The sequence below is a fragment of the Rhinoderma darwinii genome, chromosome 3 (genome assembly GCF_050947455.1).
Source record: "Rhinoderma darwinii isolate aRhiDar2 chromosome 3, aRhiDar2.hap1, whole genome shotgun sequence".
In the NCBI taxonomy this organism is placed as follows: domain Eukaryota; kingdom Metazoa; phylum Chordata; class Amphibia; order Anura; family Rhinodermatidae; genus Rhinoderma; species Rhinoderma darwinii.
Genome location: NC_134689.1, coordinates 350,818,609 through 350,890,697, shown reverse-complemented (window position 1 = coordinate 350,890,697; position 72,089 = coordinate 350,818,609). Strand labels below are relative to the sequence as shown.

At 40.4% G+C, this 72,089-nt stretch overlaps 1 protein-coding gene across 1 annotated transcript; it reads left to right on the top strand.

Annotated features, from left to right (window-relative positions):
* The first annotated feature begins 12,121 nt into the window (after positions 1-12,121).
* Positions 12,122-67,774, top strand: TGFA (transforming growth factor alpha). Its single transcript, XM_075858514.1, has 6 exons — positions 12,122-12,802; positions 39,119-39,178; positions 55,760-55,877; positions 57,682-57,831; positions 58,608-58,717; positions 61,457-67,774. The coding sequence occupies exons 1-6, from the start codon at positions 12,760-12,762 to the stop codon at positions 61,462-61,464; spliced, it is 489 nt and encodes a 162-aa protein (XP_075714629.1). The 5' UTR covers positions 12,122-12,759; the 3' UTR covers positions 61,465-67,774.
* The last annotated feature ends 4,315 nt before the right edge of the window (positions 67,775-72,089 follow it).

The following is a 72,089-nucleotide window of genomic DNA, read 5'->3' as shown; positions in this document are numbered from 1 at the left end:
CCATAACTTGAGGTACATTATTCTTCCTGGTGTGAGACCTTCTAACGCAAATCATGATATTAAAGGGAATGTGTCGCTAGAATTTTTTAATTTTTTAAACAATTAGTATTGAGTGATATAAAATTGTTTTATTTTTTTTATTTTTTTCACAAGTCAGGAAATATTATAAATTAGATTCTAATTTATAACATTTCCATGTGCTGGTCACTAGAGGGAGCAGTTCCCAAAATTGCAGCATGGTCACTGTGGTAAAGTATCCTCATTGATTTATGCTGCAAATTTGGCTAGTGCCAGGAGAAGGAGGGGTTTGAAGGTCTTCAAACCTCCTACACTGTGTGCCGCCATTTTCTGAGCGACTGCACAGTGTAGGAGGATTAGATACACGGCTCAGCAGACAGTATCACACGTACATACACGAACATACACGAACATAATACACACATCACATACACAAACATAAATTACCTGCTCCTGCCGCCGCCTCAGCTGGTCTAAGCTCCTTGCGCCTTCGCTTCATTGAACATATGTCCGGAAGCCGCAGCCGGAAGTCGTCATCTTACTGTCCGGCAGCGGCTTCCGGTCCACATGAAAATTGCGCCGGATTTGGCTCTACAAACGAGCTTCGTTTTGGTCTGTGTGGGAGCCGCGCATGCGCCATTCCCACACAGACGGCGTACGCTTCTGTGAATGGAACGGCTTCCATTCGCATTCTCTATGGGGTTGTATGTGCAAAAAAATGGCAGCCCACATAGAGAAGTAAAAGTAAGAACACAGTAAAAAGTTTAAAGTCACAACACTAATAAATAAAATTTTTGTTTAGATTTTATTAAAAGCAATATAATAATAATAATTAAAAAAAATCATGACACCTTCTCTTTAAAGTACCCTGTAAGGCTAGAAATACAAATGTTTCTACTCAGCTTGTAAAAAGAAGGAGGATGCAAACTTTATTTAATAATTTGCAATTTCTGGAATTGAAAAATGTACTCACAATGCAGATGACTAGTGTCCATGGAGCCAATTAGAAATAAATTGCCCATGGTGCGTCCTTGCCCAAAATGTTCACTATAGCCTTTAATTACAAAAAAGAATGTAGTCTGTTACCTTTTAGCACAGTCAGTACATTTGGCACTTAGGTCAGGTTTATGACAGGAGCCATTACTCACGACCAGATCGTAGTGTAGACAAACGGCACCATTTTTTTCTGGAGTCTTTACCGCCTGTTCGCTATTACAGGCACTGTGCTCTAAACTTGCTATCGAGCAATTCATGCCTTATGGTATGGCTGTATTAGCACAGCTATGTGTGTCGTTTTTAACAAAGGTATATTTCAATTGTATGACACTAAGTATGTAGGCACCGCGTGTGTAATGATGGGGTAGGGAGACAGACAGGTGAGCCCTAATCTACCCGCCACTCAGTCCCTGCCTACTTGCAACGACCCGTCCTAGGCGACGGGGTACAACTGGGCGACGGTCCCTACACTCAGTAAGTGCAAGACAGACAAACAGACAAGGGTATACAGAAGCTAGGGAAACGGGGCAGCTGCCCACGGGGACACCGTGAGCAACAAGAGTAGTGAACGAGCCGAGTCAAACCTGGAACGAGGTACAAAACGCTGAGCAGGAGAGTGGTCAGAAAGCCAATGTCTATAACAAGCAGAGGATGAGTAGTACAAGCAGTAGCAGCAAGGCCAGGAAACAAGCAGAGAAGAATCATAGGCAAAGGAGGAACAGGAAAGGCAGGTATAAATAGACAGTGGGCGGGTGCTAGTTCCGTCTGGCCAGGCTGGGATAGGCTCTCCCACTCCTAAGCCTGCCATCCTGAGTGGTGGAAGATGGAGTCAGTCTCACAGACATAGGAGCGGGTGCAGACTGATTGCCCACGGGCGTCGACACAGAAGCTGTGTCTGGCAAATTCTTTACAGCGTGGCTGTATTATGTTATAGAAGGCAGTGCTTTTTGGTATTGCCATACCTCTGAACTTTCAAGTATCGCAAAGAGGGGCACATTTTTTTTCATTTTAAGCCACGCCCCTAGTCCCACCCAATCTCTTCCCATACACACCCGGTTCAGCCCTCACAGTATCATGCTCCCATAGTGCCTCCCACACAGTATAATGCCAAATAGCTGCCCCCACACAGTATAATGCCCTCTAGCTGCCACCATACAGTTTAATGCCCCCCATAGCTGCCACCAAACATGATAATGCCCCCATAGATGCAGCCATACAGTATAAAGCCAACACAGATGCCCCCATACAGTATAATGCCCACACAGATGCCACCATGAAGTATAATGGCCACATTTTTTTCCATACAGCATAATGACCTGTAGCTGCCACCATACAGTACAATGCCTACACATGCCCACATACAACATAATGCCCCCATAGCTGACCCATACAGTATAATTCCCCCCAGAGCGGCCTTCATACCGTATAATGCACCCACAGCTGCCCTATACTGTATAATGACCCTATAGTTACCCACATACAGTATAATGCCCCATAGCTGCCCCCATACAGTATAATGCCACCTTAGCTGCCCCCATACAGTAAAATGCCCCCTTAGCTGACCCTAGTGCCATTTCATTGGCCACGCTGTGGCTGGGGATTCCGCTCCAGGAGGAGCTTCTGAAGTCAGGGATTGCCTCTAGGAGCGGAATCCCCAGCCACAGCATCGGCAACGCTCTGGCAGGGGATTCTGCTTTAGAAGGAGTCACTGACATCACTGTCCATATATGGACTGTGACGTCAGGGGTTCCTTCTAGGAACCGAATCCCTGGTCAGTGCAATGGAAACGCTCTGGTAAGGATTGTGCTCCTGGAGGAGCCACTGACATCACTCTCCATATATGGAGAGTGACATTAACGGCTTCCCCGGGATCAGAACTTAAAGTATCGATGTGCCCAGGGATTTTTCGGGTACTAATGCTGAAGCAGGGAGCTGACAGTTCCCTGGTTCATCATTGGCTTCAACTGTATCTGCATCCTGAGGACGCAGATATGGTTGACACCGGGAGTCTGGGACATACCACCGGCTGCCCGGGACATCTGGACATTGCCCGAAATCCGGGACTGTCCCGCTGAATCCAGGACAGTTGAGAGGTATGGTAATGTATTCACATTACATTACAGCAAATCTATTACAATGACTAGCAAAAGGAATACTGCTATTCTAACAATATATAAGTACGCTACAAGGTTAGTATAAAAGGGGCTAAAAGGGACCAATAAGCCCCCTTACTCAAGCAATTTGGAATACAGCAAGGCCATCTTGAAACAGAAGATGCTACTTTCTTCCAAAATCGGCAGCACAGCTGTCCACAGGTTGTATGTGGTATTGCTGCACAGCCCCATTTACGTCAATGAATCTTAGCTGCAATATTAGACACAACCATGGAAAGGTGTGGCACTGTTTCTGAAAGAAAGCAGCCATGTTTTTCTAATTCTTTACAAACCCTTAATCCTCATTTTTGGATAGTGGACATACATGCAAATTGTTTCTTTCTGCCCCTAGAGGCCAACTGTGCACACAGCACGGATTCAGCCCAGAGCCATTTATTCCACCTGGTATACAACTGTTTCGAGTTTATTAGCCTACGTCAGTGCAAGATATAGAAGTTATGGCTCTATGGAGGTAGGGTTTGGAACGTCCCACTGTCCAGCAATCTGTCAGAAATTTGTATTGGTGGGGGTCCGAGCATGGACACCCCCACCAATCGCTAGAACGAAGCAGCTGAAGCACTCGTGTGAGCGCTCAGCTGCTTCGTGTCTGTTCGGCTTTTTACGAAAATACAATGTATCGGAGTGCGGGCTCATAGACTTTCTATTGAGTCCGTACACTATACATTTATTTCCGGAAAAACCCGAACAGACACGAAGAAGCTGAGCGCTGAATGCTTCAGCTGCTTCGTTCCAGCGATTGGTGGGGGTCTCAGTGTTCACTATGACTTGTGAGAAGTTTGTCGAACGTTCAGCTACACTTTAAAGTGGTTGACCAGGCAGGGGGAGGTTAGGTCAGCATAGGTCAACAGTATATGATTGGTGGGGGTCCGACAACCAGGTACCGGAAGCTATGCAAGAGTCGGTACCGGAAGCACGAGGCTCTGTACACTATATAGTGGCTGTGCTGTATTACTGCAGCTCTGCTCCTATTCACTTGAATAAAAGCAGAGCTGCAGTTACCCATCATGGCCGCTATACAGTAATTGCAGTCTTCTGCTACCGGCACCCACCCCTGCATAGCTTGCGGCTCACAGAGGCAACGGGAACTGCTGATCTGTGCGGGGTCCGGATGTCGGACCCAGGGCCGCCATCAGGAATTTCAGGGCCCCCTACAGCTAAATTTTCTGGGCCCCCCTACCGTGGCACCGCCTGTTAACGGTACTCCGTCCAGCACTATATCATGGTACCCAGGGCCGCCATCAGGGGGGGTATTATGGGTACTGATGTGAGAGGCCCGGCCAAACCTAATTGAAAGGGGGGCCCGGCAACTGCCGCGACTTGCCTTTGGTAGAAAAAAAAACAGGCCCCTGCAATGGGGCTTGTTTTTTTCACCAAAAGAATGTCGTGAGCTGCGGGCCCCCCTTTCAATTAGGTTTGGCCGGGCCTTTCACATCAGTACCCATAATACCCCCCCTGATGGCGGCCCTGGGTGGCATGGGGGTCGTCATGGGGGCCGTCAAACCCTGCCGCCAGTGCGACCGATCGCGCGCACCCGCAAACTCCCGCGCATGCGCACCCGCGACCGCCTGGAACCGCGCACCGAATTTTGAGGCAGATTTTGACCTGCCCACACTATCTTGCCGCGTTTTTTGCCCGCGGCGATTGAGGACAGCAGACAAAAAACGCAGGGAAAAATGCATTTTCTGCCTCCCATTGATTTCGATGGCAGGTCAGAGGCGGAACCGCGGCAAGAAAGGACGTGCTGCTTTTTCTTTTTTCCGCGACTGGCTCCCATTGATTTCAGATTACATCAATGGGAGGCGGTTTTGGAAGTTGTTTGGTGCTGATTCTGACGCAGTGTCCGAGTCAATATCAAGGCCCAAAAACTTTGTGAACTGGGCCTTATTGTTAGGGCTTATTCAGACGAACGTGTAATACGTCCGTGCAACGTGTGTGATTTTCACGCGCCTCGCACGGACCTATGTTACTCTATGGGGCCGTTCAGACTGTCAGTGATTTTCACGTAGCGTATGTCCGTGTGTCCGCTGCATAAAACTCACGACATGTCCGATATTTGTGCATTGTTCGCGCATCACGCACCCATTGAAGTCAATGGGTGCGTGAAAATCACGCCCAGCACTTCCGCAGCCGTATAAACTATGAATGAAAACAGAAAAGCACCACGTGCTACAAACATACAAACAGAGTGTCATAATGATGGCGGCTGCGCGAAAATCACGCAGCCACGCATCATACGCTGCTGACACACGGAGCTGTTATGGACCTTTTGCATGCGCAAAACGCCACATTTTTGCGCACGCAAAATTCACACGCTCGTGTAAATCCGGCCTTAGGGTAGGAACACACTAGGCATGAACACTGCGGATTTTATGCAACACATTTTATTGTGGATAATCCGCAGCGTATTACAGTCGCAGCAGAGTGGATGAGATTTAAACAAATCTCATTCACACGCTGCAAAAAAAATGGACCTGCAGTGTGGCTTTTGGCTTTTTAAGCCGCAGCGTGTCAATTTATTCTGTGGAATCGCTGCTCCTCTGTTGCGGAAATGCTGCGGTTCTGCCGCAAAAATCACACATGAGAAAAAAAAAAAAAAAAGGTACTTTTTTAAATTTATAAAAAAGTTTAGACTTGCCCCGGCCGTAGTCCTGGTGACGCGATCCTCTATTCTTAGTGCAGCCCGGCCTCCTGTCATGACGTTTCATACCATGTGACTGCTGCAGCGGTCACATGGTCTACAGCATCATCCCAGGAGGCGGGGCTACGTTCAGAAGAGAGAGATGCGTCACCAGGACTACGGCCGGGGTAAGTCTAAACTTTTTTTTCCCTGCAGGATTCCCGCAGCGGACACGCCTCACGAAACCTGAGCCACTATTTGGTGCGGTTTTGCTGTCGGAATTCCCTGCGGCTACCGGGGAGGATAAGCTGTGTAGTTTTACTCAGCATATCCGCCTAGTGTGTTCCTACCCTTATGATGTCGCTCCTGGAGCTGCTGCCGGTCTCTAAATAGGCAGTTGGTCCAGTAGAATTTAGAATTATTTCTTTTTGTGAACCAGCTTAAAAAAATACAAAACTTTTGTGTTAGGGCCTGTTCACATGACCGTTCGCTTCCGCTCCGGGGTTCCGTCTGAGGTTTCCGTCGGGTGAACCCCGCAACGGAAAATGAAAGTGATAGCACAGCTTCCGTTTCCGTCAGCATTAGCGCAGTCGACTCCGCTATTGATTCCGTCCGAAAACCTGCCGGAATGGTGACGAACGGAAACCATTAGCGATGTTTCCGTCACCATTGAGATCAATGGTGACTGAAACGGAAGCTGTGCTGTCACTTTCACTTTCCGTTGCGGGGTTCACCCGACAGAAACCTCAGACGGAACCCCGGAGCGGAAGCGAACGGTGATGTGAACAGGCCCTAACACAAAAGTTTTGTATTTTTTTTAAGCTGGTTCACAAAAAAAAATAATTTCAAATTCTACTGGACCAACTGCCTATTTAGAGACCGTCAGCAGCTCCAGGAGCGACATCATAAGGGTAGGAACACACTAGGCGGATATGCTGAGTAAAACTACACAGCTTATCCTCCCCGGTAGCCGCAGGGAATTCTGCCAGCAAAACCGCACCAAATAGTGGCGCAGGTTTCGTGAGGCGTGTCCGCTGCGGGAATCCTGCAGGGAAAAAAAAGTTTAGACTTGCCCCGGCCGTAGTCCTGGCGACGCATCTCTCTCTTCTGAACGTAGCCCCGCCTCCTGGGATGACGCTGTAAACCATGTGACCGCTGCAGCAGTCACATGGGATGAAACGTCATGACAGGAGGCCGGGCTGCGCTAAGAATAGAGGATCGCGTCACCAGGACTACGGCCGGGGCAAGTCTAAACTTTTTTATAAATGTAAAAAAGTACCTTTTTTTTTTCTCTTTTGTGATTTTTGCGGCAGAACAGCAGCATTTCCGCAACAGAGGAGCAGCGATCCCACAGAATACATTGACACGCTGCGGCTTAAAAAGCCACACTGCAGGTCCATTATTTTTGCAGCGTGCGGATGAGATTTGTTTAAACCTCATCCACTCCGCTGCGACTGTGATACGCTGCGGATTATCCACAATAAAATGTGTTGCATAAAATCCGCAGTGTTCATGCCTAGTGTGTTCCTACCCTAAGGCCGGATTCACACGAGCGTGTGCTTTTTGCGTGCGCAAAAACGTGGCGTTTTGCGCATGCAAAAGGTCCATAACATCTCCGTGTGTCAGCAGCGTATGATGCGTGGCTGCGTGATTTTCGCGCAGCCGCCATCATTATGACACTCTGTTTGTATGTTTGTAGCACGTGGTGCTTTTCTGTTTTCATTCATAGTTTATACGGCTGCGGAAGTGCTGGCCGTGATTTTCATGCACCCATTGACTTCAATGGGTGCGTGATGCGCGAACAATGCACAAATATCGGACATGTCGTGAGTTTTACGCAGCGGACACACGGACACACGCTGCGTGAAAATCACTGACAGTCTGAACGGCCCCATAGAGTAACACAGGTCCGTGCAAGGCGCGTGAAAATCACACACGTTGCACGGATGTATTACACGTTCGTCTGAATAAGCCCTAACAATAAGGCCCAGTTCACAGAGTTTTTGGGCCTTGATATTGACTCGGACACTGCGTCAGAATCAGCACCAAACAACTTCCAAAACCGCCTCCCATTGATTTAATCTGAAATCAATGGGAGCCAGTCGCGGAAAAAAGAAAAAGCAGCACGTCCTTTCTTGCCGCGGTTCCGCCTCTGACCTCCCATCGAAATCAATGGGAGGCAGAAAATGCATTTTTCCCTGCGTTTTTTGTCTGCTGTCCTCAATCGCCGCAGGCAAAAAACGCAGCAAAAAACGCGGCAAGATAGTGTGGGCAGGTCAAAATCTGCCTCAAAATTCTTTAAGGAATTTTGAGGCAGATTTTTTCGGCCTGCAAAATACTCTGTGTGAACAGGGCCATACATAAACAGCACTTTGAGACATTTTACTCACTGTGTCAGAAGAGATGCTCCCACTCCAGTGTTCGTCAGGCGATGTCTTCGGTCCAGATGTCGTCCTTCACCTCCAGGCAATGGCGGGGATCGAAGAACTCCTGCCGCCGCGCAAGAACTGGACTCCTCCCCCTCTCCTTACGCAGCTACGCTCTGGAGAAGGAGGAGGAGGCGGAGTCGGACGAGGAGGCGGAGTCGGACGAGGAGGCGCTGGACGAGGAGGCCGAGGCGGAGTCGGAGGCGTGCCAGCAGGTAATTAGACTGTGCGCCGCTGTCCTGGCTGTTCTTCCCAGTTGATTGGTCGCTGTACTTTTGGTGCGTGCGCACCGCATCCCTCTCGGCGGCGGGCACGAGCGGGTTGCTTTCCGGCGTGTCCGGTCGTTCGCGCGTGAGCGCGCATTTGCGGTAACGAGCGCGATGTTTCGCGGCGGCGTTAGAGAGGGGGGCCCGCAGCTCACGCCGGTGTTTGACGAGAGGGGGGCCCGCAGCTCACGACATTGCTTTGGTGAAAAGAACAGGCCCCATTGCAGGGGCCTGTTTTTTTCTACCAAAGGCAAGTCGCGGCAGTTGCCGGGCCCCCCTTTCAATTAAGTTTGGCCGGGCCCCCTACAGTAGTACCCCTAATACCCCCCTGATGGCGGCCCTGGTCGGACCCCCACCGATCTTATACTGATGACCTGTGGATAGGTCATCAGTATTAAAAAACGCCCCGTGCGGAATTTTCAGTCCGCAGCATGCTCTGTCTGTTGCGGAGAAGAAGCGGAATTTCACTGCGTATTTCAGCCTTTGCAATGCAAAAACTGAAATCTGTGGCAAGTCCGCTGAGATTTCTGCAACGTCTGAATTACCTGTCAAATATGCAAATGTTGGTGCAGATTCGTTGAGTTTTCGCCCCAAATCTGCACCAACATTTGCAGCGGAAAAATTCTGCCACGTCTGAACGTGCCCTTACTCATCAACTCCCACCAATGATTTCTTTTGAGATGTCATAGATACATGTCTGAAGACAGATAAAGGTGAGTGCACACTTTAAATCTTTCAATTCAATCTTTTTTTAGGCAGAATTTAACATGTGTTGGGAAATTGGAGTGACTTAATGCACATTGTCTTTAAGGGTACGGTCCCTTAGCGGCAGCCACATTCGTCCGAAACCATGCCCACATGCGGTGGTGAATGGTGCACGATTTTGCTGGTAATACCCTGCAAATACTTGTGGTCACTTATGGTCATTCGCCACAGCATGTGAGTGTGGTTTTGGCCACATGCGCCGGCCGCTACGTGGGACTCTACCCTCAAAACAAACCAAAAAAATATCTGTTTATTCTTAGTTTCATCTGATGTTGGGAAAAGTTGGTGACAATTAACATGACTGGCATTACAGCTCCCACAGGATTAGTCACCCAGATTTCCTGAATGGCAAATCTGCTTAGTCAAAAAATGATACATCAATTGTCCCAGCATTGTTACATAACTAGGCAGATTGACTATTCAGGAGTCTGGGAAAGTTGGGTGACTAATCTATGGAAATGGATATTGTTATGTGGCCATATTGGTTGTCACTCCATATTCCAAGAAACAGATATGGCTGAGAAATGGCTGAATAGAAGGGAGACTTACATTTATTGGTGATTTTTTCCCCCCTATTTTATAGGATAATTGTCTTTACAGTATTGCATATCTAGGAATACTGGAAAGTATTAACAATCATAGAAAACTTTACATCTTTATTTTTATACCTAAAAAGTGTCAATTTCAGTTCATTTAATATTCCATTTAATTATGTTTTTAATGACATAATATGTGAGTGCATTACTACAATATACCACTAGGTGGTGTGTCAGCAATATAAATGATTCCTTTTCATTCATTCTTCCACTCCATGCGCAGGGGAAGCCGCTAGGTATTTACAATATGAAGACCAGAAAATTGTACATTCATGCACAGAAAAAGATATAAGAAATAGATATCTTCAAAATGCAAACTGTGTGATTTATTCAAAGGGAGGAATCAGAAATTCAGGAGAAAATTAGAAAAAGTAGGAATGTTAACAATTTAGAATTAAGAATCAGAGGGACACGCCCCCTATGACAAAGGGAATAGCACCACCCATTTGTGCATATATTTATAAATTTCAAGGAGGAATAACAGAGGAACGGCACAACGCAGAATAGCTGCTCCAAAATTTATGGTATTTTATGGGGGATACAAGTATTTACTAAAATAGACATGTCAGGAAAACTGACCGGTCCTCTTCAAGAATGACTTTGATTGTCCTTTTATTCCACAATAAAATGGAAGGTAACGAGACCAATCAGACTCCAAGTCTCGTTCTCTAGTGAAGGTAAAACATGAAGACTGGGGTTCCTGTGGAAAAGTCTTCCACGTATTTTTCATTCGTTTTTAGTAATAAATACCAATATATATATATTTATGCAAGTACCCTAATATACTGTCCACCATTATAAACCTGACCCTCAGTAACCTTAAAATTAGCAAAAGGCCAAATAATCATATACCAGGTTTATAATATGCAGAAGATATACAGGACATGGTGAGTACAAACAAGTTTGTGTACATAGGTAGAAGATGCGGGTGCATTTGCTCCTCAGGGTGCAGCGTGAATGTTGAAACCCTGTCGCACATGTTTTGATTTGGGTTCATGGGCAGATTTTTTTTTAAAGATTTTTCGATTTTAAACTGAACCTATTCATTTCAGCGACAAAAACGCTGATCAGCAAAAGGCATGCTGCGACCGACAATGTACATGTGGGGTATTCAATGCAGGATTTCTGATGCTGTAATTTACTGCTAATCCATTGTAATGAATGGGACATTATAAAATCTCATTTAGAGCTTATTTTATTTGTGGTGTTTTTTGTGGCGTTTATGTAGTATCTTTCTTAGAACTGCCTCTTTAACAAATCATGATTCTTACATCCACTCACACGACTGTCGTGCGGTTGCGCAGCCTTGTGCCTAACGTAGGTTATCTTGGTACAGTTTTAAGTGAATATTCCACTAAAATAAAAAAATATATATAATCTCTTGATTTGTCAGTAAGAATTTGACTCTCGGGTCCCCACTGAACAGCAGAATAAAGGGGCTGCGGCGCTCCAGGGAGCATAGGCAATGGATGTGTTTTCCTGAAAATCCCCTTTAAGGTCCATTCACACATTGCGATTAAGGTGCAGTTAAAATCGCATCAAAAACAGCAGCCAAAATAGCATGAGGTTTTACTGCGATTTGGTGCATTTTTCTATGCAAATGCATTTTTTAATGCAACCGCATTTAAAAACGCACCAAATAACCGCAATGTGTGAATGGACCAGAAGTAAACTTCATTCAGCCATTTCTCAATTATTTGCGGTAGTAGTAACTGGGTTTCTCATCACACAGCGCAAATATTCCGTTTTTGCTAAATGGTTTGTTGGTGCCCCTTGCCACGCAGGTCACATGCGCCACAAGCTCCCCCTAGCTATGTCCCTGGTTAAATGTATAGGATATGCCATATCTGTTTTTGGAAAAGCTGAATAAGTGCCATTATATATACTGCTGCCACCCAGCTTTCCAAGACTCCGGATCCGTCTAGTTATGTAGCCATATGGGAGCAAGACATATATCTTTGAATGACTGGACAGATTTGCCATTCAAAGGTCTGGGAAAATAGGGTGACCAACCCAGTGGAATTTATGGTCGCCATATTAATTGCCACCCAGCTTTCCCAGGTAACAGATATATAGGTAAGAAGCAGCTGACATAAGGCGATTACTCAAATGCTATAATATTTTCTGGTCGTTTTTTATTTTTTTTAAATAGGATGAAATGATTGTAAATTTCTACTTAGATCCTATGACAGCGCAGAACTGGTAAATTTCTGACATACAGGAGAGGCGAGTCTGTAACTAGCAAGGGGGGAGGGCCAGGAGCGAGAAGTCAGCCTGAGCCCTGACAGAAGGTTGTCACCTAATGCTCCGAGCTCAGGCAGGGAACACAGACTGTAGACCTGCCTCCTGATCCCGACTCCCTATACAACAGAACTGGACTAAGAACAAACTGCAAGAAGCCCCGGGCACTTCTCCTGAACTGGATAATTAAAGGGATATCCTCTGAAGTTCTGCCCTGCTACACAGATCATTGCTTGCACCCTCATCACTGTGTCTTACTTTCTACTATTACTCAATTCCTGGGGCTGATCCTGGATTGTTCCTGATTCAGATCTTGGATATCACACCTGACAATACTCCGAGACTCCAGGATGGAAGTCACACAACCTAAAAATACATTATAGCAACTATAAGAAGAAAGAAACACTCACAAGGATCCTTACCGCCTATGATGTTAATATTTAAGGATTTGCAGTGAGTGTACATTATATAAATGCTTTGGGCCAATGGAGGAAGCAGCTAGTGCTCTTGTAGATTGAATTGGCTGTGTCTCGCAAGAAGGTGAGTCGGTCACTGTCAGGAGGGCCTTGCCAGTGTCACCTAAAGGGTCACTATCTTGCCACCTCTGCTTGGGACTTGGCCGTCATTTCCGTCGCCACTGGCTATTTGGGATCCAGGACAATGCTGCTGTCATCTGCAGGATACATCATGCTGCTTATCTTAGGTAGGTCACCTATTGGACCATTCTATGATTCCACCTATTGATGGAAGTTGTGTTGAATATCTTCAGTAAAACTCACCGTAGACATAAAGAACGCTCTAATATTTATTTCGTTTTGGTTCCCATATATATTAATTTTTGGAGCATTTGTACTTAGATAACGGACATGTACAGGTGTTCTGCATTATGATCATAGAAAAACTAGAACAAATGAATGTTGCTTCACATAATAAGTTGTCTATAACTACTGGCTGTAAAAACTTTCAGGCTTCTCTGATACATATCTTGACCAATAGATATGATGATTTTGTCACTACAGACATAACTTTGCATGGTACCAGTATTGCTCATATCTGCTGAACTGCCTGGGCGTCCATAAGATGTAGTCATTACGGAGGATCTGTATATCCACCTATTACTCTTGGAGCTCTTGGTCTCACCTCCAATGCCAGCCCTGGTAACAGAACTAAATTTTTGACCTGAGTTGTCTGACCAGGGTTGGTATCAGGAGAGAAGACAGGACCCCTATAGTCAAAATTTTGGGGATACATCATTCATAATAGTTGTGTATCTGGGACAAATGTTTTTTAAACTTGAAAAAATTCCCTTATCATTGATGTCTAATATAAGTACACATAATAGGATTAGATTAAATTTTTAGTTGTATAGAACATTGGGGAACTATATCAACAGGTTTGCACCAGTTTTCTGGCATAAAAAAGTCGCAAAATTTGGTGCACGCCATAGTTGTGCTAAAATCTGCCACTTTTTACTTTTCTCGCCACTTTCCGAAAGTAGTGAGAAAAGGGGCGTGGTTTGGTCGAAGAGGGCGGTGCCTCCAATAAACAACAGATTTATCATAATTTTCACCAGAAACTAAAGCAAATTATGCCACAAATCTACACCTGTTCATTGGAACGTAGATTTGCATTTCTGGTGTATGGACAGCCAAAGACGCACCAAATATATTAAGAGGTGTTAACATCAAAATTTATTTGGTGCATTTTCCGACAACGTAAATTAGTTTAAGTCTGGTGTTTGACACGCCAGTCTTAATATATATATTCCTTATTGTCTACAGGTGTGGACGTCACAACAGGTAATGAATGTGCTCGGTGAATCCTTTCTCATTTAGTTGATGGGGTCTTCCTGACTAATTTAGTTGTTGGGGTCTGCTGCTGGCTCAAACATTAGGTAAATTGTTGCATTACTATAGGATTAAACAACATGAGTAAGGTTTATACTATGATAATCCTCCAAGCAATGTTATAATCGGTAAGCGGTGATGTCATCACTCATACATGGAGTCATTATTCTTGTATAACATAGAATAACAAACTCTTTCTACATTGTAGCAAGACTACAAGTCTAAGGTGAAAAATCAAATAATATTAAAATAATAATATTTTACATACATAAGCGACTAGCAGTTGACTTTTAAGGCCCTTTTACATGGTCAGATATTCTGCCCGAAATACAGCATGTCAATTGGCACTCGTTTAGCTCTATTTAAACAGAGCAATGATCGGAATGTATGGAGACAAACAATAGTTAATACAATATACAATCGTTTGTCCCCATACACTTGCATCTTATCAGCAGCACAATCCCTGTTTACTCGGAGCAACCATTTCATAAAAGATCTGATCAGCTGACAAATGAACGTGTTCCCTTTTGTCGTCTGGTCAATGCCTTGTTCGCACAAGGCAACGATCGGGAACAAGTGTTTGTACAAATGCTCGTTCACCCGATTCCTGTCTCATGTGAAAGGGCCTCTAAGCTGGTCATAGAAAGTGTCATCTCTTATCAACACCTTTGGTGAGACATATTTCGCCCCTCCACCCAATTCATGGTGCCCGTACTCAGCGTCAGGCTGGGGTCCCTTGGGCTCACCAGAGGGAATGATTCCAGGGGCCCATCCACCATCTCTACTAAGTGCACATCCACTTGTTGTTATCATTTGTACACATATGACATGTCCTCAATAATGTTTAACAGGTTATTTGTGAATCATCCATAAGAAATAGACCCTAGTGGCACGTGATTGACTCAAAAGTCATCTCCAACTGGGGTTGTCTTCTGCTAGACCTTTTAGGACCCATTATTGGGTCAGAGTATGGACCCACCGGAGGATACTCTGGTACTCCAGTGGGCCAGTCCGACCCTGCCCGTACTACCCCAAGGGTCTGATCTTTCCTATCTATATTAGAAACGGAAATTGTCTCATGAGTGTAAGGAGACACTTTAAATCATGCTATACCACCTCCTTCTGGTCACTAGATAGCTCAGCATGCTACCCAGCGACCATTGGCCCCATTGTCCCATCACATCAAAAAGTTTGATTATGTTTGGCCAGTCTCAAAGTTACAGTTCCACAGCAGATTATTAGCATCAGGTTACCTCACCTGCACAGAAGGGAATGAGTTACTAAAACCCAGCAATAGAATTTACGTATCAACATCAGTTTGAAGATTTGGCACCTACTATAGCACCTTGTGTCAGTTTATTCTTTTGTTGGTACCACAGAGTAAGTTCTAGGGTTAATTTAAGTCGGATGAATTAAATGGATTTATTCAAGCATTTTGATCATTTTTTTAAGGTAAAAACTTTGTGTAAAAGATTATTTCCTCAGGTTGACCCCTAATACATATCTGGTGACGATTAACTGATCTTGGTCTTTTGGACTGATAAGACTAATTTGGAATATGAGAATCGCACCTTTTGGAGTAATACATTTTGAGTAAATCTGTGTGTTGCATAGGCCTACATAGGTAGACATTTCTTTGGATGTTTGCTGGACAAATGGTTACCCCTGAACTGGCATGTTCTATAATGTGTATGGCTGTCCTTAGTAGTACCTAAGTACCGAATAAAAAGTGATTTCATGATCTAATTCCTATGGCCAACTTTACGTATCAACCCCGACTTCTCAACTGGCATGCATGTTATTTTAATGGGGGATAAGTTGAATTTACACATCTGGCACCGCTTATCTTAGGAGACACAGAAAAAAATCCAACTAGTCATATCGTTATTATCCCCCATGGACCTTTTACCAGACCACATAAGTATTTGAATCTAATGTGTATAGCCAAAATAAGAGTATGATACATGTGTTGTAAAATAGGGTACAGTGATTGACAAATGAATAGACATCCTGTGCCAGTTGTATCTTTACCCGATCTGGGTCGTAACTATAGGGAGTGCAAAGCTGCCCTAAAGGTCCCTTTGGCCAATATAAAAAAATCAGAACTATAAATAAAGTGTAATAGCTGTTACAGATTTTGCATTGGGGCCCAGGAACTTTGGGTAACACCTTTGTACCCAATTATACCCATCCCCGATTGTCAGTAGAAAGTTTTGATCCTTGTCCTTGCACATGACAAGACTAGGTCTGTCCATCCTTCTGTTCCTTCTACTGTATATCATGGCTAGTTATCTATCAACTACTGGAGAATGAATCTCCCTCCGTGAACTATGTTTCCTTCATATTTGAGGCACTAGCTCCTCAGCTGACTCAGCGCTGCTTTAGCCTCTGGACTAACATTTCTGTGATAGATCAACAGGAAACTACAGGTAGATGTAGAGACTGTTTCCAGTGAAAAAACATCATTGACTATTTCACATTGATAACATTTCTTAGATTTTCCTACTTAACCCCTTAACAACATGTCACGTACTGGTATGTGGCAGCCATTAACCCCTTCCCGCTGCAGCCCTTTTTCAGATTTTCATTTTCGTTTTTTCCTCCCCACGTTCTAAAAGCCATAACTTCTTTATTTTTCCGTCGATATAGTCCTATGAGGGCCATTTATTGTGCCATATAATGTACTAGGAAACGGGAAAAAAATTATTTGTGGGGTAGAAAATGAAAAAAACAGCGATTCCTCCATTGTTTTTTGCGCTTGGTTTTTACAGAATTCACTGTGCAATTAAAACAACATGATAACTTTATTCTCTGGGTCAATACGATTACGGCGATACCAAATATATATCGTGTAAAAAATATATAAATATATAAATATATAAGTGTAAAAAAGAAAATTTATTTTGTGTCACCAAATTCCGAGAGCCATAACTTTTTATTTTTCTGTCAATTAAGTGGTATGAGGGCTTATTTTTTGTAGTTTTTAATAATACCATTTTGGGGTACATGCAACGTTTTGATCACTTTTTATTTCATTTTTTGTAGGCGATGAGGTGAGAAAATAGAGATTCTGCCGTTTACAATTTATTTATTTTTTACGGCGTTCACCTTGCGGGTTAAATAATGATATAATGTAATAGTTCCGACTTTTACGGACAAGGCGATACCAATTATGTTTATTTATTTATTTATTTTTACTATGCTCTAGGGGGAAAATGGGTAAAGGGTTTTTTTTTAACTTTAAATTTTTTTTTTTTACATAAAAAAAAAACGTTATTTAACAAATTTTTACTTTTTTATTAGTCCCCCTAGGGGACTTCAACCAGCGATCGTTAGATCGCTTGCACGATATATTGCAATACTAATGTAATTCAGTATATCGTGATTCTGACAGGCATCTATTAAGCCCTCCTCTTTCTAACGATTTAAATGCTGCGGACGCTATTGATCGTTGCATTAAGCGTGATGCCGCTCGTAACTCTAAAGTGTGTGCTGTAAAAAAAATCGGTATCATATGGAGCGTGTTCACTCCGTGAGCCCGTTCCATACTTCCCCTACCCGACTTTGGGGCATGGATATTTAACACAGCCATCCCTCGCTGTGTATGGAGCGAGCTCAGCCCGTGAGCCCGCTCCATACTTCCCTTTAACCCCTTCCCGACATTTTACGTATCCATGCCCCAAAGTCGGGTAGGGGAAGTATGGAACGGGCTCACGGAGTGAACACGCTCCATATGATACCGATTTTTTTTACAGCACACACTTTAGAGTTACGAGCGGCATCACAGGAAGGGGTTAAAGGGAAGTATGGAGCGGGCTCATGGGCTGAGCTCGCTCCATACACAGCGAGGGATGGCTGTGTTAAACAGCCGACACCTCACTGCAATTGGCGGAATCAAAATTTACATTGATTCCGCTCGTTTAACACCTTAAATGCCGCGGTCAATAGTGACCGCGGCATTTAAATAGTTAGAATCAGGGGGCGCCCCCCCAAACACGCCATCGCGCCCCCCCTGCGGCACGATCGGCCATTTACATTGGTTGTTATTGCAGCCTGGGGGCCTGATAAAGGCCCCCAGGACTGCCATCTTTGTACTCCTTTGAAGGCCTGCCTCCGACTGTCAGAATCACGATAAACTGCAATACATTAGTATTGCAGTATATCATGCAAGCGATCCAACGATCCCTACTTCGAGTCTCCTAGGGGTACTAATAAAAAAGTAAAAAACTGTTAAATAAAGATTTATATAATGTTCCAAAAAATATATATATATTAATAGTTAAAAAAATAAACCTTTTTCCCATTTTTTCCCTAAAGCAGAGTTAAAAAAAATAAAAGTTAACATAACTGGTATCGCTGCGTCCGTAAAAGTCCATACTTTCACAATAGAGCATTATTTAACCCGCTCGATAAACGACGTAAATAAAATAAATATATAAAACATGCAAATTGCTGTTTTTTGGTCACCTTAGCTCTCTAAAAAAAAAGGAATAAAAAGTGATCAAAAAGTCGCATGTACCCCAAAATGGTAGCAGTGAAAACTACAGCTCGCCTCGCAAAATTTAATCCCTCACACCTCTAAATTGATGGAAAAATAAAAAAGTTATGACTCTCAGAATATGGCGACACAAAACATTTTTGTTTTTAGCAAATAGTTTTATTTTTTTAAAAGTGGTAAAACATAAAACAAAACATATTAATTTGGTATCGCCGTAATCGTATCAACCTGTAGAATATGGTGAATATGTAGTTTTTACCACGTGATGGACGCCGTAAAAACAAAACCCCCAAAAAATGGTGTAATCGCTGTTTTTTTTTTCAGATTCCCAGTACATTATGCGGTACAATAAATGGTGCCATAAAAAACTAGTGAAAGCACGTTATTCCCGATAATTGGCCGATGTAAAAAGGCCCTAAATGTACATGTATGGCAGAGCTGAATTTGCTATTCCAATGTTTCTTTTGTGCACTTTGATATGAGATAAGGAGATAAACAGAAACCTGATTGGTTGGTCTCTTGCATTGGTTTTTACAAATCCCCCTATTGTTCCTCTTGTCACCAGCTCCAACACAGTAATAGAAAACTGTATTTATTTTTTATTTTTCCAGCTTTTTATATAGCGCCAATATATTCCGTAACGCTGTACAGTGATTGTCACCAGACACAGACACACGCCAGGTCTAATTTCATAGTAAGCAATTAACCTATCTGTAAGCTTTTGGAGTGTGGAAACAAATCAGAGAAGCCGGAGGAAATCCACACAGATATGGGGAGAATATATACTGCTCTTGCCACCACGATAGGACTGGAGGATACAGTAGGTTGTATAAAATTACATAATCAGCACTGCTACCCCTGTGTGTAAATATGGATTCACAACATTAGAGATGATTGAAAAATGTACAAGTGCACTGAAGTAAAGTCTGGATTAAAATGGGCATTGGGACTAATGCAGAATCGTCAGGAATTTCTGACATTAAGTGCCAGATTAAATAACCTTTACTGTAGTAATATTGATAATAATTTGGCAAAAATCTGAATAGGGGTAAAGAGGTTCTCCACTTCGAACAATCCCTACTTGAAAGATGGGTCCCATTAAAATAAACTGATCCCAAGGTATCCCCCTGCTGGAACCTCAAGCGATCAGCTCTTATCTGCAGGGAAACCAGGCAATAAGTGTTCATTATCCCTGCAGCGACACTACAGGGGAAATTAAGCATTACACAGCGCCCACTCATGCCAATGGGTTGTATGTATAATGCAGGACAGGTCAGGTCTTCCAGAGCGAGAGACGCTCTTTGTAACTACTCTCCACTCTGGTCAAGAGATGAGGATCTTGAACAGAGGACTCCCTTTTATTAACCCAGAATTTTCTAATAGGTTATATGAAAATGGGTTTTCTAAACTGGACAAAGGTTAGGGTTTCAAGTTGTTTTCATAGAAGTTAGCTGCGTATCACTTGTTGGTAATTGCTTTCGTAATCCTTGTAAGGACTGATTATTTTATCGTCCATCCTGTAGCTCCTACCTTAAATGAATAATGAAACTTTATCAAAAAATCCAATCATTTCTTTTAAAGGGTAAATAAACGTTCAGAAAACTTCTGACATGTCATAGTGACATGTCAGAAGTTTTGATTCGTGGTGCTCCGAGCAATGAGAACCCCACCAATCGTTAGAACGAAGCAGCAGAAGTGCGCGTGTGAGCGCTGAGCCGCTTAGTTTCTGTTTGGCTTTTTCCGGAAATCAATATAGTGCAGTGCGGGCTCAATAGAAAAAGCCAAACAGAAACGAAGCGGCTGAGCGCTCACACGCGCACTTCTGCTGCTTCGTCAGAAGTTTGCTAAACGTTTAGTTACCCTTTAAATAATAATAATCAAAGTGATGATTTTTTTTGTACTTCCCAGAAAAGTAAACAGAACATATTTGTGTATGACATCCCCCATGACCGGCAAAGCGAAACAATGGATGGTTTTAGGAACCCCCTTTCATTGTGCTATAAGTGACTGCATCAACCTCCTGGTTTTAAATACTGGGAAGCATAACACTTATATTTCCTTGGTGGCATCTCTCGATGACTCAGAGAAAGGATGACACGAGAGGTGCGGCTCCTTCTCTCTTGTTTGTTTTTTAATTTGGTGATATTAAAACCAGCAATCATCCTGGAGAAAAAAAAATTAACCTCTGACTTTCTGCAGCTTCAGGTTGTGAGGCATGTAACATTTGTAAGAGCTCCTATTAGTATACCTACCCAGCATTGTGCTAAAGCATGGAGCCTATAGGTTTACAAAATAACATATTTATCCAATAAAGTGCACTGCTTTTCAACCTAGGGTCAGACGACGACTTCAGATATATAATTTACAGCTGCGGTGACGTTATAATGCCACGGCCCGTATAAATGCACTGAACCGCACATTTTAGGTACTGTGTGGCATAGTGGTCAATATGAACAATATGTTTAAAGAGATAGGACTATATAATTTTTGATTACAGTGACACTGATTCAGTAAAGTCAATCTTGTAAAGTCCATTTTGCAGTTTATATACAGATATAAGTCACATAAAAAATCAGACAAGTTTGTAAATACATTGCTTATCTTATTGTGCAATGATCCTGAGTTGCTTCATCCTGCATCACAGTTCAGAGCTGTAATCACTGTTCTGCTGGTTGTTATTGGAAACAGTCAACAAGCATGTTGTCAAATACTTCCCTAACAGCTCAGAAGGGCTCCTATAATTCAGTGGACCAGTTAATTATTCTCATATTAGATTATTTTTGAAATGCCAGAAAGCAAATCACCAGCAAGCTCTGTGCAAACATTGTGGATGTAAGGAATTCTGGGAGATTTCAGCTCTGAAGCCTTCAGAATTATTATTACAATATTGTAAATGATGTTCAAATATAAAAGGCGGTGGAGCAAGACCAGTGGTTTTCTTAGAGGAAAATGTTTGGAGAAAGTTCTCTTTAATAAGTGATTTCATGTTTTATTTGGTACTGGTAGGGGAGGCTAACAGAAAATAAACTGTCATCCCTATAATTTACTGAGCACCCGAGAAGCTCAAACAGTGCAATAAAAAAGGCACAAAAATGTGGTACTTGAGAGCAGTGGGAAAAGGCTGTGCTTACATGCCGCATTCAAGTGTGAGCTGCTTATACTGATAATCATACATATGGTGAAAGGGCTTTACCCAGAAAACACATTGATAGTCGATCCTAAGGATTGGCCATAAATGTGTGATCGGTGGGGGTCCAACTCCCAGGACCCCCACCAATCAGCAAAATGAAGGGGCCGTGGTGCTCCCATTGGCTGAGCTACAGTACCAGGCACAGACAGCTTACGGACTAGCTGCTGAAGAAAAAACTTTAAAGGGTAACTAATCTTTCAGAAAACTTCTGACTTCTCATAGTGACATGTCAGGAATTTTGATCGAAGGGGGACTGAGCACAAAAAACGAAGCTGCAGAAGCGCTTGGTTTCTGATTGACTTTTCTCGGAAAGCCAAGCAGTTGGTGCACGGGCTCAATAGAAAGTCTATGGGCCCGTACACCAGCTGCTCATCTTCCTGCCACTTTGTTTTAGCGATTAGTGGGGGTCTCAGTGCTCAGACCCCCACTGATCAAAACTTCTGACATGTCACCATGACATGTCAAAAGTTTTCTGAAAGTTTAGTTACCCTTTAAAGGGGTTAAGGTGCAGGACTGAGCCCTATCATTCTGCTGATCACTAACAATCACACGTTGATGGTCTATCCTAACATCTATGGTATGTATTTTCCTTGAAAATCTCTTTAAATATATGTTTAGGACAACTTTCCTGAGTTGTTTTATTATATCCTGACATGGTAAATGGTAGTATTTTGTACATGATGCTGGATTGTGTGTATGTGCGTGTATGTGCGTGTATGAATGCCTTCACTACCCACAGATCTTTGTTTGGTCACTAAGTTTACAGCAGTTGCCATCCAATCCACCCTTGATGTCCAGGGATAGTTCCATGTTTTTGTGAATTGCTTGGTATCACTTTACTTCCCTCAATCTTTTAATGCATTCCTATGTACTGTGCATGAGGAATGAACTATTGAAATACACACAATGAGCAATGTTGTTATGATATACAGTGATCACGTTATATTGTTCTCTTTGCGAGTCATTGTGTAGTGCCCTTCTCATAAGGTGCCAAGCAATAAAGGGTTCCTGGAAATTATATTCTAAGTAATATACTGTTGCTGCATATTGTATAATTGACAACAATGGAGATGAAAGACTGAATATTATTCTTTTGATATTTTAGAACAGACTTATATTAGTAGTAGTCAATATATAGCATATTTACAGTAATCTTGACAAAAACATTCTTGGTATTTGTCATAGGGTCCACCATAAAATTCCTCTAGTTATTCTAATGCAGTAGGCTGTACATAAGCTGCAAACTTCATTGACTTCTGTAAAAGGAGATGTCAATGATTATATCACTGAACTACATTGTCCAGTATACCTAGCTGCTGGATAGTTTACTGAGGATCTATCAATGTTTGCATATACTATATGTGTGAATCATGTATGTGTCTTCTACATCAGTCTGCAACTTTTGCAGCATATAAAGTATATGCATTCATATTTATGGTATCTTGCATTGTCACCCACTTTGGGCTTGTTCATAACACTGAAAAATGAATAAATCTAATTATTATGAGGGACTATATGCACATGAGAATGGATTCATGCATAGATTCAATTGGGGGGGACCCCAGGTCATTTTTTTTATTTTAAATAAATAATTGGAACGATAGAACATAGCAGCAGCGGCCTAGCATTACCAGGATGAAAAGGGCCACTTTTTTTGGCCTTTCCCAGCCTAATAACACCAGCCTGCGGCCGCCCCATTGCCCGACCATCCCTACAGATGATCGGGTACTGAATCGTTCCCAGCTCTTCCCGGAACCCCTGGTGGGGGTGGGTACTGGATTAATAATGGGGGTTAGTGTTAGCCTCTTCATTGGCTAACACTAAGCCCTGCCTTAGTAATGTACGCTATCAATCAGCCAGCAGCTATTAATAAGTCAGTAGTAATAACGATTTAAAAAATACAAGGACATAAAAATAATATTTCATTGAAATAAAAAAAAACACACAACCCTCATTAACCAATTTATTGAGAGTAAAAAAAGCCGTCATCTAAGTAGTCCTGGAATCTGACGTAGTTCAACAACCGAGCCTGTAAAAAAACACAAACACACAAAAAAATTTGTAACACATAAAAAAGGAAAACAATTCTTATACTTACCTTTGCTGGGTCCAGCGCTGGAGCCGCAATGTCCGTGAGCTGGGCCCTATATCTAAGCCTATCATGTGTGATACAGTCTGCTGAGCCACTTTATCTAATCCTATTCATAGCTATAGGGTCAGAGTGCTACAGATATGTTGTCTCATATATATATATATATATATATATATACACACATGCATACATACATACATACATACATACACACACGCACACACATTTTTTTGGGGGTATGGACATATGTAAGTACAAGGATACTGACTGCTGGGGCCCTGTATCTAAGTCTATCATGTATGATACTGTCTGCTGGGGCCATGTATCTAAGCCTATCATGTATGATACTGTCTGCTGGGGCCATGTATCTAAGCCTATCATGTATGATACTGTCTGCTGAGACAATCCATCCAATTCTATCTAGCGGTGTAGCTATAGGAGTCTTAGTCTTGTAGATATGCTATCTCTAATATTTATGTAAAAGAAGAAAATATTTTTCGGGGTGGGGCGGGGCTAAATATATGTCTCGTGGCATGTGCCCCATATCTTTTAAGACCCTAGCAACACCCCTGCCCCAAAGGTATATAATAAAAGAGTTATACATTTATTGTAATTATATTACAAATATTTTTCACTCCATTAATTCTCATAGACATTTTTTTAACTGTAAACACAACAGGCCGCAAAATACTGCATGCAAGTTATAGTTAGGCCATGATATGATGTGGCGGATCTGTTACGTATGTTCGGTGCGGACTCTGCACCGAAAATTGGCAACAAGTTGCAGTACTGTGCAATGTAATAATACGGGGTTGCTGCAGATTTGCCACAGATTTGTGCAGCAGATGTGGGCAGTGCTGACACAAAAATCTCATGTCTATGGCCAGATTTAGATTGGAAGCTCTTAAGGTGGAAGTCATCTGCCGGCACCTGCAACACCATTCAAAGAGTTGCAAACAGGATTACTGCTGTACAGTTTATTAAAGAATCTTCCGTTTTTAAATGTGTTAAGAATAGGCATAAAATGAGTGTTGTTTGCAGGCAGAAGGTAGAGATTTATGGGACAGGCCCAGTAAAATGTGAAAGCGCCTGTGTTGTGTGGTGTCATCTAATATCCAAGTAAGGCAGAGTCCCTCCTAAGGTTTAGAGATGTAATAATAATTGTACGTTTATTATGTTCAGGTGACTGGAGAACATAAAAATGTATATTACGGTATATACATCGACTTCCATGACGCTCCTAGAATACCAATACAATGTGTTACTGTAGGCCTGTAAAATATTTAGAGGTTTATGTGTAAAATTATATTACACTCCACCCATTAGTTACACATGGTGGAGGCAGCTATTTGCTCAGCCTAGTAAGTAATAACATGACATGGTCTGGTCAATTCAATAGGAAGTAGTTGTCGAGATTTGGGCAAATTTAAAAGGGAACTATGATATGCAGTTCATGAAAGTCTCTTTGTATATAAGTTGTATAATAGCTTAATTTTTTTTTACCTGGTTAATGATGACATTCCTAAGGGTATGTCCACACGCCTTATTTTCCGGCTTAAGGCCCTATTACAGCGGTCAATTTTGGCAGGTACAACGAGCGCCGATCAACGAGACAGCTCTTTGATTGGCGCTCGTTTGCTCCTGTCACAAAAAGCTATGGATGGGGACGCGCGGTCATTACTCGGATCGCTCGTCCCCATACATTATTATCATGTTGGCAGTGCATCTCCCTGTTTACACAGGGAGATGTGCTGCCGATAACGATAATATTTCACTTTTTTTAAAAGATACGATCAGCAGATGATTGAGCGGTTGCTCGTTCATCTGCTGATCGCTGCAGTGTTTACACAGAGAAATTATCGGCAACAAACGTTCTATGAACACTTGTGTGCCCGATAATTGCCCAGTGTAAAACCCGGAAAAAAACGCTCACGGGAAAAAGAAGCGTTATGCCCTTTCTTCGGGCAGTCCTGTCTCTGACCTCCCATTGACATCAATGGGAGGCAGAGAAAGAGGTTTTCGCTGCATTTTTTGCCCGTGGTGCTCAATGGCCGCGGCCAAAAAACGCAGCGAAAGATGCGACAAGAGAGTGCAAGCAGGTCAAGATCTGAATTTTGAGGCAGATTTTTCTGCCTGCAAAAAACTCAGTGTGAACAGGGCCTTAGTGGTTTGAGAAAGCTGGTCATCAACTTCTGTGGAACTGTAATATCGACCTCAAATTATCCAACTTTTTCACCCAACTTTTCCCAGACTTAACTAAGTATGGGCTGAACAGATGTGACAGAAAAGAACCTATATGGTAAATATACGTACTATATATACATTGGACAAACAATTGCAACAATTACTGTCTGTTAGCTCATTCCTTCTGATGTTGGGCTGGATGAGAATGTCTCACCTATACTTCTGCATTCCTTCGATAGTAGAAAGGCAGTTTCTCACAGGTTTCTCTGTCCTGGAAGCACGTGGCTGGGAGGCGGTCAGGGAGACAATGTTAGGTGACAACTCCCCTCTTTGGGAATGAGAGCAGAAGGAAGTGTAACTGGCTTGAGTCACTGGTGGGAGTGCACTGTCTGCAGATCATGTCCAGGTTCCACACCTTACAGCAAATCTCATTTCATGGCGGTGACATCAGAGGTATTATACAAAGTAACCTGTTTAGCATTGAGCGTAACAAGTACTCAAAGGTCAACCTGGGCAGGCAGAGACACACTGGTGTTACTTTAGAGTCAATGCATGGTATTTATAGAGAGTAAAATTGGACTTCGTGTTGGTGTAGTTACTGTCCCATCATTTTTCTTGCAGGTGCATAGAGTTTATAGACCATTCACTCAGATTGCAGAACATTAGCAAAAGTGAATTCACTAATATACTACTCTAATCGATGTGGTGAAGCCCCTCATCCTTATCACAACCACATATAGAGGTGGCTGTGCATGCACGACCATCTCTACATGTCTTCTCTGCTAGGTAGGATTGACAAATGACCATGATGATCCCCCATTTTTAGCGGTGCGGGTCTCGGAGATCAGTAGTTTACACACTACATATATAAATAGTGACTACCAGGAGCATAACTAGAAAATGCTGAGCCTACAGCAAACATTTGAAAGGGACTTCAAGCATGGCCATCAATGGTGGATGGTGGTCCATAAGTTGCAGGAGGTCTCAGCCCTGCATGTAAGTATAGTTTCTCCTAGGATCAGATTGGCCCACCAGAGGACAGGCTATGATAATTGGCCCCAGCAAGAACCATGCCCATGAGGTCAAGCAGACTTTATAATGCTAGATCTGGGCCCTCAGTCTCATTTTCTCTGGTGGACTTAAAGTAGTCCAGGCCATCCATGGTTTCTCCTCTAGTGTATGCTAGATATACTGATATACACAAATAATAATACTACTAATGCAATATCTATAGTCTGTGGACATAGCCATGGCAACCAGAATGAACACCTTCATTTTTTTATATTGCTGGCTGCATTCCTAAGTAGACAATAATGTATAATAGAAATAAAGTTTATATTATAAAAGTAACTCCTTTATTTTAAGTCAAAGCTCAAAGGGTTACTAGGACAAACGGCACATGGATATTGTGTTTTACTGTATGTCTGATATACTGTAGACAAAAACTGGACTCATACAGAAGTTATTTCTATTGGATTTCTTATTATGAAAATCAGGACATGCTCAATCAGAGAATATCTCTGTAATACGAGGGCATGGAGAGTTCGTACGGTTCCAAAATATGGAGCTACAGGAAATTTGTCCCTCAACAGGCCAGGCAAGCTACAAATTCAGTGGTGGGAGAGGACATCATCACCTGACCTGTCAACCTCAGTTCTTAAGGCTAGACAAGCAAAACACTACATGGGATCTCGCCTATTGACGTAAATGCAGCTTTCTGCACTTTTACTACAGATTTATGTCAAGATTTTTGTTGGGCCAAGTGTTCACCAACGGTGAATCCAAAGTAGGATTTTTTTTTTTGGCATGCCTTCTAATGGAGTTTCATTTTGAGTCTTAATTCACAGGGACCAGTAGTCAATGTCATGTTGATAATTATTCCATATAAATGTTCTATAGTGCCTCAGGTGATTATTGGGGGTATGGTGCTTAAAGGGGTTTTCACATCAGAGACATTTTATCCACAACACGATATGTCATAAATATACAGTATCTCTAGAACAGGGCTCACTAAACCCTGTTCTACTGCTCTGTGTTGTGACTGAAGCGTGTGATTTCCGACCATGAATCACGGAAACAGCGTAGCTCGCTGAGATACGCTGTTACCATAACTCCCATGGAAATGAATAGCAGTTACGGAAGCAGCTTCGCATGTGAGCTACGCTGTTTCCGTAACTACCATTCAGTTCTATGGGACTTACAGAAACAGTGTAGCTCTTCAAGCTACGCTGTTTCCGTAATTCATAGTCGGAAATCACACGCTTCAGCCACAACACAGAGAGGTAGGACAGGGTTTAGGGGACCCCGTTATAGAGATAAGTGCGGGTCTCAGAAGTGGGACCCACATATATCTGATATTTATGATATATCCTGTGGATATGTCATAAATGTCTCTGATGGGAAAACGCCTTTAAAGTGTAGCTAAACGTTTGACAAACTTCTGACATATCAAAGTGACATGTCAGAAGTTTGTATTGGTAGGGTCTGAGCACTGAGACCCCCACCAATCGCTAGAACGTAGCAGCTGAAGCGCTCGTATGAGTGCTCAGCCTCTTCGTGTCTGTTCGGCTTTTTCCGGAAAGCCGATGTATCGGAGTACGCGCTCATAGACTTTCTATTGAGTCTGCACACGATACATTTATTTCCGGAAAATAAATCGCTTCGTTCTAGCGATTGGTGGGGTTCTCAGTGCTCGGACCCCCACCAATCCAAACTTCTGACATGTCACTATGACATGTCAGAAGTTTGTCAAACGTTTAGCTACACTTTAAGAACAGGTCCACAAAATCAAAAAATAGAGAAACTGCAGCACACAATTCTTGTAGTATCAAAAGAGTGAAAAAAATCCCTTTTATTCCACCATAATACACAGCGACGTTTCGACCCTAGGTGTGGGTCTTTTTCAAGCAGTTAAACAAAGTGCAATTTATATAGGGGATATGACATCATAATATCAATTCCATATGCAAAATAGTGTTAACAGCAATCAAGTTAATAAAAACATTACAATAAGAATACATAGTTCTTATATTCCCCTGTATGTGATGCCCTCATGTTGTATCGGGCATGTATATACCATAAAAGACAGGCTGGATTCTTCTGAGAGATTTCCAGGGCACTGGTGGGGAATTTGACCCTAGAAGCTTATTATCAACTCAAACTTGGAAGAAGTGATGGTTCAGATATTGTCATTTGTGAAATTGTTTCAAATATTTGTGTAATGTAGTTTAGATTTTTTTTTTTATTGTTCTTTCAAATTACACATCTGATAATTCTACACGTGATTCCTGTCAAATAATTTCTACCTTGGAAGGCATTTGATCTGAGACTCTGGAATGTTATCTGTCAAGCTTGTTAGGCAGAATTTAATACATGCAAATTATAAGCCAGTTTTGCTGTCACTCGTCTTCTGAATACCTGGCCTGGAATTCAATATGAAAATGGCCTGGCCTATAAATAATATTAGGGAAGACTTGTGAGTAACATTGGCTGCATTGTGTCCAGAGTGAACTAGATCAGAAGATGGAAACTACGCAGGTGATTTTTCTTCATAAAAACAGTGATTACATCTCTGGAACTGCCAAAAAATATCTCCTGGGAGTGTCATAAACTGGGATGTGTGGGCAGCACTGGGCAGGACGCCATGAATAATGTGACCTGCACTGGGCAAAGAGCAACCATACATGAGGTCATTGTCTAACATGACTATTGGTACCCAGCAAGATTTAGACATTTGGTTCTGGCCCTAAATGACTAGATAAATCACATTAAGCCATTCATGTGCATTACCCACAAGTGGCCAAGAACAAGAATCATACACATACACTGAATGGTATTCTTGTCTTTTATAATGTTTAGCAGTGGCGAACACAAAAGAGATGGAGCCACATAGTGGTGAACAAGTTGGACCTCCCATTATGGTGCTGGGTTTTGCCACCGAGGACAGAAGGGCCTAGTGTATGTTTGACCCTCCAACCTCTTTCCATGGCCCTTGGGCAAATTCCCCACCCCCTTGTTTGCTAACAATGCAGTTCTTCTGGAGGGGGATAGTCATACACAGGTTTTCCCTACCTAATAACAAATAGCATGGGACAAATTAGGGCTGGCCACCCTCCCTTCAAGAGCCACATAGCAGCTGGCATGCCTCTATGGTATACTCCCTTGTAAAGCATTGAACACAGTTAGCACTAAAAGAACATGATCGATATTTTCCCTTTTACAACTTTAATAAATGTGTAAAGCAGTTATATGTCGGCTTGTATAAAATGGGATGGGGGTACCATATTATATGCGAAATAAGGTGGTATCACATGACCGGATTTTACCATTTTCAATAGAACTGTCGGTGATGCTGAAGCTGCGGCCATAATAAGGAGGCTACAATGTGGCCATATTACAAAATTGGGTTTCCTTACTGGAAGCGCTCTCAATATCACTAAGAAGATAATGCACATTTGTACATATTATGTATTACGTACGATCTGGCATGGTTTTAAGCATGTCTTTAAAAACTTGTTTATCTTCCATGTAAAATAATGGGATACTCCTGAAAAATTATAGTTTTAAAAGTGACCTTACCTTTTACAGTCAAGTAATGACTTACCAGTAAACTATAAAGTTGCTCACGCATCACCCATATAACTAAAAAAGATGGATCCTTCCCTGTTTTAAGGAATTAAATAATAACACCTAAATATTACTTGACACCGTGTGCGGCTTACTGCATAGAACTTGCACTCAAAACGCACCCGTCAAGAAGATACATTGCTTTGCAACTTGGCACAAGCCAGGCCCAACCACTTCAAACGAAAGAACCAGAAGCCGAGCGACTTCTCCAGCAGTTACATACAGCACAAGTAAATCAGGACCTTTCTCCTCCTCGTGTTTGGTTTGGCTAATCGTGGCGGTGTAATTAGCGGAAGGAGACTGTGGAAGGAAAATGATCGCTGCGTGGAGTTAGTTTTACCTGAATAAAAAATGAACACATTAAGGTAGACGTTCACTTTGAAGGAGACTTTTGCAAAACTTTATGGAGGTTTACTAGACAAACTCTATGTCCGCTGTATATTTCTATAGCCTGCGAATGAAAGTTTAAAAATTGGCAGCAGTGTTAGTTTTTAGTACAAGTTCAAAGCAAGGTCTAAAATTAAAAAGAGTTTTCAGAAACTTTTCTGTGTAAAGTGAACTATTAGATATAGGCCTAATGTATGACTTTCACTGGCTTGTACATGACAGAAGGATCCCATTGATTGAGTGCGGAATAGGCATCATTTTCTTCAGAAACCTTGTATCTTCTGAACTTTAGAGAGAACTTGTCACGTTGAACCTGACAGTAGATTATAGAGCATGAGGATTTTTGTGGAAAAAAATCAGTATAAGGCCTTATGGAAAGAGCAGGATTATGTATAGGAGGCTGTAAGGCCTCACATAGCCCCTTGGTTTCTTTACTACAGAGCTGCAGGAGCTCCCTGTGCCACAGTATAGTGCTTCATTGGATTCTGTATGATAAAGAATGGCTCCATAAGCTCCGTAATACGCATGTGACAGAACATGGTCAAATTAAATATTTCTAATTAAATCAGTGTCATACAGAGGTACAGTAGGGCATCATTCACCTCTATGGCTGCCTTATTATGGTTCCATACAACATGGAGCAGTGATATGACCATGTGCATGAGGCCTTACTTTAGGCTACCTCTTTGCTTAAAGGGGTATTCTCATGTCCCCATCCTACCTTCTGCATTCGGGCTCTGGCCACTGACTTACGAGACGGGTAAGTTTTCCTGAAAATCCGACCTTGTAACTCAGTGGTCAGAGCTTAGTGACAGCGACTTAGTGCATGGTCCTACTCAGTGATTGACAGCCTTCCCTGGGTGAGCATGTAGACAGAGGTAGATATCAATATCCTGAGTTGGACCAGCCACCAGACTCATAAGAACAGAGGGAGCAGAGGTGAAAATCAATCAATTCCTAATAATACTTAATATTTTACCAGAAAATGAGATAACAATATTCTGCTCAGTTCCTCTTGCTCTACAACATGCTGCTAAAGATAAGACAGTATGTTCAATGTGGCAGGTTCCCTTTAAAAGGAATATATCACCTATATTTTTTTATCCTAATTAAAACCAGATACTGTAACATAATCTTTTTTTTCTAATCTGATTTTATTTTTTGATTTTTGATTTTTTTTATTCTATTTTCTGTACATAATTATGGGGGCAGCCATCTTGCCTTTATACTCTTCACAGCATTTTGGGATACGTATGCTTTACAGCAGCCACATAGACAATAGGAACCTGTGAAGAGGAGGGGACCAATTGACTTCTATGGGATAGTTGTCTATGCTTCTCTCTGACCTGTGAAGAGATCATTGTACAGGAAGGGATAAGAAAGGTGCTGTGTCCATCACCTATTGTCAATGGTGTCCATCGTCAATGGTGGAACCTGTATTATATATATACATATATATATATATATATATATATACAGTGAAGGAAATAAGTATTTGATCCCTTGCTGATTTTGTAAGTTTGCCCACTGTCAATGTCATGAAAAGTCTAGAATTTTTAGGCTAGGTTAATTTTACCAGTGAGAGACAGATTATATATATATATATAAAAAAAAAAAAATCACATAGTCCAAATTATATATATTTATTTGCATTGTGCACAGAGAAATAAGTATTTGATCCCCTACCAACCATTAAGAGTTCAACCTCCTCCAGACCAGTTACACGCTCCAAATCAACTTGGTGCCTGCATTAAAGACAGCTGTCTTAAATGGTCACCTGTATAAAAGACTCCTGTCCACAGACTCAATTAATCAGTCTGACTCTAACCTCTACAACATGGGCAAGACCAAAGAGCTTTCTAAGGATGTCAGGGACAAGATCATAGACCTGCACAAGGCTGGAATGGGCTACAAAACCATAAGTAAGACGCTGGGTGAGAAGGAGACAACTGTTGGTGCAATAGTAAGAAAATGGAAGACATACAAAATGACTGTCAATCAACATCGATCTGGGGCTCCATGCAAAATCTCACCTCGTGGGGTATCCTTGATCCTGAGGAAGGTGAGATCTCAGCCGAAAACTACACGGGGGGAACTTGTTAATGATCTCAAGGCAGCTGGGACCACAGTCACCAAGAAAACCATTGGTAACACATTACGCCGTAATGGATTAAAATCCTGCAGTGCCCGCAAGGTCCCCCTGCTCAAGAAGGCACATGTACAGGCCCATCTGAAGTTTGCAAATGAACATCTGGATGATTCTGAGAGTGATTGGGAGAAGGTGCTGTGGTCAGATGAGACTAAAATTCAGCTCTTTGGCATTAACTCAACTCGCCGTGTTTGGAGGAAGAGAAATTCTGCCTATGACCCAAAGAACACCGTCCCCACTGTCAAGCATGGAGGTGGAAACATTATGTTTTGGGGGTGTTTCTCTGCTAAGGGCACAGGACTACTTCACCGCATCAATGGGAGAATGGATGGAGCCATGTACCGTCAAATCCTGAGTGACAACCTCCTTCCCTCCACCAGGACCTTAAAAATGGCTCGTGTCTGGGTCTTCCAGCACGACAATGACCCAAAACATACAGCCAAGGCAACAAAGGAGTGGCTCAAAAAGAAGCACATTAAGGTCATGGAGTGGCCTAGCCAGTCTCCAGACCTTAATCCCATCGAAAACTTATGGAGGGAGCTGAAGATCCGAGTTGCCAAGCGACAGCCTCGAAATCTTAATAATTTACAGATGATCTGCAAAGAGGAGTGGGCCAAAATTCCATCTAACATGTGTGCAAATCTCATCATCAACTACAAAAAATGTCTGACTGCTGTGCTTGCCAACAAGGGTTTTGCCACCAAGTATTAAGCCTTGTTTGCCAAAGGGATCAAATACTTATTTCTCTGTGCACAATGCAAATAAATATATATAATTTTGACAATGTGATTTTCTGTTTTTTTTTAAAATATATAATCTATCTCTCTTAATTAATTAACCAAGCCTAAAAATTCTAGACTGTTCATGTCTTTGACAGTGGGCAAACTTACAAAATCAGCAAGGGATCAAATACTTATTTCCTTCACTGTGTGTGTATATATATATATATATATATATATATATATATATATATATATGTATATATATATATATATATATATGTATATATATATATATATATATATATATATATGTATATATTTGTGTTACCGGTCATTGTAATCCTGCCTGTGATGATAATGAGATGTCTGCTGACAAGTGATCTCTACAGAACAGGAAGTGTCAGTCTATTGTGTTGCTCTGTAGTCAGAGTGAAAACTGCAAGATTTTGGTATCATTTTTTAATGTAGATAATGACAAAGAAAAGGAAAAAATATCACCCAAAATTCTTAAGGAATATTTTTTGAACATAAAAACTTCATTTAAACAATATGTATTTTTTTTGATGACACAATTCCTTTAAGACCGGAGATGTGAGTCCATACTTGTGGACACTTGTGGTCATGTATATTGGGTGGTGTGCTTCATTGTATTAGTTGACTAATAACATTAACATTTTAGCATATATATTTTATTAGTGCGGCAAGGAGATGACAGCCGTTTCACTTGATAATTATTTTGTCTAGAATTGCCTGGACCAGAGGTGTCAACAAGCTGACATGTTAATGATTATACTGGTTGGTAAGTCGAGGCTAATCAATCATTCACTGCTCTTTCAGAAGCTGATCTGTCTCATACCAAGATGATAAAAGTTGTCCACGTGCCACTCCAGCCCCAAGGTCCTAAGAAACAAAACCCATATGACACCCATATAACAAAACCCATATGAATTATTACATTGCAAATTAACCACGTGTCTCTATTTTTAGTACTTTTAAAAACATACATAGAATTTTTTTCTGTCTCTCCTAGGAAATTTGCATAAGGTCCAATTGCAGCCAGCTGTGACTAGGTTAAAGTGTTAAATCCAGCGTTTAAAATGGGATTAAACTGCTAGCTGGGAATTTTCTTCACCTCAAGGGGAAACATCCAAATAGATTTCTTGGCTAGAGATCAAACTGTTACCGTTTAATGTCTAGGAGCTTCAGATCGGAACACTAAAAAAAATGAAATTTGTATTGTCCTCACCTGACTTCCCTCACTAAGACAGTAGGAAATATAATTATGATTTAATGGGCTTTCTAAAAAAAAAATATGTGGTTTGCCTTTGGTCAACTGGCTAAAAGACAATAAAATCTAAATACATATAATTTATATATTATGTTTGTGTATTGAACATATTGTAAGGCATAAAGCTAGCTAACTAGAGAGGGACACTCTTAAAAGAGGTCGCCGTGAAGTGTCAAATAGGTTTATACAGTTTGATCAAAATGTGAAATAAGATCCTCCTATTCATTTTTTATATATTTGCTTGGCAAAAATGAACAAATGCATGTGTGGACCATGTATTTTTCTCTTTTGTTGCATATATTGCTAACTAACCCATCCCATAAAATAGGAAAACATTATCAGCAATACCAGGCGCCAAGATCGTGACTTTGGTTTGGTAAAGGATACTTGATGAACCACAAAGTGCCTCAGAGATTTAAAGGAATTTTCCACCATGCATTTACTGTTAAGTAAACTAACATTACCAGATGTCAACATGTGTGACAATTTATAGCATAGTGTTGTCAGTAGGTACACATCAATTCACATGAACACTGGTGTGATATAAAACGGCTGCCACTAGCAGATGGTCACTACTGATAAGCCCAATTTATTGGATAAATATACTTTATGAACTTCACAGTGACTTGGAGATTTAAAGGAATTCTCCACTTTTTATTAAATTTCAATTAAACCATGTCATTCCTGATTTCAGATTGTCCTCATAAGTTGCACATTAAAAATAATAATAATAATCATACAATAAAGTGAATCATTTTCTAGCGTAACAATTTGGAAAGCTTTGAACCAAAAAGTTAATGTTGTTTTTACCAATTATTTTCCAAGAAATTAATGTATTGTGCTGGTCAATAACAGTTGGTTGACATGTTTGGTTAATGCAAGTAGTGCAAGGTTGTCCACCGGCTGGTTGCTTAAAGAATCTCAGATACTTTTCTTTTCTCCATTACACTTTGACATAATTTATGAACCTGCTGTGCAAAATAGTGGCCCACAGTCCTAATATATGTGAAGTCTCCACATGTGACATCCTAGCAATCATGTCTGTTTATTAAGACTTTAATGTCTGTCTTTGGCTTTTCAAAATATTGGCCGGCAAGTTCATCATGCAGACTATAAAAACAACAACACAGACATCATGATGACTCTATGTTGGCTAAAATAGGAAAACAAACATGACGTGTTGTACAGTATAAGACCCTAGGGAGGAACTGGAGGTCTAGTAAGTGGGAAAGATCCAAAGAATAACCATATGGAACTTAAACATGTGGAGCAATCATCCATGCATCTCAGGCTTCACGTAGTAACAAACCAAACAGCTGGGCTGTCTGCCGGCGATACCAATACAAATAATATTCTAACGATGACTAATAGCCACCAGGAAATCATTCTTTACTTTATTCGCTGTAGTGAATGGGTGGCAGCATATACTTGACATCATTTCTCTAACCCTGACAATTTTGACACATGTCAGGGAAACATAGTTTGCTGTCAAAAGTGATCAATGGTCCCAAGATCTTCAACATTTTAGTAAAAATTAAATTTTGCAACAAGTATGGAATTTCAAATGGTCTGAATTCAATAAATTGAAAAGAATAGGGTCCAGGAAAGATGGTAACTTCTGTTGTAAGGTGCCCGGTGTAAGAGTCAAGTCAATTAATGCAACTATATGTGACCTTCATTGTGACATTGAGCAGACAAAATTTTACATTTTAGAGGCTCTTCTTACACTGCCATCTTGGGTTCTGTTTTGTAGGATCTATGGGAGATCTGTTTTGTAACAGATTGTAATGGATCCAATTGACTAATAATGAGTCGTGAATCCATATGGGTCTGTTAAGTTTCCATCAAGTGTCTGTTATTCACCTGGTACAGCAGACTAAGCTATTCTGCCCACCAGGGGCAACGGGAACCTGACAGAACAAGAGAGTGACCGTCAGAAAACAATGGCCTATATTAATTATTCAATTTATGACAAGTTTTGGCATAAAATGTGCCCACAAAAAGTAGCCAACCATGACATGCAACAAATTGGTGATGCAATTTGCAACTTTTCTCGTCACTTGTCAAATTTGGAGAATTGCAAATGTTGCCGTGGTCTCCAATGAAACGTAATTTAGGCCACATCTATTTAGAAAAATACGTGAAAATGGCAGAAATTTTGGTGCAAATTTACACCTGCTCATCACAGACGTAGGTTTGATTTCCTGACAGTTAAAAAGGAGTGTGCACTTTTTACTAAATTTGGTGCAAACCACTCAAACTGTCTACTTTACTGAGATTGGCATTAAATATGCCAGTGAAAGTAAATATGGGCCAATGTCTTGATATACAAAGTTGAACTCAACTATAAGGCCTCATGCACACGACCGTAGCCGTGTGCACGGCCGTGATTTTCGGGTCGGCCGGCTGCGGACTGTCAGCGGACTGTCAGCCGCAGGCCGCCCGCACATGCACATGGCCGCGGCCATTGTTTTCAATGAGCCCGGACCGCAGAACCGGGCCGTAATAAGACATGCCCGTTCTTTCTGCGGTTCGGGCTCCCGGGCCGTGCACGGACCGCAAAAACTACGGTCGTGTGCACGGCCCCATAGAAAAGAATGGGGCCGCAATTCTCCCGTGGATTTTCGGGGGAATTGCGGCCGCAAAAACACGGTCGTGTGCATGAGGCCTAAGAAATATATAATATAGGTCCGTCAATACACAGAATAACTTGGAATACTGGGTGCAACAAACAGTAAAGAAATTTCTTAAAAATATTAATGTTTATAGTACTTGTTGTACACTACTAGCTGGATACAAAATAAATTGAGCAGTGATTTTTTAACATCATCCCAGGAGTAAAATGTCAATTCATTCCATTTGATATCCTTTTGGACATGCACTTTGGTTACGAAGGTCGTGTTGTTAAACTCCTCACTAGAAGAGAAGCCACAGAAAGGGATATAGCGCAATAAAGCTTATATAAGCCAAGTTACCTATTTCAGGGTTTTATTCATACTCACAAACAAGCAATAAAATCAGCATATAATCCCATAAAATCCATGTGGCAATACAGATAAAAACACCCAACTCAAGTTTCGCCTTGAACTTCAGCTTTTGGCAGCTGCCACAAAAATTGGAGGTCTCTCATTTTACATTATAGGGACAATTTGTTTTTGGAAAATAAGAAAAAATCTGATGTTGATTAGTTTCAAACCCATAGCCCCAGTTCTGCAAGGCAGATAGGATTTATATTAATAAACCAATTAACGCTTATTTATAATAACTATAATGACAGTAATGTCGTTTCGACAATGAACCTGCATGTTGTTGCCATTGGCCAGATGGTTAACATACCAGACAGGTGGCAGCCTACAGGAGGTATGCACATTGGTTTTATATAAATGTAAATACATTTAAAGATTTCCTTGTGGTAAAATACATGTTCTTCAACTTAATTCCTTTATAAAAAAAAAAAAAAGAATAAATAAATAAAAAAAAGGTTTGTGTATAATACATGTATTATTTCTACACAGATTCGCCCAGTAAGCAATACTTTCAAAGACCATTTAATAATTATTTGGAAAATACACATAGTTTATATAGACAGCATTTGATATAGTATGAACCAATACCATTTACGTCCGGTTCATATCTGCGTTGGAGGCTCCATTAGAGGCCTCCATCACAGATCTGGCCCAAATACCAGAAACAATAGCAATAACCACGGCGGGTGTCACTGGTGTCCGTGGTTCAACGGACCCGGCGCTTCTGGTATTTTCATTGTTCTGTTCCTCTGACTGAGCAGAACAATGGAAAGATTGATGCAGATGTGAACGAAGCCTAAGAATGTTTAATTCTAAGAATGTAGATGAATAGTTCACTGTTTATAGTACAACTGAGCCACGAGGTTCTGTGTGCCTTCTACTATGGTGAGATTGAATGGACTGGCTAAACTTTGCTGAATCTAAGAAAGGTATAATATATATAAGTATTTATATAATGATTTGTGCTCTGCTTACAAACTAATATAGATTTTCTTTTTCCTGTCTTGTAGGTTTTCTTTTAGTTGCCTGCCACGCGTTAGAAAACACAACGGACGCAATTACAGTTAGTGGTAAGTAAACTTTAAAAAGAACTTGCCACATATATCTTATATGTACACATATGCTCTTTATGTTTGCGTATCAAGCCCAAGAGGGTATATATATATATCACATAGGCAGACCATGTGGCTGCTGTCGGGCCCATGGAGAGAGGGGTCCTGGTTGGTCCCATTCCCTTTGTTACTAACTGGCGAGAACCTGTTCATAATGGTAGCCACAACGCTCTGCCGAATCCGTCGCACAATGGATACCATCGGTACTTACAATAGTGTCCATTGAGTTCCGGCATAGCTTCCAATATTTTGACGGGAAGAATTGCGCTACATGGAATTCTTCCACTCAAATTCTCTGCGGCTCCCAACGGAGGCTCCAAGCAGAGTCTCTGACGGCAGTGCGAACATAGCCTAAGAGATTTGCATAAAAAGTTAAGCAAATGCCCAACAAATCAGTGCCTAAACTTTTTGTTTACACCAGTTTTTATACATGAGACAAACTTTATCTATATGCGACTATATGTCATATTGTATGACATAGGTGTTCTGCAGAGTTTTAGGAACACTTTCCTTAATTGAGATCTATATTCTGTTTCTCAAGAATTCACAGCATTGGGCACAAAAAGCACATTAGGCTACACAAAAAGTTTTTGAGATTTTCATATTCTCTCTCTTTCGTTACTTGATAATTAATGTCAATCTGACAAAGCCAAGAGCAAGAAAGTCAATTTTGCCCAATCGATTTTTTGACTCTTTTTCTTTCTGTTGAGGGTACCAGGAAAGAATTTTTATATGTAAATTCTCCAAAAAGTATTGGTTAAAACAGTCAATATCATCCATCTTATAGTCACCCTGACAGGGTAAAAGTGATGTCCTTGACATACACCCCTCCCCTCATTCAGTATGATAGAGATATTACATAAAGACGTGCTAAAAGTGGACAAAGTCTTAAAGATTATTGAACACCATTATACAGTCTATACGTAGAATTCATGTAAATTAGTTGGGTAACATTGTTATTGTTTATCTTGTATTGATCATGTGTTACAGCTTTTATTACAGTCCAGAAATCCTTTCACAATTCTGCAGGCTTCAAAGCTGAAATCTCTCAGCAATCCTCCATGTCTATTTAGAGATAGTTCTGGTAATTTTTGCTTTTTGGAAAATGTTGTCTTTACACCAAGCACTGAAGAGTAATCTGCATTATAGGAGCTTAGCTGAGCAGTTAGCAACGCATCTGTCTACAAACTTGTCCACTGTTTCCAGTCGTAACCAGCAGAATTTTGAATGCAGCTCTTTACTATAAAACTGTCTTTTTTACAAAAAGAGTACAAGATAAGTAATACAATGTATTCGCAAAGTTACTCAACTTTTTCTATAGATTGTATTTACTGTATATGTAAACTGTAAAACATGTGAACATACCCTTTAAATTTAGCCTTTAAATGGTAGCCCTAAATGAAATTAAGACTACAATACGTGATGGTAGTAAGTAGATGTCGAGAATTCTGATAGGAGGATATGATAACATAAATAGTGAGAGGACAATGAGGAAAACCAGAAAAGAAAAGTTAGGTTGACGAAGATCAGAATGTACTGTATATTGCAAAAAAATAAAGGTGCACTCAGTGCACAACCCATACATAGTGTTATGGCCTCTTTGGTGTTCTTTGAATGTTTGTGTCATGCACCGCCCCCTCAGACCCTGCACTAAGTATAAAACAATATCCGCTAACCTGCATTGTTTGAATGACAAACCTGAAATTCTCTAGTTTCCCTCTTATCTCCTTTTCACATTCTGTTGGTGCACAATTTTCTTCTCAGAAAGGGTTAAAGATAAAGACACCGCAGATTCTAACCTGTAAACTCACAGAGCAAATAACGACAGCTCGCTTGAAAGGTGCACTCTCATGTGAGATAGTTCACGTGTGTGTTTAACCAGCCTGATCTGCAAGCTGTTCCCAGACAAGATTTTATGAGGAGTTTTCCCATTTGGAGCACACATTGTAACCATGTAGTTCCGTATTGATGTTCCAGCTGTATGGAACAAGATGATCCTGTCTTCTAAATGGGGAAAATTTCGGTTTGAAAAAACACGCTGATTTACTTACAGATATTTATGGAAATTTCTAACATATCTAATCGCAACTAACAGGACAGGTCAAAGTCACATACTATACCGACCTATTACACCTTAAATAGTATACATATAGACGTGTAACAATCGAACTATGGCTACTTTCCACTGAGACAAACACAATCCTTACCTTTCCCCATAGAACACGAGATAATGGTGTTCACTACTCAGGGGATCTGTGGAATGAGAGATGTGAAGAGTTGACATTAAATATGGTGTGCCTCCGCATGGTGCTCCATACGGCTCTGTATTACTGATCTATTCTTCCCTAGAAGCAAAGCATAATACCATGTTTAATGGAGCTTCCCATGAAATCAGAGGCATACAGATATACAGTAAAGCCCCATAGAAGTCTATGGGTGTCATATATTACGGATACGTACAAGTCGGAGGTTGTACAGAGCCCTTAACCTGAGTACAACATGAACTTACTGCTCCATTTTTGCAACATACGAGTATAATAGAATTATACACTGATTCAACTTGGAAAAATAAATTTGGATGGATTTATTATGCTAATAAATGATGTGAAAGTTAGGTCTTTTTCAGGGCTCATTTCACAGATTTGTATTCTTATTATGCCTATTCTGTACTCTAGATATTACCAGCTTTAAGATGGGGAGAAAGGTGTACCAGCTACATGCAGTGAAGTGTTCATGACAGAGAGTGACCCATCAACATCTAAGGTTATTCTAGTACTGAAAGAACTACATGGGATGGGTAAGGGATAACCCACTGACATCGAGGATCTGTACCAGAGTGTAGCACTCTTCATAATATAGAGTTCTAATTTATATTAAAAAAAATACATATAGCATTCATATACTTTTGTATTTGCACTGTATTTAATTCTGTCCCCTTAAAGTTGTTTTCAGGGATTATGGCTATATAGTGTAAGGGATTGTTGAAAGGGTTCTCTGGGACTATAATATTTAAGGCCGATCCTTAGGATCAGCAGAGGTCCCGGTGTTTGCACCTTCACTATCAAACATTGATGGCCTATCCTAAGGATAGGCCATCTTTGCTGAAGTCCCAGAGAACCTCGTAAATATGTTGTTCATCTCTACAAGCAGCCGTATAGATATAGCTCCCTATGAACATATCTAGAGTATCTTGTGTAGGTACACCTTCTACTGTATATGGTCGAGCCCACATTCCACATCCACAGTCCATGTTTAGAACAGTGCTATAAGCAAGTATGATTAGAACATGAACACAGACAGTGTTCGAAACGCGTAGGCTCTTAATATATGCCACTCTGACACCACCTTGTTATTGCGTTCCTTTTTACTATTTTTCTATGTCAATAAAAGTGGGAACATCGATTCCCTTTTATCACCAAACTACGCTGGATCATACCTCCTTTTTCTTCATTAGAACATGTGCTCCATTACTTGAACCCTGTATGTATCATTCTTGCCAACTCTCCCAGGAAGGTATGGGAGACTCCCAGAAAAAGGGAGGACATCACAGACTCCCGAGAGCAGGTACATTTCACAGGTGCCCCACATCCTCTAAAATACACTCAACTCTCTCTGTTCCTACAGTCCTCTTTGCACTGTCTGTATTTAGAGGGTCTGTATTTTTTAGGGGGCCTGTATTTATTTAGGGTGTCTTTATTCATACTGGGGTGTGATTAATGGGGTCATATGCAGTATTTGCTATTTAAATGCCGTAGTTGGGCAGTGTGCTGCTTAATACACCACTTTTCAGAATCTTTCAATTCTTGAAAGTTGTCAAATATGATATATATCAAACAACAGAACCCCTCCATTGAGTGGCATTATGGTCGCAAATGGGAACCACCAAATAGTCAAGACATACAGTACATACAAAGTGACACGGCGTAGGATTATAAAGATATATTTAGCATTTGCTGCTATGTTTTCCCATTGGCAAGAAAACATTTTATGACTAGTTTGTGGGTACCAGAACAATTTCTAATAAGTGAATCGGCTTTTTATTCTAATTATAGTTTCCCCTGTAATTTATCAGGTCGCCTTTCTCCTTTCTGCAATCTTTCTTATCCCAGATAATCCTCTGGCTAAACTGATTGGAGGAATGAAGTGCAGTCAGTTGTTGCAAAGGAAATCATGTCTGAGAATTTCATAGAGAATGGGATGTGTCGTTGCTTTATATGAGACAGGGGGAATTTCCAATGCTCTTTTTAAAACTGTTGGTTTGTTATAGATGGGTGATTCTGAATCAAATGCTCATAATAACTCTCATACCTATGACCTGACCTGCACTCGTCAGTCAACGCTATTCAGTACCAAAAAAAAAAAATAGGATTTAAGAAAATTAAATAATATGGGGAGCCATGACAGGATATACATTTTTACAGTCATTTATTCTAAAATATGTTTACAAAAATTATGTTTGCTGACATTACATTTAAAATACAATGAATATATGAAAACAGAAAAATTTTGAATTTAATTTCCTCTATATTATGTAAATGCTATTGTTCTCAGTTATCTGTTATTGAAAGCTATTCATTGATGTCCTCAGATTTAGAGTGCAGTCACACGTGGCGTATTTGCCTGGTAACTTTACAATGTAATCCTTTACTAGACAGATTTCTCAATTTTTTGCGTACAGAATATCTTTCCCATAGGATTACATTGTAAAGTTTCTCTCAACTTGATTTTACGCCTCGGAAATACGAGGTCAAATGCCACGTGTGACTGCACTCTAAAGGTGTAAACTCAGTACCTGAATCTCAAAATAGCAACCATTTATTTATCGTAATCACATTATCTGATATAAAAGAATTGTCAGAAGTTTTACAGAATGTTGTTGGTCATCATTGAAGAGGAATTCTTATAAAAAATTGACTCAGATTTTGTACTTACTGTAATAGATTATCTCCCTTTAGATTAGTATCTTCCTTTACATAAGTATTAAGTCAAAGCTTCATTCTAGGTCAGTGGTCTACAACCCATGGATTTGCATCTGTTGGGAAACTACATGCCGCAGCATGCAATGTCAGCAAGAGCTTCAGCGATTTCTACATATCATCATACCATACCAGTATCACCTGTCCCTTAGACCTTGTATCATGTCATAGGGTCAAGCTACACAGGTTGGGGGGGGGGGGAGCAATGTTATAGGGTGATAAATCTTGTAAACATATTGTATGTCCCCATGATCCTTCATAGATTATCATGTGTGATCATGGATATAATGACCAACAATCATTCATTCCAGTAGTCACAACCTCTTCTTTTTTCGTTCTTTGTAGAACATTAGCACCCCTTACTTGGTGTATTTCCTCCTACAGTTCCTTGGGGCCTCATTCACATCTCATTAAAACCAACCAAGTCTTTGTCATCACTATCAGTGAAAAATGAAATACTTCACATGACTGACAAAGATTGCTAAAACATTATTGAATCACACCGATTAGTATCACCTGCTGCCAAAAAGTTCACACAATGATATATTATCCATCACCCATACCTGATCGGGGTCCATTCTAGCTTTTTTGCTGCCTGAGGCGACAATTGAAATGGCGCCACCCTCCCCCCCAGCCTGTTCTACATTACTAGCAGCCTCACAAAAAATAAATCATACCACCCATCATCTCGCTGCAGATCATACAGTGACTACATTACTGATTAGAGGCAGAATAAACATTTACATTAAGTGACTCACCGGTGACGTCTCAGATTCTAGTTGTTCTTTTTCTCTTTTCTTCTCCATCTGGTCCAGGCCTCTATGATGACTTCCCCCGGCCACAGCACATTTGTGCCGTTTTCTGCTCAGCTGTCTTCAGCTTCTCACTTTTCAAACATTTCTGCACCTATAAACAAAGATACAGTTCTTATGGTGCCACACACAACGCCCCTAAATATAATAGTTCCATACACTGCACCTCTAATTATAATAGTACCATACACTATGTCCCATACACACGCACACACACACACACACACACACACACACGCACACACACACACGCACACACACAAACACACACACACACACGCACACACACAGTGCTCCCTGTAGATAGTGCCCCACATAGAGCCCCCTTTAGACAGTGCCCCACATAGGGCCCCCTGTAGATACTGCCCCATAGAGCCCCTGTAGATAGCCCCCTGTAGATAGTGCTCCACATATAGCAACCACCCCCTGTAGATAGTGCTTCACATATAGCCCCCACACCCTGTAGATAGTGCTGCACATATAGCATGGCAGGGCAAGTCATTCTGTTGCGCTGATTGGCAGGCTGCCTAACCCTGTCATTCAATGACGCAAGAATAGTCCCGCCATTCAGAGCTTATGGATGTAATTGTATCGGAGTCCTATAGACGCAGGTACAATTATAGTGCAGGAGGGGGTGGCGGCGGCTGGTTTCAGTGGTGCCACCGCCCCCTCAGAGAGGCAGCAGGGCGCCACCTGAGGCGAGATGCTCATCTCGCCTCATCGACGGTGCGGCCCTGTACCTGACCCAGACACAAAATGGGAAAAATATCAGGCCCCTCTTGCCCAAGATGCTACACCACCCCTGCTGATTTTTGGCATATGCTATGGTGGTACCAGGCACTACAGATTTTTTTTAGCTCAAGTAGTAAACAATTTTCTATGCTGGTTTCAAGATACCCCTTAATATGTCTATTTGGTCTCCTAGATGAGGAGGAATTGCAACATCATGTCGAAATCAAATGGAGCACCTGTCATAGGCACTCCATATGCTGACATATGGTGCACCATGCCACCCCATTTATGGAATTATTCCTTATGATGGAAATGCGCCTACGGGAGAATAACTCCATAATACGGCATCCGATGGAGCATGCCACAATTTTCCCTCTGTTTGAAATTATATAGAGGCCCAAACATATAGAGGCCCAATACGCTTCTATGGTTCCCCTATTACAGCTCCAAACAACTTTTAGAAGGTATGGAGCAATAATGTGGCCATGTGCATGAGGCTAAAGACAAACACTTTTTTTACTGAGGAAAGCCATTGCCTTCAAATGGGTTAAATCTAGGCCTCACTACCTAAAAACCCATTTGTGCATCTCAATGATCATAATTCATCTTCCCAGGTGATCATAACGATAAATGTCCAGTGTAAAAGCACGAATCAATAAATGATAAAACTTTAATTTATTATTGATTGAAATTACTCATTTATACATCAGTACGTTGTCACTAGGCTCAAAGTTGCATTAGGAAAAGGCGGCATATGTACAATAATGGCAATGATAAAAATGTCCATCCAATGATCTTAATGACTTATGAAACTATCAATCCTTTATGGGCTTTTGGGTCTTCTGCCCCCAATATAAGAGTTCCATTGCTTCTCATTGCTGTGTGGTGGAAGATGTGACAACTTTTCTTACCGCATTTCATGCACAGAGTAGTGGTTGTCACATTTTTCGCTTACAAGCCATTTTAACCCCTACAGACTTATATCTTGAGGGGACATTAATCTGTAATGTGGAACTGCGGGAGACATTTAACAGGAGTTAGTCTGAGCTACTACTTGGAGGCTGCTTCGAAAAGATATTCAATAAGCTTCATACAGGCGTAATCTTGACTCCATATTTGTAATTCAGTATGGGGGTCCCTACAAATTATTCACTCTAAAAGTATGAATGTAAACAAGGAATAATTGGCAGTCATATGCTGCGGTAATAATGACAGCAGGTTTTTTAACTACTATAATGTTTAATGAATTAATATGAAGTCACCTTTTTTTTTTACTCCCGTGCTAAGAAAACCCGGGAGCTCAGAGGTTTTGTATAAGATCCTTTAAAAGACATGACTAATGACCTTAAGCCTATTTGATGTGGTCACAAGTGGAAAATTGGGAAGTAATTGTCTTGGATCAAAGCAAACAATCTGTCCCATCTATGATCAAAGTGAATAAATGGCTCAGATATAGTAAATATTCCATAGAATTGTACAAAAACATCCAGTTCAAAGAATTTCCCATTCAATTATTGGTATGTAGATTCTTAACAATATTGTACTAAATCTATAACATCGTAGGAAGTTTCTGCCAATCTTTATGAGATGTTCAGGAGCATGTGGATAGACTTTTTAATAGATTTCCGCCATTATGTATTGTTAAAATCTGAAAGGTAGATCTGCAAAAAATAAATATTTTTGGTGCTGTGTTTTACTGATCCGCCAAGAAAATCTTCGTGCCTTGAACATCCACAACCGGGCTTTGATATTTGGATGTACTTTAGACAGTTCTACTGGTTAAAGTCATACCTTGCATTCTCCTTTCAAAGCCATTATTTTAATCTGTATAAAGACACGTCCAAAGTGCAGAGCCCTATAAAGTTTCCATAATTGTGAGGCACGTTCCAGTGCCATTTTTATTAAATATAGCTTGGCAACTACATTAGATAAGATAATCTATCAATGCTTTCCTCTGGTGCTGGAAATCTCAGGAGTTCAGTAGGCTGTGCTCCTCGATATTTGCTACCGATGCCTAACTTTTTGGATTCCTGTGTTGTAACTTTTTTGGTTGTCATATTCCTTTTATTATGCTGTTATTCATATATAGTATCTTTATGGAGTTAATTGGTATTTATTCTTAGTCTATTGATGTATTCCCACCAGGAGAGTAGTCTAATGCTCTATAAATGCAGGCTGTATGTGTTTATTTTTAGATATTTTTTTTTAACATACAACAAATTTATTTGGCTTAAAGACAGAGGTGTAACTTGAAGCTACTGGTCCAGGGCCCTCACCTACCATGTGCCATTTACAATACTGTTGTCTTCTTATGTGGAAGAGTGGCCATCTCTCAGACACGAGGGCCTTGGTGCAACTGCTACTTCTGCCAGTCTCTGCTTATAGAATAATAGTTAAACTTACTTAGAGGGGTTGTCCAATCCATTTTTCCTATCCCTCCTGGTACCCCCAGCTGTTATCACCTTCCACATTGCTTGTAGGCTTTCAAGACATCTACTGAAATTTATGGGCGACCATGTGATACATTATCTTACCAAGCCCTCCAGTGAGAGATGGATGAGCTACGATGTCCCTATGCTCAAATAGGGAACATGGACAGGGGATTCTTACTATCATTGCTCCCTTTATCAGTGCTCCAATAATATAGCAAGGGAGCTGTAAAATGTGCTATCTTCTCTATTTGCCTTTCAGCAAAATACTCAGTGCTTTATGACTCCCTGTAACCTATGCCCCATTCATAAAATACAGGCTGCTGTAAATGGCCAACTCTAGACTGCTGATGGATTTGAAAAATACTTGAATTTCCATAGAGCCAAGTATCTTACCCCACCATCTATAGATAAAGCGAGGAATTCTTGCAATAAGAATATATTAACTGGTATTCGGAACGCACACTGTATATTTACGGTGGCTGTTTCCTGGTCCTTAAAACCCACGTCATAGTATAGCTACCATGCAGGCTTAAGCTGGGATACTGGATAGGAGAAAAAAGCGATTTCACTGCCTCTGTTGTCTCTGCTTTCACATACACAGCGCTCAGTGAGCATGGTGTACAGAATAAAGGTAGTGGAAAAGTTATAGTGGAAAGGTATAGTGTGAAAATAAAATATTGAAACAATAAAGTCCCTGAATGGTCTTTCTGACCTTTGAGGGACAGACCATAATAATAAAAAATAAAAGTTAAAAAAAATATAAATAAAAATTGCACATAAAATACCTCCCCCAAAAAAACGCTCTCCCCACAAATCTTTGTCATAAACCTAGCCCTGACCCAATTACCCTGAAATAGACATTTAATACACAATATTTTAAAATTCACAGTAGACAACGATGATTGCAAATAAAAAGTCTATTTTAGGACAATACTGTATTATTAACAGAAAAAAATTAGCTAAAATGTAAAAAAAAACAACATATTTTTGATAAGAAAGGAAACCTTCATGGCTCAGGAAAAAAAGGGCACAAAAATGATGTCACTAGCCCAAGAAATAAAAAAATTAAATCCATTTAACTAACGGGTGCTAAAATTGGCTAAACGTTCTCTGGACCTGAACCGGTTAAGAAATTTCTACTCCTGCATATTCATACTTCTGAGTAAATTTCAGTAAAACTGAATTATGTCTCTCAAGCAACTAAGAGAACACAGTGGTGAACAAATTGTTAAAATGTAAAAAGTAACATCCTAAAGCTTTTACTCATGCTTATTTAACCTCTTCCCCACCAACTAAGGCGACCACCATTAATGGGTGTGTTGCTTGACATAAGGTATACAGGTGATATCGCTGCCAAGGCTCCGATGGCTTCTCTGGCACAGATAACATTGCACTCGCATAATGGGTTAGATCTTTTGCCATTCGGATTTTTGTGGCCTAATGCTTCCTTTAAGTTTTCAGGGCGGCATAATCACAGGTGACGTGCCTCCACACATACACACTCTGCTATCACAGACTTCATTCATAAACCTCAGCTCAAGGGTTGAAGTCAGGAGTCAGGAGTTGAAACCTGAAACTCCCAACCGTTCTGTGTTTCCGATTATACGGCGCCTGCCTAAGAAAAAAGGTTTTCACATTCACCCTCCTCTTTAATAAATATGCAGAAATAGGAGAAATTAAAATAAAAACTGGATAAGCCTCAGTATTCTTCATACAGCCTCCCCGGAGAGAGGGGGATGGTTATAAATGCAAAATTTCCAACCTTCTACTCGGCCCATGCATTAAGGTGATACAAGGGAGGCATGTATTCTTGTTTGTAGTTGAATTATTTTCCAGAGGGTTCAAAGAGAGTTTCATTAACAGCACGGCTTGTTTGCTCAGCGTGATGTTGAAAGTAGGCCATGTCTTTTGGAAGATTTGTCTGCAAATACGTCTGCTGCCAGAAAAATAAATAGGTTGTTTTTTAAGGTTTGGGGGCATCCTATGCCGGAGAGTTAAAAGGGCAGCCCTTGGAACCTAAAGGTTTATTGATAAACAAGCAGGACTTTATTTTGGGTTTTCTTTTTATCCATTAATATTTCAAATGGGAATCATAGGGTGAAGAGATTTGGAACCACCTTGTTCACCCAGTCAGTATTTTTCTTACTTTCTATAAAATCTCAAATGCTTGATTTTTCAGCTTGTATAATAAGGGTGTATACAGAAAAGACAGCCTTAGGATTTCACCTTACCTGGAGAACTGGTCCTACAGATATTCTGGGAAGCTAGTGGTTCAGCACATGACCTGTGTATTACTTGACTTGGTCACCGATCATAATGATTCAGATCTCTTGGTATGAGTATCGGACTGTAGTTCCTTGGTCGAAGCAGCAAAATGATTAGTGTCGGTCCATCCTCCATTTGTACAGAACTGAGCTGAGCCTGCTCCATACACTGCAGGTGTCAGCTGTATGTTACAGCTGACACCTCGCACTAACAGCTATGAACAGATAGAGCTCTGATTCGGGCCATTTTACTACTTAGATGCTGCAGTCAATAGTGACCGCAGCATTTAAGCGGTTAGAAAGAAGGGGGCCCCCCACGACGCGATTGTGAGGTGCTGGTGGTTGTCATGGCAGCCCGGGGGGGCCTAATGAATGTATTCCTCTGGCAGGGCTTAGCAGGATCCAGTAAAAATGAGAACATACTACAATACATTTGGTACAATGTATTGTACCAGCGATCGGATAATTGCTGGTTCAAATCCCCTGGCGGGACTAATAAAAAAAATTAAAAAAATAGTTAAAATAAAGTCTTTAGTAGTGTACAAAAAATAAAAAAATATTAAAAGTTAAAAAAAAAAACTTTTCCCATTTTCCCTCTAAAGTAATGTAAAAAATAAAAAAAATAAACAAAATGTAAATGGGGCCAATAGAAACTACAACTCCTCCCGCAAAAGATAAGCACCCACACCACTCCATTGACTGAAAAATAAAAAAAAGTTATGGCTCTTAGAAGGCGGGGAGTGAAAAACACAAACAAAAAATGGCTTGGATTTCAAGGGGTTAATTGCATAAACTTTGTTGGTATCATTGCACATGCAGGACAAATCAATAATATCTGATTTATTTGTGAATAAATTCATCAAAATTAGACCCTAAGGGCAAGTGATTGTCTCCAAATAGGGTTGTCTTCTCCTTGACCTTTGGGGCCTATTATTGTTTCAGAACCTAGACCATGCGTCTCATTATATCATACTCTCGTGGCCAATCCAATACTGCTTGGTGTTTATAGTAAATCTAGGACTTCACTGATAGTAATATTGAGCACATTGATCTGGTATGAGCTAACGCTGCTAACACAACCTCAGATGAACAATACAGGTAAAAGACGCAATGTCTTGAGAATCCCTTACCTGTGATTCTTACCTTGTTTTTGTTGTTTAAACTTTTTCCCGTAATCGAAATAAAGGAGGACTCCAAATGCTAAAGACTCAATCAAAAAGTTACAGACTAAACTGTAAAAGGACTGTCCTTAGAGGCAACAAAAATATGAGCTGAACGTTTCTCAGCTTAGTAATGCAGGGGTTAAGCCTATTCCAGTATATTGATAAATTAGGTTATTGTGTGGAGTGGAAGACTTCAAAGAGACAGACATCTGTGATAAAGTTCAAAGCACTTGTAAACAGGTGGTCACAAAAAGTTCAGGTGAGGAGTGAGGGGGCAGGGAAGACAATGCACCTGGTAGGTGGCCTGGTATACAGGCCAAGACCACCATAGTACAGCATACCGCAAAGAGAGAAGTAAAGGGGGATATGGAAACAGATAAATAAAATTGTAATTGTTCTTGTTAAATAATATCTTGTGCCTACAAATGACCTGGCATTGTTAAATATCTGTACTTAACCACAGGTGTAGACCAAGTTTATGCCAAGTTTGGCAGAGAAGAATAAGAAAATAAACTTAGCTTGACCTAATATTATTTTCATTATACTACAATGACAATAGTTAAGTGGCCGGAGTGACCAGATCAAAAATTGCTTCTGGGTATCTCTTATTAGGGCACTGACCATGTTGACTACTGTTTGTGCTGATCACAGGATCTGGTCGGTCTTATGTGTCACACCTACTTAGAAATGTGATATATTTATTATTTGCTAACCTGTCCCCAATTATATTGTAATCTACCAGAGCTATATTGTCTGATATAAAGAAATTCTCTCATTTCAGATTCAAAATGAAGAAATTGAGCACTCTTGATGAGTGATCCATTGTAGTATTGAAAGCAGAGGCCATTGCAAATTATACGTCACAGTCATTAGATCCAAAACTGATCTAACCATTTGAGGATTCTTTTATTTAGGGCATTGTTGAAGTTTCTAGCTCCTGAATCCTCACTAGTGGAATCTTCCCATATAACCAAATATTATATCATAAAATTCTGAAATTATTCTAAAATAAAATTTGTTTGTGTTAACTAATATTTAGTGCACTTGGCAGAAAGTTAACACATACGAGCTATTCGTCTGTGAATCTTTGTTTTTATTGTATATATTGTTTAGTTTATATTGTATATTATTCTATGCTTCGTCCAGGATAATTATTCATTTAGTTGCCCTAGTCTAATATCTACATACCATACCTGAGGCAGAGGGGCTTGTTATCCCTTACCTCGGCACCCAACATCCAGGGCATATGCCTCGCCACCCGCCCAGCTCCAACCCTTATTCATATAAGCTGCTGTACTGCTGGGTTCTACCAATCGATAATTTATTAAACTTTCTCCAATTAATCCTGAGTTACCAATATTTATCACTTTTGCTCTTTGTGATCGCAGCTCTGGTGAGTCCTAGGTTACACTGACCCCATAATCTGGAGAAAACAAGTAGTATCTTTGTGGAGTGTCCGGGTTTCTCCCTGTGCTTATAAAACGATCACTTATTTGTCAGCTCCCCTCACCCAGGGAATTTCTAAGCTGTTTAGCAAATTCCAATGTAACCACAAAGTGAGGCCAAGATGACTGCAGGTATAGCAAGTTAACCCATCAAACACAGAAAATGACGCAAAAGGTCATATCTCTAGATCTTTCCTAGAGGTCTTCATTATATTAATATTTACAGTCCTTCTGGTCTGTCAGAAAGATTTTCCTTCAGACTCATGGCTCTTTTCTAAATGTATGAATTATACTAAAGAGGTTGATCTCTAAATGATGTGACTGATGTTCTGTGAGAGCAATTTATTACCAGTGTGTGTCCATTACTTACCAACCCTGTAACATGCATACATCAATACATGGGGAATAATATACTGCTTCAAGTTACTGAATTGGTTTTATTGGAATACCATTATTAAGCTTATTTTTTTACAGTTGACATAAATAGAATATATACCTACCTCTAGACCCGATCCCCCAAACCCCGTTCTACCTTTTTCTGCTCCCTCTGCCTCGCCGGCCACTTCCTGACTATATGGTTGGGATTTACGAAAACAGGGTAGCTCGCAGAGCTACTCTGTTTCCGTAACTCCCATAGTACTGAATGGCAGTTACGGAAGCAGCTTAGCATGCAAGCTACGCTGTTTCCGTAACTACTATTCAGTTCTATTGGGCTAACAGATACAGCGTATGTAATGAATCGGGGTAGGGAGACGGACAGGTGAGCCCTAGTCTACCCGCAACTCAGTCCCTGCCTACTTGCACGGCCCATCCTAAACGACGGCGTACAACTGGGCGACAGTCCCTACACTCAATAGGTGAAAGACAGACAACACAAGACAAGGGCACACAGAAACAAAGGGGGAAGTTGGGGCAGTTGCCCACGGCAACACCGTGAGCAACAGGCAGCATGAACGAGCCGAGTCAAAGCAGGAGAGTACGTAGTAGCAATATCAGAGCAGGAGAATTGTCAGTCAAGTCAGGGTCAATATGAAACAGCGGTCAATCAGGAAAACAGCAGGAAACGCAGAGCCAGGAAACAAGACAATCACAGGCAAGGAACAACTGCAAGTGAGGGTATAAATAGACCAAGGGCGGGATCTAGAACCGTCAGGCCAGGCTGTGATATGTTCTCCCTCTCCTCAGCCTGCCAGCCTGAGTGGTAACAGATCGCGTCACTCTAGAAGGCCTTGGAGCTTATGAAGGCTGATTAACCCCGGGCGTCGACACAGAACCTGTGTTTGGCAAAAGCTTTACAGCGTAGCTCAGCAAGTCATGGTCAGAATTCACCTGCTTCTGCCGCAACACAGAGCAGCAGAATGGGGTTTAGGGGGCCCCGTTCTAGAAATAGGTGCGGGTCCCAGAGGTGGCACTAACATCTATCTGGCATTTATGATATATCCTGTGGATATGTCACAAATGTCTCTCATGGGAATACACTTTTAATACATATAGCTTACATCCCACGTCATGTACATAGAGCAGAGCAGGCCCCAAAAATAAAAGTCAAAATGGGGCCCCATCTTTGTGTTAGTACATGCCATCACAACCTGGGACAATACAGTGGTGACACCCTTGCTATCTTTTGTAGGAGAAAAGGGATGCTTAGTCGTCTGGACATTTAGCAGTTTGCTTACATTGCTATGGATCTTAATAGGGGAGGCCAGGGAAGGGTCACAGAGCATCCAGAAAATGGGGATAGGCATTTCCTGTGCTGGGCTTCCCTTTTTCATGGGCACTATTGTGGCTACTTGGGATTGCTCCATGGTATGTATGGCCTTGTTGTGTCTATGTAGAGTATATTTCTACAAAGTATTGCTGCTGCAGGCTACTTTAGGCTTATTTTTCATGTTACAGAAGTTGCAGGTCAAGTAAGAACCAAATATAACACCCCAACTCCCAGCAAAAAATTAAAACTTAGATTTTGCCCAGCTATGGGTTAACTGCCCACTAAACCCCCTCAAAACCTGGGGGTCTTGTCATATGTAGATTTCAAGTTTTCTCATGGCTGGCTACTTTAGGATCCAGTAATATCTATGATATCAGTGGTTGTCCATCTTACATATTGTGGTGACCTGAAATGCAGCCCTTGACCTAATCAGTGAGTGCCAACATGCAACCCCCGGATGTATATGCCTGTGATATATTTGTTTTTTATCAATTATATTTTTATTAAAGAATAAAAAAAATGTGCATGTCTAATTTAAGACTCATACACACAGCTATATTACAGAACTGTACAGATTATGAGCCCAAACTGTACCTCCATGTGCCTCTAATTTTATACAGAGGCACATAGAGGTAGTTGAGAATAACTCCATAATGTGGCATGCAAAACTGCCTAATTTTTTTGTCATGGATTGCGTATGGGCTCATAAGAAAAACATTGTGAGATGTTTATTTACATGACACAATACAGAGGTATTCTCCACTAGAAGCATTTTTCTAGCATATTGCACCACAAGGGGGGGCACCCTACAGTGCCACATGGAGTGCATGCAACTCCATAATATGGAACTGTGCCTGATATGATGAATCGCTATTCAGTACAATAATAAAATATATATTCCTGTGTTATATAACAAAAACATATACTACTGAAGATGTAGAACCTCTGTATGTATACAATATATTAATATTTGTCTCTTATCCTTAACATGTTTTTGTCTTTTGCAGATCCTCCATTTGCAGCGGCAGTGAGATCTCACTTTCTGGAATGCCCAGATGCCCACATCAATTTCTGTTTCCATGGAACTTGTAGGTATATAGTGCAAGAAGAGGAACCAGCTTGTGTGTAAGTTACCATTATGTTACCACATCACTGGATTTCGTCTTGTAATAATAGTATGGAGGATGTGTTGGATTTATTGAGAAACATTTACATTGGAAACCGCAGTGTCAGAGAAGCTGGTTATAGACACAAACATTTAGTCCCTAAATCAAGCAACATACGTGTTTTCTTATAATTTTCCGATGGAAATTGTTTCTCATATATTTGCACTGCAATTCATGGAAAATGGCAAGTCATGTGTTATCAATTTGTTAAAGGCTTAAACTGTGTCTACTTGACCTTGCATCATGGTTCGCAGTAACATGTTCACCTTTGAACACAATTTTACAGTATACATATAGAACTAATTTGCGTGAAAAATTGAATAATTTTGTAAATACATTGCATTACTTATCTTGTACTGTTTCCAATAAAAATCAGCAGAATTTTGAAAGCAGCTCTGGTCTCTAATATGGGCCATAATTTAAGATTACTAAAGATAAGTAATGCAATCTATTTACAAAGTTACTCAACTTTATTAGTAGATTATATTTGCATATAAACTTTAAGGCTCGGTTCACACGACCTATTTTCAGAAGTAAACGAGGCGTATTATGCCTCGTTTTACGTCTGAAAATAGGGCTACAATACGTCGGCAAACATCTGCCCATTCATTTGAATGGGTTTGCCGACGTACTGTGCAGACGACCTGTTATTTACGCGTCGTCGTTTGACAGCTGTCAAACGACGACACGTAAAAATACAGCCTCGTCAAAAGAAGTGCAGGACACTTCTTTGGACGTTTTTGGAGCTGTTTTCTCATAGACTCCAATGAAAACAGCTCCAAAAACGGACGTAAAAAACGCTGCGAAAACGGCGCGAAAAAACGCCGCGAAAAATGCGAGTTGGTCAAAAAACGTCTGAAAAGCAGGGTCTGTTTTCCCTTGAAAACAGCTCTGGATTTTCATACGTTTTTGGTCACTACGTGTGCACATACCCTAAAGGCTGTAAACTTTTGACTGTTTTATTTTTCAATTAAATCAAGCAGTTTTGTATTTGACTTTTATTAAAAATAGTTTTTACTTTTTACGATACAACTTCTATATATCCTGAATATACATAGAAGCTGTTCTCTCTCAGCCAATTCCATCAGTTCAGCTGAACTGACGGCTCGCCCGAGAGCGGATCCTGTGTGTGTCTCCGACACACAGGATATCGATCACATCTAAGTTAATGAACGTAGATGTGATCGATATAGGCAAATGCTTCATAGAAAGTCCATTAACGATCCCTATGCTTTTTTGGTGCTAGCAAACCCCATAAAATATGGATAATATATGAGGTCATATGAGTTTTTTCGTTCTAACTATCTCTATCAGAAAGGCATTTTAATATGGACTTCAAACTTGCTGCCTCATTGAAAATCCTCTAGATATCCTAGTAAAACAGATAACCTTTGATTTTCTCAACATTCATGGAATAGCTGGAAAAGACCAGTTCTGATAATGTTATTCGTAGGTGCACGTCATTTATTTCATTGACAGTTGTGCCTGTTTAGAGAGGAAAAGTGGAGAATTTAATGGAGAAGAATCATGTCAAAGATGCTATATACGTTTCCCAATGCTGATAAATGAAATCTCCATTGATTGTCACTTAAATTAAATCAAATGGATAAAACGACCATGCGATATATTTAAGATCTTTATATAATCTTATAGATATTTGATAGCTGAAATATGGTCTGAATTCCCTAGTGAAGAAGCTTATATGTTGCAGAGATATGGTGGTTAGACGGCAATTGATCATGCTTGATTTTCTTGTCTTCCAGATGTCGTCCAGGCTTTGCTGGCAAACGCTGTGAGCATGCCGACCTTCTAGCAGTTGTGGCAGCTAGTCAGAAGAAAAATACTATTACAGCACTAGTGGCGGTGTCAGTGATATGCACAGGCCTTCTCGTCATGGGCTGTATATTAATGCAGTAAGTAGAGCAATGCCCTTCCCTTTAACCAAACCACCTTTTTCAGTTCCGTATTAAGGTGGTCACTGACAAAATATTAAAGGGGTTCTCCAGGATTTTAACATTGATGAACTATCTTTAGGAAAGGTGAAAGTTTGATGAGTGTGGGTCCGACCTCAAGGACCCCTGCCTATCATCAAAATGTGCCCATGTCCTGTTCATCATCTCCACAGGCACAGAGGCTCATCCATACAGGTGGCTGTGTCTGAAAATGCGTGTATGAACTATGGCATAATTCAGTTTATAATGGATAATATAGTGCAGTATTGTTCTCCTAGACAGTATTATAGTAGGAATAGTTACATATGCTCATGTTGTCAGGCTTTCTAGAGCTTCTCAGGTGATATGCTTTTGCCAGTACATACTGTATGTACTTATAATTGTACATTAACATGCATTATACCTGTGTGGACATTGACTATTTTTTAGGCATGACCTATAAAAGAAAATAAACATTTTAGTATTCAGTCCATTATAGATTATTGACGGTCTTTGTACATCTTGTTCAGAGTATATACCGTGGGTGGCAGTCATAAAATTGTATTTTACTTTACACTGATTGCACCAAGGGGTGGTCACTTACTCCCCCCACACAGGGGAGAATGAGGAAGGGAAAGCTCTAAACTAGTAAAAACTTTGCTGATTTCAATCCTAACCCTGGCTCAAAGATCAGGAAAATACCATTTAGAAAAAATAATCATGCTCCTGTTAACTTAGAATTTATTTTTGTATTGCAGTTGTTGCAGCTGGAAAAAACATCGTGAGTGGTGCCGATCAGTTATGTGTCGGCAGGAGAAACCAGATGGGCTCTTCAAAGGTGGCGCTTCCTGCTGCAATTCAGAGACAGGTAACTATGTATTAGGAATAGCCTGAGAATGAGGTGAAGGATGATTTATGTATCATTTTATGCTTCTTAACTAAACTAATGTCATAAGTGTTAGTGTACAAATGATATATGTGATGTCATAGCATCAGACGCTTGACGCCCAGTCAGAAGATGAGCAAGCAAGGGGATTAAGAAACTGGACATCACACCTGCATAGTAGATGAGTGCAAATATATAAGTGTGAGCTCTGGCCTTTATCCATAATCCTTACATAACACTTAACTATCTAAAATTAGACACAGATGTTCCATCAATGTTCCCATACCAGTGTCTCCGGAGCCCCATGTAGCTCTTGGGCCCCTTGCATGTGGCTTCTCATCTATTGGCAGCTCCAGATACCATTTTGCACTAGCGGCACTAGTAAAGATGCCATAACAAGACTCAAATTTGGGACTAGAGTCAAAATCAGATCAATAACATGTAACACTAGGATAAAAGCCATAGTATTGCGTTATGTTAATAGTCTGTGGATTAATATAATTTATTGAAAGTGGCTTGTGGCCTACAAAATGTTGGCGACCTCTAATCTATAGTGACAAGATCTTCACCACTGGATGTGTTTCACCTGTCAGAAAACCTGCTTTCCATCAAATATATAAAAACTCAGTAAATGGGAAAATGGCCAGGCCTCACTACCACACATTAATAAAATGGTCCAAAAAATTATATATACAGACTCATAGAAAAGGGGTAATAGGAATTCAGTATGTGTGATATCACGTGTATCTCTGGCTTTAGGGGTGAATATCTTGTCAGACAGATTTTGTGGTATCCTAGTACTGTTCGGAAATTGGAAGTGCATGCTTGCATGGTTTATAATACCTACCTTTCTAAGAAGTCATGTTCACTTACATCTCCATCAGTATTTTTAGAACAGCTTTGTACAGTAAATTGTCTATCATGTGCTCCTGACTCAGGAGCATTTCATGGTAGCAGGCCGGAGAACCAGTTAATAATCTTCCATTTATCCATTCATTTAACATTGGAAAAGAACAGGTGTGACTTGGCTGATGTCAAAGGCAGAGAAACATATTCAACTTCTACTTTGAATTTTCAGCAGAACCTCATGTGGGTGAGGAGTCTTTCCATCTCTCCACATGTTTCCATAGGAGACAAAGTCACTCTGTGCACGTCCCCAGCTTACTCTGCCGCACAATGGCTGCGTTGTTTTCACGTCGACAGTTAAACGTAACAACACTGTGGATACTGTAACCTTTCAGCGCTGCGTTCACTGATTTGAAAATGTATCTGGCAGGAGGCCACAGATTTATGGTCTGAGCTGCCCTTTTAAACCCCAAAACCCCAAACCTCTCTGGTTTCCAAGCTTCATCTTATAGAACATCCTGTTTCGAATTTATATAAAACTAGGACAGACAGAAAACCAGCTGAGCAAAGTAATTCATTACATTTTTTATTTTTTTTATTGCAATGAGTCTAAATTTGACAACCATTCTTAAAGTAAGCAAATAATGGGTATTGTCTTCTATAATTTAGCCCTATCAAATGTTATCCTTGTCAATGGAAATTTAACAGGCTCAGAAAACGTTTCTAGGTTGTTATGTAGTTGGTTACGAAAAGGAATAGAAACACGAAAGCTTCAGTGAGACCTGACGTCAAACAGCTTTTAACAATATTGTGGCAGCTTTTGCAGTTCAAATAGTTAATTGTCCACATCATAGCATGTGCCCAAAAATCTTATTGCTGTTTCCCTAACTATCTTCATTAATCTTATAGACAGCGAAACGCGTGTGGAATAAGAAATTCCTTTTCTCTTTTTCTATGGGTGGAATTAATATCAAAATCTGTAACCTATGCTAATCATATAATGGTTTCACATGTTCCGTGCCCTGAGAAAAATCAATAGGGTCATATTTGAGCATCAGAGCGGAAAGTGAGTTTTAATATTTGAACACTAGCTCTCCCTCTCTTTAATCATAGATTTTTATCCGTCTGTCTGTCAGATGATCTATGTATTAGACAGTAAATTGGAGATGTTTAATCTATCAGAGGTTGCCCCTAACTAGACCACAGGTCCCAAAGGGCAGTGTGATGGAAAACTGGTTAGTAGTATGGCCTTGTAGCACTGAGCTCTTGCATTTGAATCCTGACCATGGCAAAAACTGTATTAAACTTGTAGGTTCTCCACGTGCTTACTTGGCTTTTATCCTCTTACTCCAAGTTTATATTGATGGATAATTTGTATTAATGTGAAATGAGCCTAATCCATATAAAATAAGGACATTGGATTGTGAGTGGATATCTTCATAAATAAATTATTGCGTTAAGATTGAGGTCTGTATACATATTATGTACATTTTTCTACAATTACATGAAACAATATTTCCTTAAATATGACCTGACACACTTCTTCTAGCAAAAATGGTGTCTTTTCTGCAATCATTACTTACATGCTATGATTGTTTTTATAACGGTGAACTTTCTAGTGAAAAAGAGACATGAGTTTGCCATTTATACAGGAAGCTACTATAGTATTTCCTTCTAGAGGTGGCATCATGAAAGTCATCCATAAACTGCAATATCATCTATGGTATGCATATTTCAGTGCAATATATGGCTAATCTTCATGCAGTAACCTTTAGAAGTAAATGCTATAGTGTTAACTGTCCTGTCAGTCTGCCTTCCGTTATCTTGTTCATTCGAGTGACTTATAATTTTCACATTTTCTCTGTTGCTTTACAGTGGTCTGAGAAGGATCTGCAGAAAACAAGGGCATTTCCCAGCTTTGGAGCAAACTCCTTGACCCATCCTGCTCAATTCACATCTCAGACTATTGCTGGGACACATATACTTAACAGGGCACATGCTGGGGTCCACGATCCTTTCCAAAGACATGGTAACTGTACCCAATGTGTCTTGCATAATGTGAAGCAGTGGAGAATTGGGAAGGACAAGACTGGAAACTGAAATATATTTGGGCTTCCAAGTACTCTACAGGGATCATGGAGTGTGTCCAGCATCGGAAAGACTGACGCTACAAGTGTTGAACCTGTTTTGTTACAAAAGCATCTACTATGGGCCAGACTAATATTTTAATTCTTCTACTGCCAGATGGGTCTTCAATCTGTAAGTCAATAAGTTTTTGGCCCATCTGTTGGTAAGACATTGATACATACATTTTATTATTTTGACACTCTGAATAGTGTTGCTTTTAATGGACCATTCTCTTATAGACCATGCTGCTGGCATTTCAGTATATTCATAGATTTATATCTAGGGACAGCTTGGTGATATCCATGGAATAGAAAATAAATTTTGAGTTGATATGTTGACACGTTCAAACTTGAGGAGAAAAGGTTATTTTTGTATATTTAAAAAGCAAATTACCTATACAGTGCATTAGTATTATTATTCTTTAGTCTATTTTCTGTGGTCTAGCTAGATTCATGAAACTTACATGAACACCCAAACTGTGCTATTTTTCTTTGACTTTTTTTTAGCCTGCTAAAGGACGTGTCTTTGTCCAAAAAGTTAATTTGAACCGATATTCAATGACCAATTGGAATGTTTTTTCAACATATCTATTGATGAGTCACGAGTAGTTCAGCTCTTTCATCATTCATCAACGCTGCCCACTGAATGGCTTGCATTGTGGGCATTGATCCAGTGGACTCTCCCTTCTTAGTTCTTGTATTGTTTCATTGCTTACTTTTTTTTCAATCTGTACTCTGGAAGAATAGCATGCATGGCAGGAAGAATTAACATGGCGTCCTATTTATTGGCTTCCACTGTAGACGCTGATGGGAATGTGAGTCATCATGGGATGTGGGTTTCGGTCTCAATCCTATGTCTGGAGACATTAAAACAGCTGTGCATGGCATCAGATTGACATGATCTACATTCCTCAGCTCAGCTCCTACCTGAGGTTCCAAGAAGATGATATGTAACTGAAGTCATATTCAATGCTGTAAAGCAGGTTTTAGCATGTTCTGTAATACCAGTGTTTAGTAGTCAGATAGTAAAGAAAGCCTTCTTTCAGCTTAAAGGAAATCTATTGTTAAAAAATTACACATTTTGTGGACCATTTTTTGGGGAAACAAAAATATATTTTTTGACCACTGGAGCACACAAAATAGGCTGACACTTTTATTTTGTACATTACTAAATGGGTTATGATGACTGAATAACAACTCTCTTGTGCTGCTGGAGACTAAATAGGCAGGATGACACGGCTGATAATAGTAGAAGGGGGAGAGCATCTATGTCCTTAGATGTGATCGTTATTAGCTGGATCCTGCATATCAGAGACACGCATGACCAGCTTTTACTGGAGCCGTCAGTGCAGTTGACCTGACAGAGTTGGCTTTGACGGAAGGATACAGCTTCTATGTACACAGAACATAGACGCTGTATATTAAAAAAGCAGACAAGTTTTTATAAGAAAAGTCAATTTCAAGGTTGTTTTACATTGATTTATTTCCAAAAAATATTCAAAGGTGTACATAGCTTTTTTAAGGCTGTGCTCAAATTAGTATTTTAATGAACTTTTGTTCTAAACAGTATAAGTATTTTTGTTACTTTTTTATATTAATCTCAATTCATAATAGACTGGGCAACTGGTATATCAAAAATGCATAAATTGTACAAATCCAAAATAGTGCACAAAAATATTGCTAGTGTGTATGTGGTTCCCACTGCCACTTCCCAGTCTCTGTTGGAGGAGATGTACTCCATCTACTCTTGTTGGACTATGGGACTGCCTATACTCACAATGCTGTAAGAATGTGTGTGTCTCCAAGTTCAAAAAAAGAAACAGAAAAATAAATCTTATACAAAATGTGGACAACACAATTGTCCAATTTAACATAAATTAACCAAAAAATGATAGATTCCATTTAAAGCTTAGTGCACCTTATCAAAGGTATCAAATAGGAAAATAAATCTACAGAAATCTCTGATGTGACATGTTTTCTTGATTTTCAGAAAGATCGGCCTAATTTACAAGATTTATTTATTTTATGTTGCACATTTGCAGTAAAATCTGAAAAAAAACCTCAGATATTTGCTTATATTATTTATGACAGAATTCTATTCTTAGGCATGCTTAACTATACCACATACACCTCCCATAACTTTACATCTCCCACATATTATTCTCCTCTACCAAAACCTGTCCCTTTTTTACGACACTTGCATGTCCTGATTTTTCATAGACAACACATCTCAGACACTTTAACTAAGGTCAATGACCGTAATACAAGCTCTGTCTTCAAGGTGCTTCCAAATACATTCTCCAGATACTCCTTTCCTGGATCACATTGCATCTGATTGGGTGCTCTGGTTCTACTGAAGATCTTTTCATTGGCAATTTTGTGTAATAATATGCATTCTCTCACAATTTCTTCAAAATCTAGCCTGCTCGATTAACATTTGTACTCAGTGGAGGAACCTGAATTACAAATATTCCCTTCTGTGGTGTGATAACTGAATGGGGTCCATGATACTACTACAATTATATACATAATAATGTCCTAATTTATCTCCAGTTCTCCGACTGCTAATACCATATATCAGGCCATTCTCTTCACAGTACCTAAGTTTGCCACATTTCTCCCAGTTCAATTTTGTGCCAGTAAAGGGAAGGGTATATACTATCTGTAGGAGAATTTTCATATTGACAAACGTCATTATGAAACAATCTATACCACTGATCATCAGTTGATCATCAGTTGTGCTCAATAGTTCTCCATACATACAGAAAAGCAAGACAATATCCTGGAATGGGGCAATTTCTTTTAGGCAAAATCATAATTGAAAGGTAAAGAACTTAATAATAGCCAGCCATTGCGTACTGAGTAAAATGGGTCATGTTAAAGTAGTTTCCCATAGCAATGCAAAACGTATGCATTGCAAGCAGTGAAAGCAGCTAGATAGACCAAATAAAATTTCCCAGCAACTCATTACATCCTTCAGAAATGAATAATAATGTTCTTCTTACCAACTCCCTTATAAATGAGTGTCCACCTTTTGATACCATGTTGTTTTCAGGTCCACATTCTGGTGCTGATTCATTTTATAATATATCTTTATAGCAGCCGGAGCTTTCTTTTTCTGCTACAGAGCTCGAAATCACCTGCATAGACATATAGGGGCAGATTTACCAAGACTGGTATACAGCAGTCTTAGCTATCTGCTCCGCTGGAGAAAGATGCTACAGATTTATTTAGAGGTGCTCGTCTCTTAATAAATCTGTTGCATCTATGCATTAGCCGAGACCTAGGCCATAATTGTGGCGCAATGACTGCAGCCATGCGCCATCCATTTACCCCTACAATCGGACATAAAATAAAAATATTATATTCACCTCACCGCTGTTCTCCTCTAGGTCCCATCTGCATGCTGTGGCTCATACAATGTCCTGACGCCAAGCAGGGCTTTATATGCGATGTATCAGTGCTGCGTCAAATACAACGTATGAGCCGCGGCATCCTGAGGGGATCCGGTGAGTTGAGCGTAATATTTTTTTGTTATTTATGTATTTATTTCATTGTCCGATGGAAGCGAGGTGGGGATGTGTGATCAGGGATGGCAAGGTAGGGTGCCTGGTACCGGGCTCTACTTTGTTATGCCACACAGAGTAAATTCTATGTTAGCTATGAGCTGGCGTAGATTTCCACTATAATTTACGTCAGTTTTCTGTCGTAAATCATATAAATTTGTAGGGCTGCGGTGGCCCTGCCCCTTTTTTGAAAGCCATGCCCCTTTTCCACATTGGTGGTGAGGGCGCCTGAAAATTTTTGGCCCTTTTCCGACTTTTCTTTAGTTTGATGCTAAAATTGTGACTGCCGGCAGTTACCTCTAGAGGGAGCTAAGGAGCTTATTACATACTGTGTTATTGTGATTTCAATTAATAAACAGTATGCCACATTCCCCCTAGTGGCAGCTACAGGCAGCTGGCATTGTATCCCTTAACTCTATGGGGGGAGATTTATTAAGACTGTTGTTTTATACACCCATCTTAATAAGAAACAAGCAGGAGTAAGATGCAGAAATCCGTGCACCACTGGATTAAATCTACGCCAGCTCGGCTATAATGTACACCAATTTCTATAGTAAATACGGCGGCCCGCGGGTGGCCTCGTTCCTTCTGCTAAGCTAACTTTCTGGAAAAGTGGCGAGAGCAATCGAAACGAACCAAAAGTAAGTACGTTTTGTGACTTTTGGGCCGGTTGCGACTTCTATGCCAGGAAGCTAACGTACAAACCTTGTTAAATCCCCCTCTATGTCTATGTAAGGTATTTGCATCTCTGGTGTTCAGGGGTGGACATTCATTTGTTATTTTTGTTCCTTTCACTATACAGCATGTACATGCCCTTAGTATCATCTACATTTTTTCCTTCATTATGTTCGTTCATATACTCTGTAGGTAAACACGGCATTGAAGCATCCTGTGAACTAAGGCTCAATGTCAATCATTTACCATACAATAATTTGCACGTGTTACAGTTTTCTACCAATTAGACGGCAATTTGCTTTATACTTACATAAAACTGAAGGTGGTCACTCACTATGTACCTGTTAATCACAGACACTGGGGAAAACCTTTTGTGTAACAGGAATGAATGAATCAATTTTCTATAAAGTATTGACAACTACTGGCATCACTATAGTGGCCGTAGATGCAACAATGCAAAGATAATGAGCACTTAGTGCAATAAAGGGTACATAAATGGTGAAATAATTATCGTTTCTAATCTACAACTGTAATATTAATTATAATTATAAACAACTTGGCCAAAGTCCCAGAATAAATTTCCCATGATTATTTGTATTCACATTAAAATGGAGGCAGGTTATTTTATTTCTGAGAATGTTTTCAACATGAGTTTGATGCCTTCACCTTTGGAACACCATTAGCTAGTATATAAGGGAATATTATTGTGAGAATTCAATGCCATAATACATCCGTGGTGGGCTAGAGGTGCTGGTGGGGCATGTGTCCTGGGTGCTGGTAGCCAGAGGGGGCGTCAACAAGCCACTCTGCCTCTGGATACAAGACTAGGGCAGCAAACAAGCTGTGACTGATATATTTAATGCAATTCCCTAATATACTAATTAAATTGGCTCCAAAGGTGAAGGCATCAAGCTCGTAGCGAAAACATAGGCCACATTCCCATGGATACAATAAATGCCACCACAATGAGTAAGGCCACCTGCACACCATGTTTATGCCCTACGTTTAGCATGTACATCGGTAAAGCTCCCAGTGTACATGCTTAACGTGTCCATAGGACTCCATTATCCCGACAGAGGCCAAAAGAATGTCCTTTTTTCCTCTGTTGGGCTAGTATACATCAGAACACCTCTTTTTTGAAGGACAGAATAGCATAGTAGACTACACAACTCTATCCTGAGGGATCCCGCAAAAAAGGATTCCCAGGGCAGATCGCTTATGATTCTCTGGCCAGGGACTCCGGCATTGTAGCTCTTGACATCACTGTCCATCTATGGACAGTGAGGTCAGGAGCTTTCCTGGGCACAGCGATTAAAGTAGCGCTCTGCCAGGGCGGTCTGAGCGACGTATCCCACTGTATACCTATACAGTGAGATATACTGCAGCCCTCCATCGGAGATATACGGTTGTAGTCCTCATGACATATACCTCAGACGGAAAGCAACATGCTGATGTGAAGAGGACCTAAGTAACAGGTCATTTTAGTAACATAATACAATTCAGTTATGTTTACACAGGATGTTGTGTTTTTGTATTTTTTTTCCGCAGGAATAAATACTTTCAAATGTGATGATGAGCCTTTATCCTGGACAATAATGTACTACTATAACACACAACTTATATTTTGCGAAAGCTCTAACCCCATCCAATGTTAAATGTTTTACAAGACTCTTGTACTTTACTGACCGGTTGCTTTGTAGAAACAGTAACTTTAATGTATATCTTGCACTGAAAGAGAAGGTAATATTTAAATCTTAATTTATTTGTATTCTAAATTAATTGCAATTTTGTGTGATTGGCTGGATATTAGTTATTTAAAAAAACAAAAAAAACCTTGGATATTAAACATCATTTTTGTACTCATCTTGGTTAATGTTTCTGTTTATTTCACCGAAAATTAGTATTTGCGCCTCTAGAGTAAAACCAATGCCACACGCTAGATCTACAACTTTTTTCTAACACCTCATCATTACTAAAGCAGTAGCTCCAGAGCCTGACCAACAGTCACATGGTATTTATAATGCTGGCATCTTCTTATAGGGCAAATGGGACTTTGGGAACCTTTAAAGTGTTTGGGAACCTTCAAGGTGCAGGGCCCAGTTGTCACTGCAACCATTACACCCTATAATTATGCCTCTAACTAAACACCTTAGGCTAAATTGATACACTGTGTTATGTCTAGTGCAGGGCCTGAGGGGGCGGTGCATGACTAATTGCTTTGGTATTCTTTAAATCCCTACTCAAGCTCCACCCCTTTAGCCCTGCACTAGGCATAACACAGTGTATTAATTGTGCCTGAAGTGTTCCTTTAAGCTCCACAAGAGACTTGTAGCAGAACAATCTCAAAGTAATTTACCTTGCTACTTGCTCCCAAAAGAAAGCCGCACGACAGTCAGCTGATATCACCAAAGGGAGTTGCTGCCAGCATACTTTTCACTTGCAGTTTCTAAAATGTAAAATGGCATAGAGCCCATGCATATGATTAGGCTACCATGTATTATACAGCCAGACTGAAAGTGCAAGAGCCAAACAGCTCTTTTCTCTGGCTAACAGAAGAGATTCTGAGTGGAGAACTCCCCTCACTATAATGTAGAGGGGCATATGGAGAGGTGCTATGTTCTCGTGACTGCTAGGGGGTTAATATCGGAGCTGCTCCCAGGATCCCTAACAAATAGCTCATTCGGATGGGGAATCCTTGACCAGTCAATGGACGGCATCCACCAGAGCAGTAGAAGCGGTTTGTTAGCAGCTATCCACTGTGTCTTATATGTGGTATTCCAAGTGGCAGGGGGCCATAACATCCATTTTTCATATTAGGTCAGAATGAAAACTAATGTTTAGTCTACGGGAAACAACAGGTGTCCTTCAAAACAATTTATGACATTCTCAGGTTATCTATGGATATAATGTTTCTTCCCTTCCTTAATCAAGCCTGCCAAACCACTGTATATTTTAAGCATCTTTTAGAATGTTGTTTAGTTTTCCATCCGTCATTACATCATCAGGTTTATTAATGGTTTTCGGTAATAAGAGTTCTTGTTTTGGACAATGTCAAGGTGTTGTCTATTCTGCCAAGGTAAAGACCTCGGCTATAAATTTTGTGTCCATAAAGGAAAGTTATCTCATTGGGATATTCAATAACTCAAATATCATATTTAGATTTATAGATAGTAGAGAAACCACTAACAGGGTTTATTCTATATTTAAAATTACCAGCAAATATTTTTAGAATATGGTTAGGACATCTCCCTGGAGATGAGCACCTTGAATGGCACTCACATTAACAGAACCTTCTTTTTGGATGAAAACTCTTTTTCAACCTTTCAGTGTTAATCTCAAAAATTGTTTTATAATTTAGTAATAATTTAATGGCATCTGAAATAAATATTAATTCAAGAGCATGTCCACTTTGGACAGTCCTATATTATTAGAAGGGACCCCCAATGGCAAACTGATCACAGGGTGTCTTGTTCCTTGTACCCCTAACAATTAGCTGTAATCTGGGGGAGGACTGGTAGTAAGTGTTCAATTCTACTGTAGCGCCACCATAGGCTAAATAAAGCATTGCTTCTTTCTCGTTGAAATGAATGGGCTATCAGTGCAACACATGGACATGCTGGGTCTTCCAAAGCAAAATACACTCTTTGTAGATAGTGTCCTTTGTGGCTAATAGAAGAGATACCTAAGAGGGGGACCCCCCTCTATTAACTCAGAATTAACTGGGACAATCAGACAACCCCTTTAACTTAGCATATAGAAAAAAGTCTTCTTTCTTCCCCTAGATTAGTGATCCACAACCTTTTTACCCAACCGTATGAACGTTTTTTCCATTCTTGGAGAAATCCTACTCCCATTCCTACCTCAGAAAAACTTTGGTAAAGGGACAAGTAAAGCATTCTTATAATACTTGCCTAACACTGTATTCTGGCTGAGATGTGTTGACTCTTTTGCCAAGTATCTTCGAGCAGGCGGAAATCAGTGTGCCTTCTCTATGGTAAAAGTTACAGATTTTGCTGAAAAGGGTTGTTGTACTGAAAAGGGTTGTCTCATCAAAGATGACCCCTTAAAGATAGAAACCTCCAGCTGGTTTTCTCAATTATTTCACAGCCGCTACAAAAAAACATGTGGTATTACATGACAACCTTTCAGATAAAGAGCGGTTGTGAGTTCTGACTCATGGAAGGGGGTTCAGAGCAAGGGGCCAACTCCACCATGTTCATATGCTCTCCATATGGTTGTCCTTTAATTTTCTAGCTTCTCTTCAGGTCCAGGCTGCATGGTGTCTTCTACTGCTCCTCTATGTACAGAAAAAGCTTTCATGCAGTCATCACAACCTATTGGAACCAAATGCAACACATTTGCTAATATTGATTACCAGAATAGTCCAAATTAACATGCAAATTTTTCTAGACATGTCCTAGAGTTGAGGTGATCCTACTTTTCACATGCAACATGAAATGGGCCTTACCGTGTTCACTCCATTCTCACCACACCTTTGCCAACTTTCCAGCAGAATCTTGGTATATACTGGTATACTTGTGAACTCATTAGAGCAAATAGATAATAGCAGACTGCTCTTCAACCTATCAAAGACGGTAATAAGATGTGCACCTTGAGATGGGCTAATTTCTATTGCATATTGTTAGGCCAGCAGTGTGGTGTCCCAAAACCCATCTTATACAAAACAAATCATATATTGTCCTATATTCATCCGCATATTTGATGTTTGTACTGTATGACATACTATTAAAACGTTACATTATGCTGTCCAGCTAGATTAGCCCAGTGTAATGATATTATGGGTAATCAATATGGTTAATAAAGAGAATATAGATCCCATTAAAGAGTGTGAGTGTGAAATTGCCTTTGGTCACAGTAACAATGTACAGCTCTCAAATCCACAATCAATGGGACTGGCACAGTTCTATCTGTATCCGTGTGTAGAATTACAAATATTCTCCTGCCCTTCAGTCTCATATGAATTTGCACATCATCCATAAAACTCAATCAGTTATGAGCGGTTATCTGTCCATTGAAAGTTAAGGTGATCATAGTTATTAAGATTAATCTTCTATCTGATCATTTTCTTGTAGTAATAACCAAGTAAAACTTGGTGCCTTGATCAAATACACAACTGGAAGAACACTACAAAGTGGAAAAATGATCAACTTCGGCACAAAATGTTGGAGTATAAAAATATATAAATTGTATTACAAATAGACATGACAGAATAAAAAGATGAGTCACACAATGAGAAGGTGTCAGCCTATGCTAGACCAAAAAGTACATGTAATGGGCATGTTTATGCATATTTGTAGCAGGATGCAGACACAAATGTATATCAAAGTCCAAGGGGGACAGCCAAGCTGCATTGGAAATGCATCAGATAGTTGTTAGATGTGAGATAGTAGTCAAAAAGTGCAGGCATTTGCCGAAACGCGCGTCGGGTGTTGGCGTCCTTCCTATGTGAAACCATGACTTTTGGTATGTACTTATTCCTTACACTCGTCTGTTATCTTATGTTGGCAGTTTGATGTCATTCAGTCCTTTGGATTTTTCAGCATATAACCACTAGCCCCATTATTGATGTGTATAGGGAATATTAGCATGTGGCTATAAGCTATATATCTGTACTGTCTATCACTACACTTTTTGACTACTATCTCACATCTAACAACTATCTGATGCATTTCCTATGCGGCTTGGCTGTCCCCCTTGGACTTTGATATACATTTGTGTCTGCATCCTGCTACAAATATGCATAAACATGCCCATTACATTTAGTTTTTGGTCTAGCATAGGCTGACGCCTTCTCATTGTGTGACTCATCTTTTTATTCTGTCATGTCTATTTGTAATAAAATGTATATATTTTTATACTCCAACATTTTGTGCCGAAGTTTATAATTTTTCCACTTTGTAGTGTTCTTACTAAAAACGGGTTGTCTGGAAATAGAAAAAAACTGCCTACTTTTTTTTCTAGCAAAAGCACCACCCTTGTCCATGTACTGCCTCTGGTACTGCACCTCATGACCCTTTATGTAAATGGAGCTGAGTTGGAATACCCATGGACAGGAGTAGCGTCGTTATTGGGACACCTACACATTACACCTACAGGGGCTTTTATTACATCCCATTCTAA

Coding starts and splice junctions, on each gene's coding strand:
- TGFA (XM_075858514.1), top strand. CDS start 12,760: ATGCTGCTGTCATCTGCAGGATACATCATGCTGCTTATCTTAG. Junction 39,179..55,759: donor GGACGCAATTACAGTTAGTG/GTAAGTAAACTT, acceptor TGTCTTTTGCAG/ATCCTCCATTTGCAGCGGCA. Junction 55,878..57,681: donor GAAGAGGAACCAGCTTGTGT/GTAAGTTACCAT, acceptor CTTGTCTTCCAG/ATGTCGTCCAGGCTTTGCTG.